Raw genomic sequence first — 71,120 nt, 5'->3', positions numbered from 1 at the left:
ACGATTGCCCCTTACTGGTGAGGACACTGAGGCCCGGTGTGGTTGCCAGCATTTCAAATGGCCCCCAATGGTTCTTGCCTCTGGATAGTTGCATCCTTGTATAGTCGCCTCTGTATCAAATAAGGCTGTCCTCTGTAAGCAATAGTACATTGTGGAAATGGTGGAGTGTGACGTCTCAGGCTGGGTCAGAAAAGTCATTGCTTTCACCTTGTTCTCTCTTGGGTCACTCACTCTCCAGGAAGCCAGCTGCCATGTTGTCAGGACACTCAAGCAGCTCTATGAAGAGGTCCCCCTGGTAAGGAACTCAGGCCTCCTGCCCACAGCCAGCACTAACTTGCCAGGCACGCGGATAAGCTCCCTTGGAAGTGTATCCTCCAGCCCCGTTCACACCTCGAGATGACTGGAGCCCCTGCTGAGAACTTGACTGTAGCTTTATGAGAGACCCTGAGTCAGAACCACCCAGCTATTCTGAAGTCATGGGCAAACCCAACTCCATACTGGAAAATCCCAGTTTTTATCTGGGCCTGGTCCCAAGGACCCTAGTCAAGCTGCCCTCACATACCCCACGAGCCTTCCCCGCTCCTCTGTCTCTAGCTGACACCTCTTCCCTCGGGCCCTTGGCACTAAATTGCTTCATGACACATTCATTTTCTTCAGTGTCCTCAAGGAATCCTGATTTGGCTTATCTCAAACCACAGGCAAACTGGAGAGGCAGAGGACACCACTGAATGGGAGGAAAATAGTGCATCTCACCGTCCAGGCCTCCAACTTACCGAAGAGTAACTCTTCACTCCAGCAAACTCCTGGTCTTTCCTTTCAGCTCTCTCCTGCTGATGTCTTTTCCTATACTGCTGCCAGAAAAGTTAAGGCTTCCTATTACACCCACTCCTGTGGCCCACCTTGTATTGTGATATGGCAGGTGTAAGGAATAGCCCCATTACGGCCCCACGGAGGTTCCAGGGACACGGGGTAGATGTAGATGACATGGGGAGGCAACTGTGAAGACAAACGCCCAACCCCATCCACTCCACTTCGAGTTTCCTCTGCTTTCAGGGGCTCGTGGCCTGTAACCTTGCAGGCTCCATGGTAGCTCCCATTCCCCTGCCTTCAGTGTCTCCCAGGAGAACGAGTTAGAATGTTGGATGGTTTTAAGCAGCCTTCCCCTTGGACTTCTCAGTGCACTGCTTGTATTCGTAGCCCAGCTGCAACTATGTGTCTCGTTTGTGGGGTTATTTACTTGTCTACCTTCCCCATATCCCAAAAGGTCCATGAGGGCTGAATTTGCTCATCACAGCATTCAAAGCTCCCCAAACGGTACCTGGTACATAACAGCCGCTCAGTAAACATTTCTTAAATAAATGAATGAATTATAAACTCCGAGACTAAATTTCCTCTGGCTCCACACCCTTATATGAGTTCTCACGTCTAATGCCTCTCTGTCAGCCTCCATCTCCTCGTTTTTTAAGGGAATTATTACTTTCTTCTTGGCCTGCTGAACAGGGCCACTGTGAGACTCACACAAGCTCATGGAGGCCCTGCAGTGTGGTGCTTAAGGACATGGAGTTTGATCTCTGAAGTATCGGAGTTTGAATCCCTGTTCAGCCCCTACCTGCTGTGCAGTGGTTATTCTGCTGGTGTTGCTAATAATTGCACACTTCACTGTCAGTATTTGTGCCTGAACACATGAGATACTCCAACTTTCCCTTATTAGTTAATGTGAATCCTAACATCTTCATAAGTTCTTTGTGTCAACATAACTTTGTCACACAGTAACTTCACATTCCACGTAGCTCTAACATTTAAAACTTGTTTTCCACTTTACACAGAGTATTTTCACATTTGTCTCCCTTTCCCAAGCTAGGAAACTGAGGCCCACAGAGGTAAACTGACTCGCCCAAGATCACTCAACTAGGAAATGTCATAGCCACAACCCAAGTGCCAGTCACACCGCAAAGGGGAACTGGTAATCCCCACCATAGGATGGGTGGTGAGGGGTCTGTCAAATGCAAAGCATAGTACCTGGGACATAGTAAGGGCTCAATAAAGAGCCACTGACTGCCCAAGTCAGCGACACAGCCCAGAAAGGCAAGAGGGTGGTTCCATGCCCACCACACCTCCCAAGGCACTGGTCCTGGGAGTGTCCAGGAAACCTGACACATACACACACTCTCTCTCTCTCTCTCTCTCTCTCTCTCCATTTACCTTTTTTTTTGAGATGCAGTCTCACTGTGTCGCTCAGGCTGGGGTGCAGTGTCGTGAACTCAGCTCACTGCAACTTAAGCAATTACCCTGCCTCAGCCTCTCAAGTAGCTGGGATTACAGGCACCTGCCACCACGCCCAGCTAATTTTTGTAATTTTAGTAGAGAGGGGGTTTCACCATGTTGGCCAGGCTATTCTCAAACTGCTGACCTCAGGTGATCCGCCTACCTCAGCCTCCCAAAGTGCTGGGATTACAGGTGTGAGCCACCACACCTGGCCTATTTACCTTCTTTTAAGGGCCTGCCCCCCATCCCCACTTGTTGACCGTATGTTGACCCTAAGTAAGTATGCTGCGGGCCCATCTCCCAGTAGACTGTGACTGCCCTGCCCTGCCCTGCTGCCTTGTGGGACCATGCTCCTGCAGGCCTCAGCCTCCACCAAGAAGAGGGGCCAGCTCCACTGATGAAGACGAGCTCCACCCCAGTGCCTTGGTCATGAAGGACAGGCTGGGATCTCTAGCAGATCCAGAGAGGTTCTCAGACTGGAGAATCCAGGATCCTCATCCTCTGTCCAGGCTGGATAACCTCTATCGAGGGTCCCTGCTGCAGAAAGAGATCCTGGCAAGACAGCGGGCACTTTGTGTCTTTTAGAATCCCAGGACACCATCTGCATACAGCAGCCCCTGCCTGGCACCCAGAGGAGCCCCATACGAAGGGTGGGAGTGTCAGATGGCTCAATGTCGTCATGAAGCTCATGGATGACTAAAGTGACTAGGGTGTTATAACTCCAAAACAACCAGGTCCTCAGCATAGAGACTGCTTGGTACATTCATCTTTCCTCCACGGTGACAGTCCCAGCCACACACCCTGACCACACCTCTGTCCAGGAGAATAACGGTTCATTACTTGTTGCAGCAGGTCATATGGAGACAAACTCTTACTCCACATTATGTAGTCAGAATTAGCCAAGAGTGGCAGCAGAAGGTGGCCGCCATCTTTACTCATATAATGTCCTCTGTTTCCCTGTAGCTCTTGTTGCTGGAAGAGCAGAGAAGAACATGGGCTTTCAGCAGCTTCAACCAGAGATTGTCCCAGCTGTTTCCTAAAGAGCAAGGGTACCCTCAGCGTCTCTGAGCAAAAGTAAATAACTGTGGCTCCCTGGGCCCTCTCCTTTCCTGCACCTGCTCTTCCTGGTTTAGAGTCTGCTTCAAGCAAAGATGCCTGTAAAGAAGGAGGCAATTCTTTGCCCAGTGATTAAAAGTGCTGTCTAAAATAACAAGTGTCAGTGAAGACATGGGCAAACTGGAATCCTCAAACATTGCTGGTGGGAATGTGAAATGGTGAAGTTCGTGTAAACAGTTCGGTAGCTCCTCACAAAGTTAAACATACAATTACCAATGACCCAGCAATTACACGTCTAGGTAGTTTTTACCCAAAAGAACTGGAAGCAGTTCACTCAAACAGATATTTGTACACCAATGTTCATAGCAGCACTCATCACAATAGCCAAAAGGTAGAAACAGCCTAAGTGTCCATCAATAACTAAATGGATAAACAAAATGGATAACAAAAATCTATGCGGTGGAATATTATTTGGGCTTAGAAAGAAATGAAATTCTGATATCTGCTGCAACATGGATAAATGTTGAAAACATACTAAATGAAAGAATCCAGATCTAAAGGCCAAAATATTGTACAAGTCCACCTACGTGAGGCATCCAGAAGAGGCAAATTCATAAAGATGGAAAGTAAAATAAAGGCTGGGGGGAGAAGAGAATGTGGAGTTACTGCTTAATGGGTACAGAGTTTCTGTATGGGATGAAGGAAAGTTCTGGAAACAGATGGTGGTGATGGTTGCATGACATTGCGAATGTACTTCATGCACTGAATTGTACACTCGGAAATGGTTAAGAGGGTTAAAAAAAGAAAAAGGAAAAAATGAGAAGAAAGAAGAAAAAAAGAAAAAGAGGTGTTCTCTACATGCAGACACCCCTTTCCTCTCAAGGTTTGGTTTCCCTGTTTATTCGACAGGTGTTCACTGGGAATCAGCCAGGGCAGGCCCCGTGCTGAGCTAGGCCTGGGATGAGGGGGAGGAAAAGTGCTCTCCCTCCATGAGTGGCTCACCCTTATGTGGATCCTGAGTACAGACATTTAACCACAGTCCCAGTGCAGGAGGATCACTGAGATGAGGTCTGAGGCGTGAAAATCAAGGTTCCGGGGAAAAGCAGCAGCCTGCAGCGTGGTACCCCAACTCCCACCTGAACTCCCTCTCCAGGTGTTGGAGGTTGGAGGTGGTAGGGTGCAAGTCTCCCCAGATACTCAGGGAGGAGAAACAGAGTGAGAAAATGGGGGAGGTAGGTGAGCAAGAGGGGCTAGGCAGGCCAAGAGTGACAAGACCAATTCTACCTTCTCACCTCAACCTTAACCCTTCATCCACCCTGTCAAAAATAACAGAGTTAGCTGGGTGTGGTGGCTCATGCCTGTAATCCCAACACTGTGAGGCCGAGACACGGGGATTGCTCAGGCATTCAAGACCAGCCTGGGCAACATGGCAAAACCCCGTCTCCACAAAAAAAAACACAAAAATTAGCCAGATGTTACAGGGCACTACTGTAATCCCAATTACTTGGGAGGCTGAGATGGGAGGATTGCTTGAGTCCGGGAAGCAGAGGCTGCAATGAGGCATGACTACACCACTGCCCTCCACCCTGAGGGATACAGCAAGACCCTGTCTCAAAAATATAAATAAATGACAGAGCTCTGTGAGCAGCATAAATTTTATTAAAGAGTAACAATCACAAGAAGAAAACAAAGCAAAGCTAACTGTTACTGAGTGCTTCTGATAGGCTGATCTCTGTGAGTTCTACTTGCATTTTCTTATCTAATACCCGCCACAGCCCAGGGAGATAACTGCAATTATTACATCATTTTACAAAAGAAAAAACAGCTCTGAGATGAAAATGTGTCCAAGGTCTCACAGCTGGAAAAATGTTTGCCAGTTGGAAACTTTGTGCAGAAAATTTTTTCTTTCATTTTCTTCTCAAAACAAATAGGGAACATGCCTGGGGGGTGAAAACACGTAGGTAATGGTGGTGCTTTCTCAAACCCTACACCTTCCCATGCGATGGGTTCAGGGCTAACAACCCAGACCCCCAGCCAAAAATGTGGAGCACATTTATTGCCTTGGATTATACGTGGACTTAGGTCTTTTTTCGATGCGTCTGCCCTGGGATGCGGGTCAAGGAGGCTGAGAAAGAGCTCTGGACACTCAGTCTCCTGTGGTCGTCCTTCTGCAGCTCTCACTGGAGGACAACACTCTGAAACAAATCCCTGGCGCTGGCCCTGGGCTTCAGAATGTAAAAGGCATTTTGGGCATGCATTCAGTTATCGCCCTGAGAGAGTAAAACATCTCCTCCCCATTTCCCAGATGAAGAGCTGAGGCTCAGAGAAGCGAAATAACTTCTTAGAGTCCCAGAGGGAATAGAGAAGTGGCTACACAATTTGCAGGGCCAGGGAACTTGAAAATGTAGGGTCCTTGTTCAAAAGTTACTAAGGATTGGTGACACTAGAGCACTGAACCAAATGTAGAGCCCTTCTCAGCCCGGAAACACGGTGCAGGCCCAGGAAGTCAGCCCTGGAGTTAGGAACTGAGACCTGAATTCTTAGGGGGTTTAGAGCATGTGCCAGCACCTCACAGCTGCCTCTTCCTAAATACAGCCACCTCCTGGCCACTGGCCTGCAGCCCTCAGAGTGGGGAGGGGGTCTCCAAAGCAAGAGAGCAGACTGAAGCGCCTCCACAGAGCCTGACCACAGGCTCCAGCGGGGCCCCCATGTTGCTGATCACATTAGCTGAATTCAATTGTGATGCCCTCTAATTACAATCCTTTTCTAGGAACAAGAGGGCCAAACTGAATTAGGAGAGGGAAACAGTCCATACTTTCATTCAGAAAAAAAAAAAAAAAAAAAAAAAATTGGAATAAATGCAAAATTAGATTTTACTCCTTGGGTCCTAGATTTAGAAGCCAGAGGACAGAGTTGATTCTTACCTCTGACACTTCAACTTACATGGGACCAGCAACGATGACATCTCTCTCAGCCTTGGTTTCCGTATCTATGAAATGGGAATAAAGTATTTTTGGAGCTTTTATGAAGATTAAGTTAGACAATGCACTGGTACTTAATCTTCTGGGGGAGGCTCTCAAGAAAACACCTCCTCCATTTAATTTCAGGGAGTTTCATGGTGCCCTGAAGTATAAGCACAGTATCCCTGGACATGCCTGGAAGTCAAGTTAAGAAACACTCAAATAAGAAATTAAAATATTTTTGGTAGTTTTGTGGGATTTCAAACCACTGTACTATGAATACATTGAATTAGAAAGGCTTTGTTGAAATATTCACAGACTTAACAAACAAGCCAGAGGACCTGTGCATTATTTCATTCTGCTCTAGCATGAATATTTCATAAATTACATGCAATTATTAACAACATCAACACTAGCAAATTAATTACTGTCAATTCATATTAATAAAATTGCATTTTGTAATAAATAAAGTTAGTTTACTGCGCCCCATCAGTCTCAGAGGTATTCACATTTGTCAATTGTCCTCTACTTCAGGCTAAAACAAAAGTAATCAAATAACTAATTATCGTACAAAATGTATCACCGCTTACACGTCAATGAAAACTCACAGTTATTTATAACCCTCACAACTGAATATTCAAATCACTGTTTATTCTTATGCTAAGAGGAATTTTCCAGCCCTCTCCTTTTTACCGACTCCCCCGGTCTCTGCCCTCCGCCACCTGAGGAATAGCATGTGGCCCCTGAGCCATGGTGAAGGTGTCTCAGCAACAGGAGAGTGGAGGGGCTCACAGCAGCAAACAGGAACTCAAGCAGAAACTCCAGAGAGGTTTGCAGAATCTGCTGTGGGCCTTCCCATCGCCAGTGGCCAGCTGCTCCATTTCTTGAATTCCATGCCACATAGGCTCCCCGCCTTCCGTTTTTCATTCTTACAAATAAACAATGTCTTCTCCTTCAATAAAGGCTCCAGAATTGTAGCCTGGGATTACAACACGCATTCTGCCTCCCTGGGGTAGAGTTCATTTCAAAACCTGGGGTAGTCGACTCACCAAACTGAAGTCAAAATAACTGCAATGAAAATTATCTAGAAAGCCTGTTGCATGCAGAGCTAAATCACACATTCTTGATTTCCTTTGATGCTCACTCGTAACAATTTAGTGTGTTCCATTTAGAGGTGGAGAAACTTGGGTTCCACAAGATCAGGTGACTTGTCCAGGAGCTTTCCGGAAGGAAGAAGACAGCTAAGACTAGAACCTGCTCTGTCAATCTCGCCTCCTGTGAGGTGTCCACTGAGCATCCCTGAGGCTCTGGAAAGGTAGCAATACACAAATGGAGGTTTGCATCTGCCCAGACAGTTGTTGGCCTCCTCACTGCACATGCTCAGGCCTGACCGGGCAGACAGAAGACCTGGGACTCAGCTAGTCCCATATGGGCCAGAGGTGCCCTATACCCTCAGCATTTAACTCCCATTTTTAAAAATACGTCAACACCCATTTTGCCCAGAGGGGGAAACTCTCTTCTAAGATTTGAATTGATGTTTATAAAGCTGGAAGCATGTCAACTATTCACAAAGTGAGCCCTATCAGCAGAGTTTTTGCCTCAATGCAGGATTCTTGGAAGGTGACTTGGAGCCTGTATTCATTTCCTAGCGCTGCCATAACAAATCGTCCCCAACTTGAGGGGTTCAAACAATAGGAATGTATTCTCTTGCAGTTCTGGAGGTCAGAAGTCTGCCCCTTCCAGAGCCTCTAGAGAAGGATCCGTCCTTGACTATTTCAGCTTCTGGTAGCTGCTCCTTGGCTTGTGGCAGCATCACTCCAATCTCTGCCTCCACAGGCAAATGACCAACTTCCATCTATGTCTGCTTCTGTGTACAAAGTTCCCCTCTTCTTATAAGGATACCCAGTTACATTGAATTTATGGTTCACCTTATTCCAGCATGACCTCATCTTAACTTGATTATATCTGCAAAAACCCTATTTCCAAATAAGGTTACATTCATGGATTCCAGGTGGACAGGAATTTTGGGAGTGGACACTATTCAACCCAGTACAGAGTGCACTTCTTGATTCAACAGGGCAGTATTTGGACCCACTAAACACAGACACTGCCCATGCCAGGAGTATGCCCCTTGTGGGTTCCCAGGCTGGGCATCAGAGTCATCCTAAAAGCATGTAGCTAACACATTCCCGGACTCCATCTTGGCAGTTCTGATGCAGAAGATCGAGGGGGAGCCCAGGAATCTTTGTTTAAGGGCTGTCCACATGATTCTCATGGGTAGCAGCCAGGTTTGAGAATCTCTCATGTAGAAAGGCTAATAATCATCGTTGTAATGATAACAAGAGCGGCCAACATCGGTGGGTCACGCGTGGAGCTAAGTGCCTCACATGCCTGCTCACTCTGTCCTCACTCACCATCTGTCAGTGAGATTGTAGCATCAGTTATGCTCAGTTGACAGAAGAGAAAATGGGAGAGAGAGCAGGGAGACTCTGTGACATGCCCAAGGCCACATACTGCTAAGAGGGAAGTCTGGGCTAGAAGCTTGTGCTGACCACTTCGCCACTCACCCAGCCACGGGTCAAGCAGTGAGTGCAGATTCCATCCCAGGGACTCGCTGTGCCAACAGACTTCATCCACAGCACAGCTCATGCTCCACTGGGGCCTGAGGAGAGGGCTGGGATTCCAAAAGTGATTTCCCTCAATTCAGTCTCTGTTCACATAGCTCCTCCATGGGAGATGCTGTACTAGGACCAACGTGGAAAAGAGGAGAACAGGAGTGACTGAGAGAGGGCCCTGTGCATTATATGTGGCCACAGCAAAGCATGGGCCTGCGGGCCTGTGGGGGATACAGAGGGCCCTTCCCACTAGGACAGTCACCAAAGCTGTGTCTGAGATGAGCCCAACAGGCCAACAGGACTGGCACATCATGGATGCTCTCCATAAGTATTTGATGAATAAATGAATGGAGATGAATAAATGAATGGAGATGAATGAATGAATGGCAGGGGAAGTAAGAAAGGGAAAATATGCTGGGCAGAGAAACCTGTATAAACAGAGGCACAAGGACAGGAAAGCCTGGGATGAGTTAGGGACCAGTGGCTGGGATGTGGCACACATACCTCTAGGCAAGCAGTAGAAGGTGAGGTAGTAATCCCAGCAACAGCAATAATAATACTAGCAGTTCACATTACTCAGCAGTTAAGTCCCAAGCTCTGTGCCTTACGTGTATCTTATTTTACTTGATGAGGTATTATTGGGATGCTCGTTTTTAAGATGAGAAAACAGGCTCAGAAAAGATAAGCAACTTGCCCAAGATCACAGAATCTGTGAATGGCAGATCTAAGACTCAGACCTGAATCCATCTGACTCTGGGCCCACTTCTGGTTCACGCTGAGATTCAGAGTTTACACTGTGATGTGGTCAGCATGGAGCTCCTACAGGGTGCTGAGCTGAGAAGGCACGTGCCTGGGGGTAGGCCTACGGAGGACCCATCAGGAAGCGGGCATGAGCCTCCTCGGTGATCCCAAGTGAAAAAGTGAAGTGACCAACATAACTATCCTATAACAGAATTATTCCAAACAGCAGTTTCTTAAAATAAAAACTCCAGATGGGAGGTTTTTATTGCAGGCTAATTATACAAGTGAGAAAGACTTGTCATTTTGGTAAACATCCCCCATTCCCCAAACATGAAGAAATCAGCTCACATCAGTCTCTTACCATTTGTCTGAAAAGGACAGTATTATTTTCAGAACACTGCTGTTGATTTCAAATGTGCAAACAAACAAAAAAATTCTCCGGCTACCCTCAAGAAAAGGAAAATATTAGACTACCCATGACTCAAGGGAAACTGAGGGCTGCAGGGAAGGACCCCAGTTCATTCACACCTGAAACACTGGCCCTGTGTGGACAGGGCATCCTGGTTCACTCACACCTGAAACACTGGCCCTGTGTGGACAGGGCATCCCGGTTCACTCACACCTGAAACTGATCCTGGGTGGACAGGGCACTGGGTGGCATCTCCCTCTGCAGTGAAGGACCCCAGTTCACTCACACCTGAAACACAGACCCTGTGTGGACAGGGGACTGGGTGGCATCTCCCTCTGCAGCGAATGACCCTGGTTTACTCACACCTGAAACACTGATCCTATGTGGACAGGGCACTGGTGGCATCGCCCAACTTTCCAGGCCTAGAAGTTTAGTAGAACCCAAACAGGAACCATAAGACCATCAGCAAGACAGGAGATGGGGGCACCTGGACCCCTGGAAACCAGCATCTTTACAAGGGATGATAGAGCAGGTGGTGGGGAGCACAAAATGACAACAACAATCCAACCTCAAACTTTAAATCTGGGCTACTTTGCTATAACCCCAACACATGGTTCTTTTGCTAACTGATAGGAAGACCTTTTAAGTTTCTGAAGACTAGAGATCCTCTGCTGTGACTCATGCATTTAAACAGGAGGGAGCTGAAGCTCAAAAAGGATGTCTCGCCCAAAGCACACAGCCAGTTGGGAGTAAATGGAGTCTACCCTACAACTCCAGCCCCCTGGCTCCCCGGCTAAAGCTCTCTTTTCCTCTTTCCATCTCATTAGGCTGCTTCTTCCAAAGAAATGTTTCTTCTGCACAAACAAAAATAAAAAATGGTAGAAGTGTGCATTTGCACAAACACACACACAAACATATAATTCTTAAAACTGGTAAAAATAACTAAATCCAGAAAACCAAAGTTAGGCATGACATTGTCCTTAATTAGATGATGCTCTCCCCATATTTTTTTCTCTTCTCTTTAAATTTGCTTTTTTAACAACAGAGTTAAGTAGAGTGACCATATTAACGGAGTTTCTTGCCTTTTAATAGTTGGTGTCACCACCTTCATGTGATTCAAATTTAGTTGCTTTGCACCTAATTAAAGCATTGCACAAAAATAGGTAATTTGACATCCAAAGGAGGAGAGAGAGGAGACCAGAGAAAAGAGGGAACATATTACTTAACTTTATGATGATAATTACCTGAACACAAAGATGCTTATAAGAACATTCTACACTGGATATAATCCAGAAAAATTAAACCTATGTTGCTGCTTCAATACATCTGAATACTAGGAATTGGCAGAAAAAAAACATCTGTTCTATGAATAATAGCCTCTACAGTCCCAGAGGACAGCAGTACATGAATTGAGAAAAAAAAAAAAAGGAAAGAAAGAGAAAAAGAAAAAGAAAGAAAGAAAAAGAAAAAATGGAGTCTTGAGCCTTTTCCAAAATGGTGCTAATGCGCCACTGAAACTTAATTTTATAATTTACTGGCAGTCAAGATGGCAGGAAATAAAATAATTTGCTATATTCTGCACAACAAACCCTGCTTTTCCTGGGAAGGGGTAATTATCCCCATGGAAAAAAAAAAAAAAGAAAAAAATACGCCATCTCATATTAAGCTAAAGTCTCATCAAGAAGAGAAAAAGTGCCTCATTACACGTAATTACCAGGGAATTAGAAACATCATTTAACTAAATGAGCGAATAATGCTCAGGATATTGAAGAAACTTGCCTGCACTTCTGCAAAGCACTCTAAGTCCCATTACAAAAATTGCCCCTCTTTAATGGAATAATTTTAGGCCTTGTCTGCCTTGCTTTAAAAATAAAGAGCCTCCGAGAGGCAGAAAGAGGCTGAAACTGCCATAAACAACTGTTGAAAGGGACTGAAGGGAAGGCGCTGTCTCTCTTGGAGACCAAGACCCAGAATGACTCATAATCTACCATAATCAGGAAAATTAAACCTGAGGACTTGAAAAAAGGATTACCCCCTTTTTAATTGTACTTCCTCAAGACTGCGATGTGCTTGTGAGTATGTATTAGGGATAACAGATGAAAGATTTTCAAGTTCGGGTACAGCTTCCCTGCTCCGATACAAAAGCAGTTACAGTCATTCAGTGTTATCTTAAAAAAATAAAATTATAACATACCTGGAGATTGATGTTTATTATGTCTTAATGCTATGATTTTCTAGCCATTCAAAATCTTCCAGGCTTGAGTTGGGATCCCCTCCCCCTTTACCCTTTGCTTTTAATATTTGTCAAGATTTAGCATGGAAGCAATGAATTTAATATAACCATCTCACCTTCCAGCAATGCTAATCTTTCTTCACCCAGAAACCAGAAAAGGCAAGTATATTGATACTGGTCACTCCATCTTAGTTTCTTGACTTTTAGATCAAGTAAAATTCAGAAAGGAATTGGTATTGGTCAGATTCTTAGCAGATGGCCAAAGAAGGCTCTCAAGAGGCCACTTTAAAGAAGAAATGAGTCAGGGAAGGGACTGCAGTATCATCCTGAGATATCCTGCCCTGAGACCCAACAAAGAGCCACCAATCCCCACTGCTGCATGAGGACCAGGGCCTTCCCTGGAACAGGTGCAGCCAGAGCAACAACAAGTGCCATTCCCTCAGCCATGGACTTCACGCCACCATCAACAGCAACACCCCTTTTCAGCAATGAGGAAGCTAAAACCAGCCAAGGCCTCAGAGCTCCCTGTTCGAGTCCCTTGTTGCCGAGTCCAGATTCATATATGTCAATCACAGTCACCTCTCAGCAGGGCAGGAATGACATTCCTACTTACCACACCTCATCTGAATTCTCCATCCCCTCACAGAGGTTCCGTAGTCTAAATGCATTCCTTCCTGGTCCAGTACATGTAACTATGATAGTAAGAAGAGATGACAAAGTGCCAGCACCATAGTTGTGCTCATCACAAACATCTGCCCTTGGGATGGTTGGAGATGGTGAGCAGAGAAGGCAGGAGAGCTAGGACAGGAGATAGCTGAGCTTGATCTATTCCTCTGGTCCCCCTGGGCCCTTCGACATGTCCCTCAGAACCACTTTCAAGTTCTAGGGCCCTATACCCAAGAAATAAAAAGAAATAATGAAAGGCAATTATGAGAACAGCTTCACATAGATAAAGCCCTGGAAAAAGAAACCACATTTAAGATTGATAATGGGCAAAGTGCCCTGGGCATTTTAGGTCCCCTCATTTAACTCCGAGATGGAACTTGGCACTAATGAAGTGCTTGGGTGATAGGAAACAAAGAGGAAGCCAACGTCCCATCCCAGGTAAATGGATAAAAAAAGAACACAGTATTATATCATTTCATGATGAGTCAGGTTAACTGACTTGCCTGCCAAGATCACACAACAAATAAGGGAAACCCAGAATCAAAACACAGATCCACCTGCTTCCAAAACTATTTCCCTGGGCCACACAATGCTGTCCTCTCCAATGAGTATAAACAAGGAGCGTTAGTAATAGCACTCACCATACCATAGCATCCCAATGTATTTCAAAGAGCTTTCGCACATGTTCTCGCCAATGAGGTAGATAAGGATGACACAATCTCCATTTCATACCAAAACTTGAAATGATCAGGGCAAAGTCATCCTGCCACCGACTGCCAAGACCAGTGATACTTTCTCCTGACCTGATGATCATACTGGTAGTGAGAGTAGAACAAATTCTGAAAGAAGATACATCTGGACTAAGATTTGCAAACACAACCGATGTTTATTGTCTCAATGTAAGCAATACCAGTTGCTTACCAATAAAAGAAGTTTTTACTTTCTAATTGTTTCTTTTATTTTTATTTTCTAATTGTTTCCCATCAGACCATCTATCTTGTGACATTAGTAAAGCAAAAATTTTTAATTATGAGTTAGCCAGTCAAGTTGACACAATAAGCTCACATTGATCCCTCTCTGCTCCAAACACCACAGCAATGACAGCTAAATCATAAGAGAAAACAAAAGACACAGTCAGATGCCAAAGTAAAAAATAAACATTTCTGTGGACTTAAAGAGCTGATCTCTGGGGCCGGAAGCAGGAAGCTGTGGCAGGGAGTTTACCACCACAGCTGCAGTTGCAGCTACTCCAGATGTGGGAGGATTGCCTGAGTCCAGGAGGTCGAGGCTGCAGTGAGCTATGATCACACCATTCCATTTCAGCCTGGACAACAGAGCAAGACCCTGTCTCAAAAAATAAAGCGTGGAAATCAAAATTGTAAGTCAGCTCTCAAAATCAAAATTGAAATATATATTTACCCTAGACGAAATTAAAATTTTATAGCTCCATGTACCAAAGCCTTCATTTATGTTTAAAATATTCAAGGAGGTAAATGAATGTACAACTTCATTGAAAACAATTCAAAAGGCCGGGCATGGTGACTCACGCCTGTAATCCGAGTACTCTGGGATGCCGAGGTGGGCGGATCACCTGATGTTGGGAGTTCGAGACCAGCCTGACCAACATGGAGAAACCCAATCTCTACTAAAAATACATAATTAGCCGGGCATGGTGACGCATGCCTGTAATCCCAGGAGGCTGAGGCAGGAGAATCACTTGAACCCAGGAGGTAGAGGTTGTGGTGAGCTGAGATCACACCATTGAACTCCAGCCTGGGCAACTGGGCAGGTGGGGCAGCCAAGAGCGAAACTCCATCTCAAACAAACAAACAAACAAAAAATTCAAGAAATTATGTATCAAAAATAAGCAAATGTAAAACAAGAGGTGGATATGAAATCAAATAGAAATCCAAGAATTTTTTTGAAAACTTACTAGGTGAAATAAATTCTGGATTAGACACAAAGAGAGAATTAGTAAATTGCAGAGAGTTCTGAGGACCTCACCCAGAACATAGCATGGAGAGAAAACAAAACTAAAATATGGAAGAGCAATTAAGAGACATGGAGGAAGAACTATAAGGTTCCAACATTCACCAAGCAGGAATTCCAGAACAAGAGAATGTAGGGACTGGTGGGGAAAGACTATTCAGAAATATAAATGCTGAAAATCTTTAAGAACTGAAGATGTATATTATATTTTCAGTACTAAGCAAAAATATATGAAAATAAATCCACAACTAGACATATCACAATGAAATTGCAGAATACAAAGAATAAAAAGACAATTTTAGCTTCCAGAGTGCTATCGCTACTTTTATGTGCCAACTTTGCTGGACCAGGATACCTAGACATTTAGAAATTATTCTAGATGTTTCTGTGAGGGTGTTTTTAGATGATATTTACATTTAAATCAACTTTGAGCAAAGCAAATTGCTCTCCATAATATGGGTGGGGGCTCATCCAATCTGCTGAAGACCCGAACAGAACAAAGGGCTGACCTTCCCCAAGCAAGAGAGAATTCTGCCAGTAGGACTGCCTTCAGACTTCATTTGCAACATTGGCTATTCCTTGTTTACCACCAGACTACATTTGGATTTGAACTGCAACTCTTTCCTGATTCTCCAGTCTCCTCTATCAAATTTTAGACTTGCCAAGCCTCTGTGTTGCATGAGCTAATTCTTTACAATAAATATCTTTATACATATATGTGTATGTATGTGTATATACACCTGTGTATGTGTATGTACAACTGCATATATGTATGTATGTATACATACACACACACACATTATTTTATTGATTCTCTTTCTCGAGCAAACCCTAACTAACACACAGAGGGAAAGAAAGATAGCTTCTAAAGGAACAATAGTTAGGCTCACAGCAGACTTCTAAACAGGAAGTACAGATGTACAAAAAGTATGCAGAGAGAAAATTAACTGTCAACCTAGAACTTCATATCCAGCTAAACTATCTTTTGAGAGTGAGGACAAAATAAAGACATTATCTGGAATACAAAAACATACTCAGATTCTCATTACAAAACAAACAAAACAAAAAATTACTAAAGGATATATTTCAGCAAGAAAAAAAGTACTTCAAGGGAAAAAGAAACTATTGGCAGAGATATATACACACACACATATACACATAGTATATTAATATAAGTAATTAACTGCTGAACTATAAAAATAACTAACTTTGATATTTTAAAATTGAAGAAAAATAAAACTATAAATAGCAATTATAAGATTGTTAAAAGGAGTGTTCTGTGAGTAGGTAACATGTGAGAAATGACTGTTACTATTGGAAAGAAGCTAGAATTATTGAATAACTATAGAATTTGGTGGAAAATAGACAGTTAATTATGAGGGATAATACTTTAAAGGTAACTATCAATCTATAGCTTTCAAGCCAGAAGTGAGGTGGGGAAGAGGGGAGAAATATGAAAAACTATCAATCCAACAAAAGGCAGAGGAGGAAGAAAGAGAAAACAAAAGCATTGTAAGTAAAAATACCTAAATAAGGCAGCAGAACTGAAGAAATAAACTCATATACATTACTAATCACAAAGAAATCTAAATGGATTAAATCCACCTATTTAAAGACCAAAATTATTATACTGCATTTGCATTTTTAATCTAGGTATATGATGCTTAAAATAGACACACCTGGCCAAGCATGGTGGCTCACACCCGTAATCCCAGCATTTTGGGAGGCCAAGGCAGGCAGATCACTTGAGGTCAGGAGTTCGAGACCAGCCTGGCCAACATTTTGAAACCCCATCTCTACTAAAAATACAAAAACTAGCCAGATGTGGTGGCAGCACCTGTAATCCCAGCTACTAGGGAGGCTGAGGCAGGAGAATCGCTTGAATGCGGGAGGAGGAGGTTGCAGTGAGCCAAGATCATGCCACTGCACTTCAGACTGGGCAACAGAGTGAGATTCCATCTCAAAAAAAAAAAAATAGACACACCTAAAACCCACAAGAAAGACTGAAAATAATAAAATATAAATATATATCACATGCAAATATTAACCAAAATAAAACTCACAGAATATTGCATCAGATAATATGCAAAGCAAAATGTATTAATAGGGATGAAGAGGCATACTTTGTAATAATAAAGGAAAAAATTCACCTAGAGGATATAATAATTATTAATAATTATAAACTTGTATGTGACTAATAACACAGCCTCAAAATGATATAATTCATTACACACATTAAAAATATTAAAGCAAAACAAGTACAAATTACATAAAGCAAGAACAGAATTTAAAGCAGAAACTGACCAATCAACATAATGAGAGATCTTAACATATCAGAAAATTGATAGATAATGTAGGTCAAAATTTAATAAGAACATAAGATAACTGAATAACACAATTAACAATCTAATGAATATAAAAAGTCAACATTGTACCTGACAAATAAAGTTATCTGCAGATGTATTATAAGCCATTTATAAAGATTAATTGTGTTACAATGGAAAACTTAAATCACAAAAATTGATATCATTCAGATGACTCTGACTACACTGCCATTAAGTTATAAATGAGCAATAAAAATAGCCCACATGTTTGTAAACTTAAAAATATATATCTCAGTAATTTATGGTAAAAGAGGAAATCTCAGTGGAAATTATAAATATGTAGAACCAAACAATTATGAAATATCTCACATCAAAACTTTTGAGATGGGCCAGGCATGGTAGCTCACACTTGTAATCTCAGCACTTTGGGAGAGCTAATGGGGAAGGATTGTTTGGGTCCAGGAGTTTGAGACCAGCCTCAGCAACATAGTGAGACCTTGTCTGTACAGATTAAAAAAAAATTTTTTTTTAATTAGTCGGCATGGTGATGTGCACCTGTAATCCCAGCTACTTAGGAGGCTGAGGTGGGAAGATCACTTGAGCCCAAGAGGTGGAGGCTACAGTGAGCAATGATCACACCACTGGACTCTCACTTGGGTGACAGAGCAAGACCCTGTTGCTTAAAAGAAAAAAAAAAAAGTGTGAGATATAGTAAAGGATGTATTTAAAAGTAAATGTGTAACTTTATATAAATTTATTTTTAAATGAGAAAGATTGAGAATTAGTGAGTATTGCATTCAGCTTAAGAAGTCAGTAAGAAAATAAAAGAATAAACCTAAAGAAGGTGGAAGAATTGAGGCTGGATGTGGTGGCTCATGCCTGTAATCCCAGAACTTTGGGAGGCCAAGGTGGGTGGAAAACCTGAGGTCAGGAGTTCGAGGCCGTCCTGGCCAACGTGGCGAAACCCTGTCTCTACTAAAAATACAGAAATTAGATGGGTGTGGTGGCGGGCTCCTGTAATTCCAGCTACTCAGGAGGCTGAGGTAGGAGAATTGCTTGAACCCAGGAGACGGAGGTTGCAATGAGACGAGATGGCGCCACTGCACACCAGCCTGGGCAACAGAGCGAGACTCCATCTCAACAACAACAAAAAAAAAAGAAGGTGAAATAATCGGAAAGACAAGCAAGAATCCAGCAAGAATTGGAAAGGACATTCTTTTTTGCCTCTGCTACATTTCTGCAAAGCCATATTTTGCTTGCTATGGGGTAAGACTAGGTGGATTCAGGTGGAAATGAAATCAGTCAAACCTTGGTCATGAGGCTGTACCTCCAGGGCATAATAATGCAAACCCAACAGGCCCCCTTTTTTTTTTTTTTTTTTTTAAGGCAGTCAGTGTTTATTCAGACTGTGTGCTGAACACTTTGTTAAGATGTGTGGGTTAAAATGTACATAAAATGTATTACTTTAACCATTTTTAAGTGTATATTTCAGTGGCATTAAGTACATTCACATAGTTGTGCAACCATCATCACCATCCACTCCACAACTTTTTCATCTTCCCAAACTGAAATTCTGTACTCATTAAGCAATAATTCCCCAAATCCACCCTTTTCCCCGCCTCTGGCAACCACCGTTTTACTCTCTGTCTGTATGAATTTGATTACTCTAGACACTTCACGTAAGCGGAATCATATAGTATTTGTCTTTTCACATCTAGCTTATTTCACTTAGCATACTGTTCTGAGGGGGTTCATCCATGTTGTAGCATATGTCAGGAGTTCCCTTCTTTAAAGGCTAATATTCCATTGTGTGTATACACCACATTTTCTTTCTTCATTCATCCATCGATGGGCACTTGAGTTGTTTCTATCTTTTGGCTATTGTGAATAATGCTGTATGAACATGAGTGAATAATGCTGTATGAACATGAGTGAATAATGCCGTATGAACAAGTATCTCTTCAAGTCCCTGCTCGCAATTCCTTTAGGTATATACCCAGAGGCAGAATTGCTGGATCATACAGTAATTCTGTTTAATTTTTTGAGAAACCACTATACTGCTTTACGTAGAGACTGCACCATTTTACATTCCTACTAGCAGTGCACAGGAGTTCCAGTCTCTCCACATCCTCGCCTCCACTTGCTATTTTCTGGAATTTTCATAATGGCTATCCTAATGGGTGTGAGGTGGCATCTCATTGCAGTAGCAGGGACTTTATTAATACTAGACAGCACTGTAGGCACCCTCAGAGGTGGGCTTCCACTCCCACATTAGCAGTTCAGAGTTTATAACTCAATTTATGTTTTGAAAGAGACTGGAGAATAAAATGGAAATTAGGAAGATGAAGTTACATAATGCACTGCCTGAAATAAAAAGTTCTCTCCCATTAGGAAGAGTATTAGATTTAATGAATGCCCTAAGAATCTAATGTTACAGAATAACATGACATTTCTATACCCCAAAAGAAAAAAAACAGAAATTTTTATTTATTTTTTGGCTTCTTTGACCAAAGACCATCTTCAAAAGGAATATATATATATACACACCTATAAAATATATATACTGCTTTTGAAGATAGATACATACAAAACATATATATTCCTTTTGAAGATATATATATGCCATATATATTTGAAAACAAATAATGGCTAGTATTATACATAAATTAATATATATTTACATATATTTAATGTATTTATATATAATACTAGCCATAATATTTTTAAAATATATCAATAATTAGCCTGTATTGAGTTATCACTATATGCCAGGCACTGGATTAAATATGTTACATTTTCATTTAATCCTCCTAACAACATTTTGGGTTTTCTTTAACAAATGAGGCAGCTGGAGCCTAGGACTTAGAAAATTTGCCCAGGATAACATAGCTAATCACTGGCAAAGCTAAGATTTGAGCCATGGGCTGCCTGATTTGGAATTTTCCATTCTACAAGTCATATGACTTCAAGATGTTTTTTGTGCTGCTTCGATTTTCTTTCTAGTAAAACCTCAGTGCAAGCTCCACTTTGCTCACTAAGACAGCACCCACATGCTTCAGAAAACGGGAGCTTCCCTGAAGAGGGTCTTCATAAGCCATGCTGCAGTTCTCACATGAACTTGTTGCTTCCCAGTTATTGACAAAATTCTTCTCCCAGTGGGAACCATGCAGAGCACACACTCAACTGGTCCTCTTTGAACTGTGGCACACATTAAATGCTGAAGGCGCAAGATTGGATTGCCTTACAAACTCACCAGAAAATTGGGTAGGGTTTGTACCTCCAAAAATAAAGCTCCGAAACTTAAATGGAATAGCATATATCTGGTGATAAATAGCCAATTAATTTTTTATTATTTTTATACTTTAAGTTCTGGGATACATGTGCAAAACGTGCAGATTTGTTACATAGGTATACATGTGCCATGGTGGTTTGCTGCACCCATCAACCCATCATCTACATTAGGTATTTCTCCTAATGTTATCCCTCCCCTAACCCCCCACCTCTCAACAAGCTCTGGTGTGTGATGTTCCCCTCCCTGTGTCCATGTGTTCTCATTGTTCAACTCCCACTTATGAGTGAGAAAATGTGGTGTTTGGTTTTCTGTTCCTGTGTTAGTTTGCTGAGAATGATGGTTTCCAGCTTCATCCATGTCCCTGCAAAGGACATGAATTCATCCTTTTTTATGGCTTCATAATATTCCATGGTATATATGTGCCACATTTTCTTTATCTAGTCTATCATTGATGGGCATCTGGGTTGATTTCAAGTCTTTGATATTGCAAACAGTACCACAATAAACATACATGTGCATGTGTCTTTATGTAGTAGAATGATATATAATCCTTTGGGTATATAACCAGTAACGGGATTGCTGGGTCAAATGGCATTTCTGGTTCTAGATCCTTGAGGAATTGCTATACTATCTTCCACAATGGTTGGACAAATTTACACTCCCACCAACAGTGTAAAAGCGTTCCTATTTCTCCACATCCTCTCCAGCAGCTGTTGTTTCCTGACTTTTTAATGATCGCCATTCTAACTGGCATGAGATGGTATCTCATTGCGGTTTTGATTTGCATTTCTCTAATGACCAGTGATGATAAGCTTTTTTTCACACGTTTGTTGGCCACATAAATGTCTTCTTTTGAGAAGTGTCTGTTCATATCCTTCACCTACTTTTTGATGGGATTGTTTTTTCTTGTAAATTTAAGTTCTTTGTAGAGTTCGGATATTAGCCCTTTGTCAGATGGATAGATGGCAAAAATTTTCTCCCATTCTGTAGGTTGCCTGTTCACTGATGATAGTTTCTTTTGCTGTGCAGAACTCTTCAGTTTAATTAGATCACATTTGTCAATTTTTAGCCAATTGATCTTTAATTACAATGCAGAAGAGAAAAAAGCCCTACAAATGATCATGTAGAATTGTATCCCAGTTCTACAGGATCTGCATACCCAACCAAAAGTATGTTTCCCAACAAAGGGTATGTTTCTGCATACCCAACAAAGTTAGGTATGCAGGATGTATACTAGAAAATATAGCCTAGATGCCATTACAAAACATATATCTAGACCAAGTCTCAGTGAAGGCAAGACCTCCATTTCTCAGGGGCCTCATGGTCTCTGCTCCTCAATGCACACCTCTGCTCCCTTCTCAACTTTCTCACCTGCTTGCATATGGACCAGAAGTGGCTTCCCCAGCCCCCATATCCACAGATTTCTCCACCTAGCTGCAAAGACCACCACCAATGGGTTCAGTCTCTTTAGTGTCCTAGGAATGAATTCCCGTTGATCCAGCTCATCTTTCTTGAGAAAGACAACAAAAGTCCAAGGTCACTATCTTCAGGCCAACCAGGAAATCAAATGACCTTGAGTCAAGTATCCATCTGGTGTCCACTTAAATATATTAGGGAGGTGTTGGGGGTGGAGAGGGGTCATGTACATAGTTCTGTGGCTTTGGGTACCATCCCCAAAAAGGGGCTTAGTCCAGGACTGAAAGAGCCCCAGTGCAGAGATTATGGTGGCAAAGCGATAGCTTGGGAAACTTTTTCCTTAACAATGATTTTCACAATGATCATGCAAAGTATTTACATTTTATATGTATCTACATAATGTTCATCCACTAAAACTCCAATATCTCTAGGCTTAAGAGAGAAAATGCCTGCTTACATAAAGGGGAAGAAGCAAATATAAAAATGTATGACAACTCAAAGGAAATGACATATGAGGGAACTGGAAATGACTTTGGGTGACTTTGGAACTTATTCTAATGTGTTTGCTTATTCACATGCCTTTCAAGGTCAGGAAAAGAGGGCTTCTTTCTAAGTGGCACTAATTAATGCCTCCTTCCTCTAAGCCTCAGGCCACTTGGTTGATTTATATGCCTGTCCCATCCCAGTAAACTAGACATTTCTTGAAGGCAAAGGTCACATGTGATTCATCTTTGAATAATAACAATAACAGCAATTAACATTGTGCATGGGGTTAATCACTTTATATCTGCTATCTCACCTAATGCATATAACAACCCTATGCAATAGGCACTGTTATTATCACGACTTAAAGAGTAAGAACGCAAGGCTCAGAAGTTAAATAATGATCCCAAATCCCATAGCTAGGGAGTTACAGCACCTGCATTCAAGCCTGATAGGTCTACTATAGAGCCCAGCTTCCTAAACTCAATGCTATGTCCAAGACTAGGTCAGAAATGTTAGGTTCAAGAGATGAATGAATGGGTGAATGGGTGAATGGATGATGAATGGATGGATGGATGGATGGATGGATGGATGGATGGATGGATGGACAAATGAATGAATCTTTTAGGAAAACAAAACATGATCCACAAAGTGGATACTGTGGTGGTTGGTGAGCTAAGCATATTAAGGCATGTTCCTGAGTGAGGTCAAGGGCTTGGATTTTCTGTATTCCTGGTCTAGCTAAAACCTGCACCTCTAATAATAAATCCCCACCACAAGTCCTAAAAGCATAAGGGTCATATGAGAGGGAAAGAGAGACGAAGGGATGAAGGACAGATAGATGTGCGGTGAGTATTGATTCTGTTCTAGGTTTCACAAATCTGAATTTGTCTGATCAGCACAAATCCACCTTCAGAAATGGTGGAGGGTCAGAAGGATCATCTTCATATGAAAAAGACTCTCATTATGTTCTAGAGACCACAGGAGCTGAAAGGTTTTAGCACCTTCATCCACCTCTAAACATTTGCCCTTCACAACAACTTTAAAATCAAAAGGCTTTAAAAGAACGAAAGCCCTTTTGAACAGACTTCGTTCACACTTGCCTGTAACTCTCTTACTCCTTGTATCCAGTCAGGGTTCAGACAGGGAAGCAGAGTTCCAGGAGCTCATGGAACAGGGCTTTATTATAGGAATCTGACCTTGTAGTTGTGGGAGGAGCTGTGGGGGAGGCATGAAGGTCTGGATGGGGTGCTGGAGGTTCGGCAAGCACAAGCAGTCAGAGAGGCCAGGCACATTCAGCCACCACAGAACTGCAAAAAGAATCTGAGGAAAGGCTGTGTAGCTAATGTCCTGTGGGTCTGCAGCCAAGCATCTGGTGGCAGGCCCTTGGGCAAAGCCAAAGAGTAAAGAGAAGTTAAACTCTCTCAGGCACCTCTGCAACCATCCATCACTGCACCTGACAGCCAAGAAACCCCAAAGATAAATGGCCACCATGTTTCTTCAGGCTTCCCGGTCTGTGTGTGTTCCCCTTTTGGCCAGCTCTAACTCGGAAGCATAAAGGGAAGGGGACGCTGGGAAATGTAGTTCTCAGCTTAACCAAGTTGACCCAGCACAGTCCACCAGCCTCCTTTAATTAAATATAGAATACTTAAAGTGATTATTCACATCTTTGGGGAGACTGCACATTTTAATCATAATTACATGATAAATATTTCATGGTATATATCTTTGTCATATAATTAGGAGTAAAATATGTAATCTCAAAAAGATACTAAATAATTCAAATGGCTGAGGATGTGATTAAAATCATGACTGAGATATGGTCAGAAGGTAACTCAAGGTCTTCAAGCATGATCTCCCAAGCCACATGTCTCCTAACAACTAGCCCAAAGCCATTATCACTACCCTACATTCTCTTATGAAGTCTTATTTCAGAATGGAAATTTCAAGAACAAACTCACAATATTTTCCCATCTTCCTCCCTCCAAAATTACTAGACTTGAAAAATCTATACAGTATCCCAATAACCACCTGATTAATATGCAATTTTAACACCTGGTGGTGTCCCCAAGTACCTATTATCTTCTGAAACTCCGTGTTCAGATAAACCTGAGCTAGGCCTACAAGTGAGGATAAGCGCATGTCCTAAGCTGCTGCCTGGAAGATTCCCTCCACAATACGTGTGTTTCAAGGTTTCACTGCACTGTAAGTAAAATGGGCCATGTCACCATGCCTTCAAAAGACACAATTCCTTCATGGCATATGCATGCTAGATCAGATCCAACTCTTGGGCTTATGGGCATGCCAACAGGCTCATTTATCCATTGCCACCCACCACCACCTGGACCAAATGGCATAATGAAGTAGCAAACAACTATTTCAAAACCCCACCAGCCACATTTTCCTAAGTCAAACTGTGCACAAATGCCTTTTACTGTTTATTGATTGAAGGAAAGAAGGAAGGGAGACACGAAGAAAGAAGTGAGAGAGAAACAGAGCAAAAAGAGAAGACATCATATGCCCTGAATTACAGACCTTCATGATTACCTGTAAGCAGTGGTCAAGAGAAGACCTTCAATGGCATGCCACTGTAACATTCAGCCTGGCACAGGCTTCTAATCCCTGAAGGTTATGAGGCTCTTGTGAAAGACTCCTATTTTTTCCAGCAAGCAGTTGGCAGTGATGGATGACTCCATTAGAACAGCCATGACTCCATGTTTTCTCAGAGGCCCTCAGCATCCAGTTAAGAGGCTGAGCCTTAAGAAGCTTTTTAGATATCAATTCCTGGATGTCCAAAGGGTTGAGAGAACCACATTCAGCAGGTTTCAAAATAGCTCAGAGGAGGCCTGTTTCAAACTGATTTCTTCAGTTTCCAATTCCTGACCTTTATCTCTATTTCTGGAGAGCTAATAAAAATAAAGATTAATCCTTGTCTCACAAAAGCAATGACAATTCCACCCACAAATCTTATCGGCTCATACTCTGGCACAGCTGTCAATCTGCCCAGCAAGTCCTCTTCCTTCTCTTACCAGGTTCTCCTGAGTTGTCCAAAAGCAGGACAAGCATATCTGTCCTCGTAATTCCAAATCAATAACTAGATGCTTATAGCAACAGGTATTAAAAACAACTTCCCTTAATCTTATTTTTTCTTCTCATCCATTTTACTAAGCTCTAATCAGGGAGAAGCCAGTTTAGATTAAAAAGATGAAATTGATCAGGAATGTTGGCCAAAGAAATCTAAACACGGCCCAAAAGAGAAACCTTTTTCCTGAGTTCTATTTATTTTGGAGTCAAAAGTGAATAAGAAAACCTTTGCTAAAGTTTTGACTAGTGGCCAAATAAAATTTTGTCTTGACTCAATTAAAAGTTCAAATTTAAATTTTGCATTACTCCAATTATTTCCCAGTTCATCCACATAAGCTAGTTTCCCTGCATGTTTCCATAGGGTTATTCTGAATGGGAGGTCTTGGGTAAATCAAACTGATTTATTGTTTTCAGCCAAAAAGTGTTTTCTTAGAAATATTAAATGTGTCCAACCTCAGTAATGCAGACAGCTAGTCAAGTGCTTCCATGCAGAGGTCTTGTTCAATATGCAGGTCAAATATCACAACTATTATTAACAATGTGTTAAAATCTATAAAGAATTCACAATTTAGGAGTTAGGATATCCTCTGTAATCTCATTTGATTTTTTTCCTATCATGTCAATTTATCATATTCTGTGTCAGTGGAGTCCAAATAAATGCAATTGATCTAACTTTTAAATAGCTTTAGAGTTGAGTCAAAAGCAAAACCCTGGGCCGGGCGCCGTGGCTCATGCCTGTAATCCCAGCACATTGGGAGGCTGAGGTGGGTGGATCACGAGATCAGAAGATCGAGACCAGCCTGGCTAACACGGTGAAACCCTGTCTCTACTTAAAATGCAAAAAGTTAGCCGGGCGTGATGGCAGGCGCTTATAGTCCCAGCTACTCAGGAGGCTGAGGTAGGAGAATAGCAAGAACCTGGGAGGCGGAGCTTGCAGTGAGCCGAGATCGTGCCACTGCACTCCAGCCTGGGCGACAGAGCAAGACTCTGTCTCAAAAATAAATAAATAAATAAATAAACAAACAAACAAAGCAAAACCCTGGGTAATGGTTGGCAACACAAGTACAGGATGTTTGGAGATAGCATGTCCTATTGCAAAGTTAAGCAATGCAAAGGTGAATTCTACATTCTAACAGTACACAATTAACAATATATATTCTACTAGTATAACTAAAGGGACCAGAAAGCCAAGCTACCAAGTAACAAGCTCTCAACAAACAATGCCCATTCTAGACGTCTACTAGCAACTGAGGTCAATGTTCACCTGATGAACACGAGCAACAAAAGGTATTGTGTTGAGAAGCTTATTGGTATACTTGTCCTCTGTTTCCATGATCACCTTTATGCTAGAGTCACATATGGAAAGCTGTGTTTCTCCACATCACCAGCAATTTTGATGAACTAACTGTGAACCCAGCAAGAGAGTTGCTTCTATATCCAAAGCTTGATGAAGGCATACATTGCTACTATTCCGTGCAAGGGTATTTCTTTACCTGGAGAATGCTAATAACTGAATGCCATGTTAGCCTGTGAAATGATGAAGGAACTGAGGGATTTTTTGTCAGACAATCCAGTAAGAATGTTAGGTCTTAGCAGCTGAGGAGGGTAATATAACACAGAAGACAAATTGTCTGGGCTCTTTAAGAATACATGGCTGGTGCTAAGAAAATCTTCAAGAGCCAAGTATTTTGAGAATTATAAAGTGATGTTATAACAAGGTCAGGAGTCTAGGTACATAGGTTTTAAATTACTGCAATAGCCTATAACAGAGTCCTATAAAGGGGATGAAAGGTACTTCGTTACAACATTGGAAAAGCAAACTTAGGTGCTTCTGAGACCAGTAGGTATAATTTGTATGGCTTCTTCAGGTTTGTGTTAACTGCACAGAGTTGGCTAATATGGTCAGAGGTGAAAGAATATTTCTTGCAAAATTAGTTAATCAAGTAAACCATTGGAAATGAACCTTCAATTACTGAAATGTGACACCTGCTAAAATAAAGCTCAGTAAAACATTTCATTTTCCTTTTTTCTACTCAAGTCAGGTGATTTGGAAAGTTATACCAGTGGTGTATTTAAGGAAAGCAAAACAACAAAATAAAACCAATTGCTTTTCATTTAAAATAAGTCTGAAGACCATTTGCCAAATCATGAGTTATATTAAATGGGCTGGCCAACTCACGTCATGTTCTCCCAATTACAGCCCTCTATAAATCACAGTACAGTCTAGTTTTTACCTTCCAATTTTTTTTCATCAGGACACAAAATGATTCCCAACTAAGTGCCCTACAACCACCCCAGGACAAGTTCCGTGGGCATCCTTCGAAAATGAAAGCACCGTTACAACACACCACTGATCAAGGGGAAAGTGCCTTTGTACTCAATGGTCCAATTGGTATTTGCAGCCACTGGCACAGCAGCTTTCTTTCATTTCTCTTAGTGCTAGTTCCAAAGGCAACATACGGGTGCCATTCTGAAAGGAAACTGCTGTAACTAGTCTTAATAGCATAAATCAGTACTTTCCCAAGTGAAAGATGGGCTACCCAGAGACATTTCAAAGACTGAGGTGGGGAAGTCAAAGGAGAGAAGAACCATGAAACTAGCGCTGTGTTTGCTCCCCAGATGTCAACACAGATGTTGTTTTTAATCCACCTCATCTATTGAATACTAACACGCTCACATAGTTTCCTGAGGAAAAGAGCAACTTCTGTGGGATTCTACAGTTTTCACCAAGTCAGAGACAAATGCCATTCCACCACAAAAATGGCGGCTGACCTCAAATGAGGGCGCGCTCAGCTCCGCCACTCCCCTGCCCAACCTCGCTGCTGCTAAGTTGTTTCCTGGTCAGTGATGGACTGTAGCTTTGTCCCTTTCCCTTTCCTATATCTTATTAACCACACTGGATGTTAAATGGGGGTGGGCTTATTCTGGGATAGAAACGGTTACCAGTTACCATTTCTACAAACTTGCAAAAACGCAAAGCCCGTATTTTATATGGCTACTGCATAAGCAAAAAAAAAAGCAATAAATGGGTACAACACTGAAGAAAAGTGGAAAATGGAAATGGGGCAAGGGAGGGGTACAAATGAGGCTTCAAGCATTTGAAAAACTTTATTTTAAAATGAAGAGATAAAATACGGAAAAACATTAAACATTGTAAAATCTGGACAGTGGGTTTACGGGTATGATCCCGAGTTTTTCTGAATGTTTAAAATAGTTCACCAACATTTTAACAGAAAAAAATACTGGCATATTTAAGAACTAGAAATCCCATAGATATCTGAGAACTACATTAACTTATGAAAAAGAAAAAAGAATCTAAAACGTCAGCTAATAATTATATCTGAGAGGGAAGTGTTAAATATTTTTCATCCAAAGAGAGCAGATATTTTCTACTCACTGTGTCAGGCACACTCTGATAAATATTTAACATACTTGTTCATAACTCCACGATCTAGGTATTCTCTTCATTTTACAGATGAGGAAACAACGACTCAGAAATTTTTTTTTTTAGATTAAGACAAGGTTGACATCTGGGGAGCAAACACAGTGTTAGTTTCATGATTCTTCTCTCCTTTGACTTCCCCACCTCAGTCTTTGAAATATCTCTGGGTAGCCCATCTTTCACTTGGAAAAGCACTGATTTATGCTATTAAGACTAATTACAGCAGTTTCCTTTCAGCAGACAAGGTCTTGCTGTGTTACCTAGGCTGGAGTGCAGTAGTGCAACTTCAGCTCACTGCAACCTCAACTTCCCAGGCTCAGGTTATCCTCCTGCCTCAGCCTCCAGAGTAGCTATGAACTACAGGCATGCACTACCACATCCAGCTAATTTTTGTATCTTTTCTAGAGATGGGTTTCGCCATATTGCCCAGGCTCACAAATTAACCTAGCTAGTGGCCCCCTAAATAGGCAGTAAAGTCAGGATTCAAAGCCAGGTTCAAAGGTTGGACTCTAAGATTCACGCTGTCACATCACACTGCCTGACCTGTTAAACTAGCAGATTCAATTCTGGATGAGTGACAGGCCCTTCAAGTGAGTGGGCTCAAAGATTTGACAAGATGCTAGGCTCCCTTATTTTTAAAGTATAACCAGAAGGCTCTCGAACAGGGAATTTCTACCCACACTGCTTTTCCTAGTGCTCAGACTGTCACAGTGCCTGCATTAGCCACTTTGCTGATCTTAGACTTCAAGCAGTCACCAAACTTAACTAAGTCCCTTACTACCAGGGCAGTGGCTGTGAGGACCAAAGGTTGGCCAAGTTCTTGAAAACAAAATGTGGGCACACTGTGGTATCACAGCGGCTGTCAGTGTTTTGAACCCCAGAACTTAGCAGGGGCTGGCACATCGCAGGCACCAAATAGTTGTTCAAATAATCAAATACTAACTAGGTGGCCCTTAAAACTAAGGTAAAAAATAAATCATGGGCAAAATTTCATATTAAGTGCATGAAGCAAGATATTTATGTAACATGATCCAAATTTTGTAAACATTATATATACTAACTGGCCCCCACTTGCTCAGGAACATCTTAGCCATAGGTACCTAAGTAGGCACCTGCAGCCCCTCACTCTGCAACAGCCAACAGAGGGAAAGTCCGTGCAAGGCTCACTCACAACTATCACCAGCCACAGGGAGCACCTGCCCACATGATACCTGGGGGTACAAATTTGAAGTTGCCATTTTCCCTCCATGTCACAGAATTCCTAATGGCCAGAATCCTGTTGTTAGTCATAGCCACAAGCTCTTTTGTATACAGGCTTCAGATGCTCTAGGGCAGGGGTGTCCAATCTTTTGGCTTTCCTGGTCCACATTGGAAGAATTGTCTTGGGCTACACATAAAATACACTAACAATAGCTGATGAGCTGAAAAAACAACAAAAAAGTCACAGGCGGGTGTAGTTGCTCGTGCCTGTAATCCCAGCACTTTAGGAGACCAAGGAGGGCAGATCACCTGAGGTCAGGAGTTCGAGACCAACCTGGTCAACATGGTGAAACCCTGTCTCTACTAAAAAAAAATACAAAAATCAGCTGGGCATGATGGTGGGTGCCTGTAATCCCAGCAACTTGGGTGGCTGAGGCAGGAGAATCGCTTGAACCCGAGAGGCGGAGCTTGCAGTGAGCGGAGATCATGCCACTTGCACTCCAGCCTGGGCGACAGAACAAGACTGTTTCAAAAAAAAAAAAAATCGCAAAAAATCTCGTATTTTACAAAAGTTTATGGATTTGTTTTGGGTCACCTTCAAAGTCATCCTGGGCAGCATGTGGCCTATGGACAACAAATTGGACAAGCTTGCTCTAGGGGATGACTTCTAAGTATAGCTACGGGCATCCCCCTCAAAGTGGACACCATGCAGGCTATGTGGCTTGTACAAGTCACACCATCCCAAATAACATCTTTAAATTTGTCTACCCAGGCATTTCACATGATGTGGCTAACAAAAACTTTTACTGTTAGAGAAATATACAGAAAATCCTGAAGGATGGATATATACCAAAAATGTTAAAAGTAGCTACCTCCTCTGAGATGAGTAAGTTCTGGAGCCCTGACATACAGTGTGGTGGCTATCATTAGTAATAATGTATCGTATACTTGAAATTTGCTGAGATTATGTCATAAGTATTCTCACCACATAAAAATATTACATAAATTTGTAAATGTAACTTGTCAACTTGTAAATTTGTTTAACTCAATTTAACAAAGTGATGGAGATGTTTATTAGCCTGGTTGTGGTAATCATCATTTCACAATGTATACATGTATCAAAACACACATTGTATACCTTAAATATATACAATTTTCATCAAATACCTCTCTGAAGCTGGAAAGGAATTTTTAAGTTATAGGATTATGACAGTACGTTTCATTTTTTGCATGTTATCTGAATTTCTCTACAGTAAATATATCACTTCTAAGAGACTTACTAAATGCTTAATGAACAAAGTCAAAGGTCACCTGTCTAATGCACTGGACAAGATGTCTATACTCCAAAATTATATTTCAAATTATTTTAAAAGGAGTCTATATAATTTAGCAATATCAAAGTGGTCCAACAGGCATGTACCAGAGCATACAAAAAGATGTGGTCCTGCTCTTGCTGTAAGTAGGAAAGCAAGATGTATGCATACAAAAATGTTTAAATGCCAGGCAATGTGAGTAACTACTGCTAAAGGTATACAAGCGGGAGGTGTTTCATACATGTTTTGAGAAAGGGCATACTTATTTGTGAGCTGCAACAAGGAAGAAGGGCTTCATGGAAAAGGGGGTTTTGAACAGGACTTTGCAGGATTCAAATCAAATCCTGAAAGAGCAATTCAGAAAGAGAATGCCCCTGGGCAAACTGAGATTTGGGAATCAACACAAGCGTCAGGGAGGCCGAGACGGGTGGATCACGAGGTCAGGAGATCAAGACCATCCTGGCTAACACGGTGAAACCCCGCCTCTACTAAAAAATACAAAAAAACTAGCCGGGCGAGGTGGCGGGCGCCTGTAGTCCCAGCTACTCAGGAGGCTGAGGCAGGAGAATGGTGTGGACCCGGGAGGCGGAGCTTGCAGTGAGCTGAGATCCGGCCACTGCACTCCAGCCTGGGCTACAGAGCGAGACTCCGTCTTAAAAAAAAAAAAAAAAAAAAGAAAGTAACCTGGCTCTCAGCTAACAGAAGAACCCCCGTGTTTTCTGCGGGAGTGGTAAAAGGTAAAATGATTGTGGGAACAAGACCAGAAAAAGTAGAACCAACCGGCTCAAACGAATTTGGGGAAAACTGAGTTAAACAAATTTATAAGGATTCGTTGTAGTGATCTAAGCTCTCAGTAGGCTAATGTGCGTTGAGTCGCCACTGAGGGAAGGAAGCTAGAGTTATTAGGGTATAGAAAATACCTCTGGCAAAGCAGGAGTTTAACAGATAATGGAGGAAAAACAATGAAGGGTCTGAATGCCAACGCTAAACTGGGCATTCTGGCCTTGGTCCCTCTAACAAGGCCTGGATTTCCCACAGAACAAAGGCTAACCTGCTAATATACCTTTAAGTTTTTACACAACAGAACTCAGAACCAGATACTGCTATCACTTTAACATTCCCACCCCACACGCTTATTTATATTCCCAACAAGGGTTAGTTAGTCCCATCTTCTGAGAGCACCTTACAGTCCGCGGCCCCTTCCTGATGATCTGGAAGCCTGGGAAGCAGCACACCTCCTTATGAAATCGCTGAAGGGCGACTATGAGCAACAGGAAGCAGTGGAGGATTCCAAGTATGACACAAGAATACAGTTTTTAAAAATCTTCTAGAAAATTTTTAGAAATCTGATCGAGCAGTTTTTCCAAATTGCAGGTGACAGGCATTTGTTGTAAAACCAATTCAAGGTACCATAACCAGGATTTCTTAAAAAACAAAGAAAAAAAATGTACACATGCACCAGATACATCACATGCAGGAAGGGCAAGTCGTGTTTCAGGACCCTTCTGTCTGTCATGCATACTATACTGACCTCTGTGTTCTGAACTGTAGTTCAAAATGTATTTCTTACTTGGGTCACAACTACAATGTTCAAAAGTCACTGCTCTATTAGATGGAGGGCTTAAGGCAGAAACTGGAGGCTGCCACATTCACCCAGAAGGCCATGGGATGGTAGCAGTGAGAAGAAAAGATAAACAGAAGAGACACTTAAAGAATGTGGGTAAGAGAAACCAATGAGGCCAAGGTAACTACATCTGGGTAATTTGGGGAGAAGGTAGCTATAACCATAAACAAGCAAACCGTGAAGAGCTGGTTAAGGGGTATGTAGAGATGGAGGGAGGTACATTTGATATCCAGAGACAAGAGGACATCCACATGGAACCATAAAATAAGCCCTCCCTCAGCACCTCAAAAACAAGTCCACATTACTTTAATTTGGTTACCTGTAACAATACTATATTATTTCTTTCACGTATACAATGTTTTAAACTTACGGTCTGTCCTCAACCAAGTGGTCAGGGACTTTTAGAAGCACATAATCACACGAAAGAACTAATATCATTAGTTAGTCCCTGGCTATTACATTATTTACCATCCCAAGGGCTTCACTGTGATTTGGTATTTGATGGCTAAGTACAGAAGGGTCTGTCATTTGGCTGTGTGTGGACTATGACTACATCAACACAGGGATGTACAAGCTACCTGAGCACCACTGCACCGGCACTAGTAGGAGAGCACTGAGCCAAAAGGTCCCCAGCGGCTGCCACATAGTCTCTGCCCATCCTGAGTGAAGCTGTACACTTGGCTCAAAGGCCCTGCTGATCCACCGAGAGGGCACAAGGGGGCATGAGGGAAATGGCTGAACTCCAACAAATCACTTTATGCAGGACTGAATCCCCAACACACATCAGAGGAGACAATTAAACGAGGCAGAGTGGACTTAAAGGTAAAATGTCATCCCCCAACATGCCTGTGATGACGAGTTTTGCTTTACACAAGCCTTTTTAAGTAAATTATATTAATTACCAACATTCAAAAACATCCAACATTCAAGGGTTCTGAATCTCGTTTATTAGATAGCACAGAAATAACAGGTCTAGATTATATTACAAAAAGAGCTCAAACTGTTCAGATACAGCAACTGGGCTTGCTAGGAGACAGAAGGGGGAATTCTTCAGACTACTGTACAGGGACACAAAGACTCCTCATCCTAAACAAAGTATTAAGGTACATAGACAAGTTTCTTGTAAAACAGAAAACAGAGAAATCCACAGTAACTCTAACACATCCCTTAAGGAATAAGCATGTATTTGTAGGAAGCAAACAAAGCTTTCCATAGAGAAACCACTTTCACAGGATGATTAGGTGGACCTGCAATGAAGAAAATACATTTCAACAGATGGGTTCAGACTTACACCAAGTTTTCACTGAAATACTTTAAAAAAAAGACCCTTCTCTGTATCAGAAGAATTTTTAAAAAATACATCATGAATAAAATAAATGTCAGAAAAGGTCCAAGTCCTATTCAGAGACATACATTTGCAAATTAATATAAATTTTAAAGTTTGACAACAAAAATATCATTTGGAACTACCTAGAATAGGCCAAGCTAAGTTCGTGTTCTGCTTTAGTGCATTACATTGAAATGAATCTCATTCTCACTATAATTTTTTTCTTTTTAACCTTAATCACGAGCGGCTGGTCAACTGAAATGGACATGAGAACTATATAAATGTCAGAGAAATATGTAAACCTCATTAATGTTTCCAAAAATTCATTTAGGGATAGAAACAGGTCCAAATAGATGCCTGTCTAAATGCACTGCAATTACGTTACAATTATTTTTCCAAATACACAGATATGCTCTGTCTTTTCTCAGCTCATTACTGACTCAAACAATTTGCCCTTCTGGGATCAATTGTTTGCTAATAAATAATTGTTTACAGTCACAAAATTATATTAGGAGGTTTTCTTATTAGTTTTCCTTCTGCACCCTAATAAGATTGAAAACTAGCTGATTCCCAAGAGTCTAACCTTAACCTCGCTTTGTTTAACAGCCCAGGAAATGATGAACCATCTGCTTCAGAAAATAATGGACGGCCAAGAGGAAATATTGTTTAATTGTAGATTAACCTCCTCATGAAGCAGTCTGAAGCAGCTTTAGAATTAGCAACTATAACCAGCAAAAGAAACAAATGGCTCATGAGCGTTTTCCTCTACCATTTAAGGTCCAGAAAGAATGCAAAGGGATTTTGATTACATTTATTTACAAACATTTATTTCCACAGTGGAAACAAAAAATCATCAAGGTCAAAACTGATTCTCAAAACTGCAGTCACTGCCCTCCAATTTTGTTTGCCCAAATACCTTTAATGCAGCAAACCATCAAACCATCTCATGCACTTAAGAAAGTGTTTATTTAAAAAAAAAAAATTCAAAAACCTCTTTTCCATTATTTTCAGGTTGTTATAATATTAAAATTAGCATTTTCCCTGGTTTCTTTAATAGTAATAAATCCACCATTGGGGAGTACGAATTGTTTTATTATCATCAACATGGCACTTAAGTAAATGAAATCTTGTCAAGTACATGGTGACCTACAAGTTCAAAAGAAAAAAAGAACAGCATGAGATCAAAATGGCCAGCCAGGACAGGAGATACAAAAGTGACAGATTAAATGCAAACACAGCCCTTTATCCAACAGGCTTCACATGCTAAGACTTTTCTAAAGTCAAACCTATAAAAGCATATCTGATATGGAATATTTAATACTCTGCCCCCTCTCAGAGGCTCAACCAATCAGCAAAGGTACCACACCCAATTTAACTCAGCAAAGTATAAGAATCCTGAAAACATTCAGTTATTCCACAAATATGTATCAAGAACTTCCTTTAAGGGCCTGGGGAGAGGGGACAGGGAACTGGGCAAACACACTTGGGGTAGATATTTTATAGTTTAACACATGCCAAAGTATCAGATTTCCCTTAAGCCTGGTGGAGGTAATTAAATAAAAAGCTTTGCCCTGTTGGTATCAAAAAATGTAAATGACTCTTCTCAGTCAACAGTTACAACCAAGAACCAAAGACGTCTACGAAAATTTCAAAACTAAGGAAATTTGCAATTCCAGGCAAGGCCATATTACTCTGGGTTTCCAATAAGACCTGAAGGTCACTTACTTTGTGTTAATATTAAAGAAACAACCTCTGTGGAGAGGAAAGATTTTTGGCAGTTCAAATTCTTAAACATCTTAAATAGAATTTACTAAAATAAATTATTCTTGAATTCCTCAACTTAATTTTGAAGCAATGAGCTGGTAATAACTCCAGAGATTCAAATAATAGAGCCTATTCAAGAAGAATGAGAGTTTGACATTCTTCTGTACAAAACAACTAGGCACAATTTTATCCATCAGACGTCTATCAACCTACGGATATTGAAAGCTTGGGAGAACATGATAACATCAACTCCAACCCTACAGTCAGCTGTAATATCGAGCAGGCATCAACAATGCTATTCATGAATTTAGAAAAATTAATAAATCCTGGGTTGAATGCAAGAAAAGGCTCAAATACAGGTGAAGCATACTCACTTGGGTTTTGTTTCTGCATCTGTCACTTGGCGAATGAAGATACCATCTTCAGGATGTTCCGTGTCATCCATTTCATACATATATGATGATGCTATTGCAAGTGTAGTCCCATCATTACTGAAGGCAAGTGATGCGATGCTCGTGGGGTACCGATGGAATTGGCACAGTCGCTTTTTGTTAAATGGATCCCAAATATTTACAAAGCCATCAGAACCACCTGGAAGTAATTTCAAAATAGTTAAAATGGCTCTTAACACCAGACACAGAAATAACTATTATCTTAACAGTTAATTTTTAAGGTCATGAAAATTACATTTCCATAAAGCATTGTATAGATTTTTTCTCACTAAATACCATAAAAAGCAAGCACCAAATAATATAATAATTAAATATAGGTCAGCATGCCATACTTTACCTGTGGCAAATGTATTGTGGATATTGTGAAAAGAAATGGCATTGACTGGGTAAATCTGCTCAATATTATTTTCTTTTAGTCTGTGACATTTGAAGGCATACTTCTTCTTCTGTACCTCAGGGCTTGGGTCCAAATACTCAACTGCCACTCGGCCTTCAATAGAGCTTAATACATAACCCTGCCAAGAGAGAACCAGAGGGAAAAAATGGTAAATTCCAGCTTCCAAAAACAAGGTGCTAATTCCCAAATTCAACCCACACTAAAGAGTGATTATTTCAGAAATGAGAAGTACAGCAGGCTTTAATGAAGCGTTTAGGCTGTACTAACATAGTTACGATGACTTTAAAAAGAAAATAAGACTGGCATCACTTGCTTTCCTCATAGGTACCAGGGCCTTGCACATTACAATAAAAAATGTCTAGTTATTTCATCAAACCTAAACAAAATTTAAAGTGTTTTAGTGTCGCTTATTTGTTGTCCTGTTGTCCTGCCCAGCAGACTCAAATTTGTTCCCTCAGTTAAAATATATTCTTCTATGTTCTGTGCCTCTTCATCATGAACAACTGTTAAGAATTGTGTTTCCTTCATTGGGGGTATCAATAATCCAAATAAACTGGAACACCAGTCTTCCATCTCAGTCATGCTACTTCTTACATTTAGTACAGTAAGTCAGGTTTGCACAAGGACTTTCAGGGACATTCAAAAGTGGTTTACAATTTCAAACGTTTTCTCATCTTTCCTTGAAATGACAATATCTTAAAAAATAAGAGAGAACACACCAAATACAAAATCTATGATTTTTTAATCCTTCAAGGTATGAAAAAGATTTATTCCTGAAAACTGTTTATGAAGAAATAGGTCAGTCAGTAAAATCCGACTTTTTAACTGCCATTACAAAGTAGAAATAATCTTATAGAAAATATTAGATATAATGGCATTAAAATAATGTTCACAATGTAAGCATATTTTAATCACATATTTAAATCTCTAAAGTTTCACATAACTGCAATTCTTTATCTTCAATGGAAACTTCCAATTTCCTAAAAAAAGGAACTGTGATCACCATTTGAGGTACTGGCCTTTGCAGGTTAAAAAGCCAAGAGAATAACATACCTGCTTCAAGTTCTACAACCACCAAAGGACAGCCATAAGATACCAAAGACACCTTCTATTTTTAATGACTTTTCCTCTTGCAAAATTTCTATTGCAACTGACCACACCACCATCTCCTCTTAAAACTTTAAGGACCTGAGGGAGGAGGGAGATCACTAACAAACAGGCTAATCTTATTTAGCGATGGAAGGGCACCCTGTACATCCATCATAAGAGGGGCCCTGCCTCTGTAACCTCAGTTGAGTTTAAGAAAAAAAAAAAAACAAAGTTCTATTGTCAAACTGGGGAAAGAACTCTATAAGCATTAGGGTTACAAAAAGGCAAAAAGAAAACAGCAAATTCCATAAGCTTAAAATCCAGATACAAATTTCAATTCAGCATTTTGTAAACTGAAATATCTGCAAAGCCCTCTTTGATTCTGTATACCTATGAAGCATCCTGGACCAGGATCAACAAAAGATCAGAAGACTTCCTCTATTCACACCACTTCCTGAGCACATTACTTGGTCTCTCTGAACATCAAGGTCGTCTCTAAAATGGGGGTTAACGCACTTCCTTTTAACACATGGCTGTCAAAAATATCAAGGAATACACCTAACAGCAAATCCTAAATCACTACTGGAAAAAAAAAAAAGAAGGCTTTAGGGGATAGTGGCCAAATCATTATAATATAAGATCATATTATTTTCAAATTCCAGAAAGAAGAGGGAGTATAGTTCAGTACCTGCTTGTTTGGAAACGCTCGTATGCAGCGAGTCTGGTATTTCAGGCTGGACTCCCTGCGCTGCTGCACATAACCCATGTTCCGTAAGTCCCACACCAACACTCTGCGGCCTGCTGTTCCCACAATCAGCCGGTCTCCAGAGACTGAGAGGGTATATACCTTTTAAGAAAGACCAAAACTTGCTAAAAATCACCTACTTGCCTAAAAATGGCATTTTGCCCCAAAATAAAGTCCATCTGATCATAAAACCATAAAAAATTAGCTGACTGAATTCCCCAATCACAAGTAACAATTTTAGATACTGCAATTATTTAAACCAAGTTTGCACAAAATAGCACACCCATGATGCTCTTCATACTTCACCAAGCATCATATAATGTACATTCTAAGTAATTCTGTAAAGGAGCTTTTGAAGTCTTAATTCTCTCCATTACTAAAACAAATTAAACTATTTTTCCCAGCCTTCATGTTTCATTTAGAGACAACATAAAAGTGTAAAAAAAATTCAAGGAGGAGATAATAAAGCCATAAAATAATTCAAGGTAGAGTTTAATGGGTTTCTGGCTTTTCATAAAACAATCATTTTCAAAATTATTTTTCTATAATCACCTTTTAGAATATTTCATTTTGCAACTCTAAAAATCTTGATTTTTTTTTCCCCCAGTTGTTACATGGAATAAATAGGCCTTTCCAGGAAGAGTGAGGGAGCCACCACTAATTAGATGTTTAGTAGCCTTTGGTGGCATATAAACTCAAAATTAAAAGACAAGACAGTGGTCTGACACAAATACAACAAAGTAATTCTTGTGCCCTGACGTAATACTACACATTCAAGACAGAAGTTCAACATTAGGGAAAATTTTTAAAAGTAGTGTATCCCCTCTTTTTCTCCTCATAATGCCTTTCTTCAATATTAAACTTTCCACAAAAATTCCTTTATAATAAATCATAGAATTTCCTACAAGCGAACATTTAGTGGTTTATTTGTAAATATAATGTTACTTGGAAACAAAACAGAGGTAGCCAACTCATTAAAAAGGTGGCAAAAAAAAATATTCTCCTGATCATGTTCAGTCACTTTTTAAAAATCTAGACTTGCGATTCACAACTGTGCTCTATTATTTTCAATTAATAAGGAACTCTAATCTGACTTAGCATTTTCAAACCTGAAGAACTGCCATAAAAAAATGTAGAGGCCCCATGGCAAGGTAAGATGTCTATGCAACATTCAATACTTAAGCCATATGTTGTTAATAATCACTAGTATGTTAACCACATACCATCAGCTGAAGAAGAATCAAGTTACCAGCTGTAACAACGCTATGCCCCACCCCTCTCTAGAATCTGGCCCTAAAATTCAACAATTAATGTGACCAAGGGAAAAATAAGGAATTAAAATTAAGATTCAAAACAACAGATTTAATATAAGCAGATTTAAATGTGAGAAATGTTAAGATTTATCATAGCTTACTCAGAAAACAAAATGTTTGCAGTGAAATGAAAATTAATCTAAGATGTATAAAGTACCAAACTTCAAAAATAGAGAATCCAGAAAGAGATCGATTTATAATGGTATAATCATACTGGGAATTTTATCTTAAATCTTTACTATATAGGTGACACACAAGCTTCTAATAGTGCTTTCTATCCCCACTGATCATAAATCAAGTGAAACCACTGTCATGCTACTGACTAGGTATATACATTTATCAAAGAAAGTATTAAAAAAAGTGACATAATGAACCTTGCTGAACCAATAAGCAGCTTGATTCAGTGTGGCTGTCCATTATATGATATTCTGTCAGCAATTTATCACAGTTCTTAACATGTTACATACAACCATAAATCAAAACTAGAAACAATGCAATTATTTTATTCTGAACAAAGGTCTTGCCAGGAGTAGATTCGACTGTGATGTGACAAAAATAATGGCTTTTTGGATGCACTATTGTATATAATGATGGCTAACAGGAATTGAATAGTATATTTACGCTGAGGAAATAGACTCAAGTGAGGGATGCCTTTAAACTGCTAAAACAATCAATCTTTAAAATTAACTACCACCTGATAAAGTCTGATGAGGATACAGAAGGAATGCTCAATTACACTTTCATCATACAGATCAAAAGGTTAGAATAATACACAAAGTTTCGGTTTTAAAAAGCTTTGTTCGCTAAGAGCCTTGAAACTACATCTATCAGTATTAAAAAATAAATATATAAACAGTAGAAGCCAGGGAACATAAAACACCTTTCTCACTGAACTTGAAATGATAACCCATTTTGCCCTCTCAACAGTCAACTCAAAAGAAACCTCAGATAACAAATGAAAATAAGTGATGCTCCATCCAATTTTCTGGTTTGGGATGGAGTGTCAATTTAAGACAATCGAACAGTCTGCTAAATGACTTCTCTGAAAAGGCAGTGAGTTGCTTCTCAATTCTGCGATTTAAAGCATTAACAATACATGGAAGCAAATATAACAACTGACAAATAAAAGTTGGCCCCAAATCCCAAAGTTAATTTTCTTTTGCATTAAAGCATTTCTATGTAGCTGGATTTATAAAATCGACTGTCAACTTTTCCCCCCCATGTTGACTTTTCACCTTTAAATTCAACCAACATAGTCAGCAATCATGCATCAAGACAAAAATCACCCCAAAACCATCAACTCCTGCAATGAATATAAAGAGCCTACCTTTTCAGGCTGAGAGAAGGTCCCGGCATTACAAGGAGTTCTGGGATCCCACAATTTAACTGTCTGATCCCAACTTCCAGTGACCATCACATTCACTTCTGGACAGTATTCAACACATCTGATAGGGGCATCATGGGTCCCAACAAGATTTTCTATAGGAAAAAAAAAGTGGGGGGGAATCCCCAACATCTACCTTACTACCTTTACTAAAGATTCCTAAAATAAACAATTAAAAGAAACATTCATTCACCTGTAATCAATTTGCCTCATCCAACCCCATGGAAATGACTACAGACAGAAAAATCTCTCCATGACTACAAAGTTATCCACTCCTCTCTGTTCACCTTACAGTGCACACTTCACATGACTCACTAGTATGGCACATACCAAAGGCTGTCTTGAATTTCAGATTACATTAAAGCAGTGGCATGTCTGTTATCTTCCTCATTTGATTCTAGATTTCCTATCAAGAACTGCGTTTAACTCTGTGATCTCTGCCGGTATCTAGTGCAAGCTCTGGTACAGGCTAGGTGCTCAAGAAACATCTGTTGAATGAACAAATGAATGGAGAACTCTGGTCTTCTGGATCAACAACATTTATGTTGAACATTAAGCCAATGCTGCTAAGAAACTTATTTACATGGCTAAAGGGTTATGAGAACTGGAAGTGAAGTCCTCATTATTCTACTTGGTTCCACTGTGGTTCAAATTTTCAATAGACATTTTCCTTCTTTTCAATTTGAACCTTCCCACCATATCTCATTTATTCCTTCAACATCTACTATATACCAGAATCTGTGCCAACTCCTAAGGATATAGGAAGGAACAATATATGGTCCTGACCTTCAAACAGTAAGGTTAGTCTCAGCACTCTGGGAGGCCAAGGTGGGCGGATCACAAGATCAAGAGTTCAAGACTATCCTGGTCAACATAGTGAAACCCCGCCTCTACTAAAAAATACAAAAAATAGCCGAGCATGGTGGCACGCACCTATAGTCCCAGCTACTCGGGCGGCTGAGGCAGGAGAATTGCCTGAATGCGGGAGGCAGAGGCTGTGGTGAGCCAAGATCACACTACAGCACTCCAGCCTGGGCAACAGAGCAAGACTCCATCTCAAAAAAAAAAAAAAAAAAAGAAAGAAAGAAAGAAAGGATTTCATGAAATTTGGCAGTGACTTTCACAGAATAAACAGCTAATTCTCTATGTAACACTGAAAATTGAGAAGTTTGCTTTTCAGTGTTTCTCCCTACCCCCCAAGTTTCTGAACAAATAGAACCTAGATCTCCAAGCTTACTTATTACACAGGGTAAGCTACTGGCAAACAAAACCAAATACCTGCAGTATAAGTTACAGATGAAAGTAACTTTCATGCAAAAGCCTCTTCTAATTGGGTGCTTAGTTTTTTTGACAAAATGTGGCCATCCTCCAACCATTCTCCCGTTGCTCAACTCATCTTCTATCTAGTCATATCTCCGTACCAACCTATCTCCTTAGGATATCTGTGTCTGATGAATATACATGCAAACAAATGCTCAGCTAGACAGCTCTATGCATGTGGGTTCCATTCCAATCTCTACACTGTCCCAATGTCACCAAAAAAATTTGAGTAAGTCATTTCATATCTGGACCTCTAAGAAATTACTTAACTGAAAGGAAATGTATCTAGTTACTCACTCAAAAACTGCAACTGAAACATATTTTGCTAAATAACTATAACAAACACAATTAATATAGACATGATTGCCTATTTTTTGTGAGGTTTTAAATCTACCTTTAGCTTCTGAAAACTAAATTAGTTTCTGAAAACTGAACTCTCAAAACATCAGCATTGTAGTGGAAAATCCTAATGAAATGTTGGCCAGTCTGGGATCCAGCCCACTTCTAAGAACAAAATAAAGGCCAAATACTTAAGTGTCAATGTATGTAAACACTGACAATGGTGACCACAACTGGCTTTCCTGCAAAAAAAATATATGCATAATGTTCTGTAATCAGTAACTCAATGGTTATCATTTAAACAAAAAAATCCTAAATTCAAGCTACCTGTACTTAAGCAACTTGGTAACTAAGCAATTTAGGAACTACTCTTCCTACACAAACATTTATACTTTAGGACACCAGTCAAGAAAACAAACTGGTAAAGATATTGTCACATTACCTTGATCAGTGTTCAAATCATGCATTTTCAATTGATGATCTAGTCCTCCACTCCAGGCATGCGTTGGATCCTATAAAACAGTTTTGAACCATTTAAAAACTAGAACTTTTGAAAGGGTTTCAACGTTCTTATTTCTACAAGCAAGTGTTCAGTTTATGCTGAGGATATGCACTGGGCTCAACTATTCATGGCAAACAAACCAAAAAACAGCACAAAAAAGCAAGTGGTCACTAAACTCCTGTGTCAGGAAATTAAAGGAGGGCTGCTTTATTCTAGCCAACACGCTAGCTGAGGGTAAACATACATTTCCCCTAAACGGTTTCGTTCAGTACGGCAGCCAAAACAGTATTGTTGCAAATATAATGATCATTTATGTTCAGAAAGTTTACAGAGTTACTCCACAAGCCTTTAATGGAAAGGGGAAACGGAGTTTCCAATGTCTGCATATCCCCAAACCTAAAACGGTACCGGTTCAAGGCAGGTGCTCCTGAAAAGCTAAAGAACTGTCTAAACAACCCCACCGACAGACGCCTCTACCCAGCCCTGGAAAAGAAACGCTCCTAACGTGGAGAATCGTAACACAGGAAGAGGGCCGGAGCGGGGCGGGAGGGCACCTACGTAGAAGGCGCAGTCCAGGACAGCGCCGGTGTGCTGGTACTTGAGCCGCATGGAGTTGGCCGGCACATCGTAGAGGCGCACGGACGTGTCCCAGGAGGAGACAAGCAGGAACTGGGAGGTGTTGGGGCTGAACTTCACCGAGGAGATGCCATCCTCGGGTGGCTGGTTTAGCTTGAACTCGTTAGAACCGGTCATCTGCAGAACAGGGGCCCAGTCAGAGTCCCTAAGGGTCCCGCGGGCTGGGGCTGCGCACGGATAGCCTGGCGGTGGGGAACCCCAGAGGGAGGGGCCGAGACGACGACCGCGAGGAGTCTCTGCGCCTGCGCCGAGCACTAGCCCGCCAAGGTCGGAACTCGTCCCCTCATCCGGCCCTCGCCGCGCCCAAACCGGCCCGGCAGGCACCGCAGTCCCCCTAAACCCAGCCCGGCCTGCAGCGATGCCCGGACCCCAGACCGTTCCCTTTCCCTTCTCCCGGGTCCCGTCGGCCCGGACACTCCTAAAAATATAAGGGAAAACAATAGAAATGAAACGGGATCCCCTGCGAACGGAACGGCCCTGCCAGTTGCAGACCCGGGAAGTCCCTGGAGAGTCCGCTCCCGCACACGGTCGCCTCGCCTCCCTACCTTGGGCTCCCCTCAGAAACAACGTTTCCACTACTCGCCGCTCGCTACCACCGCCGCCGCAGCCTCCTTGCTTCCCTCAGAGCACTCGCAGGCTAGGCGAAGGAGGCGCAGAGGAAGCTCCAGCGTAGACCTGCCATTGGCTGATTTCAAACGCCAACGACTCAGTCTAGGCGGCCGATTGGTCCGCTCAGCTGCCCAGCATCGGTCAACCCAGTCATCCTGTTCCGGCTCAAAGGGAAACCGCTGCTTTTCCGATCACGTGGGCTCATTTTACCACTTCGCTGAGGCAACGGCGTTCGAGCTGGACGCGTGGAAACTACAACTCCCAAGGACCATTGCGCCAAGGCTCTGTTCACGCCCTCTCCTGCCCGCGTATGGCATTCTGGGAAATGTAGTTTTCGTGGGAGGGGGCTGACGCTCTGCCCGCCCTCTGCATAGAAAGCGGGAAAGATCTTTACAGCTCTGTCTGTGGCGCCCTCCCCTTTAAGTTAGTCTCTGAAACACAAGAATCCCATTTTGGTCAATAATTCCATAGTGCTAAAGTTTTCTCCCTATCCCTGGATGTGCACACGCCCGTGAAGCTAACGAAAAGTTGATGTAGAGAAGAAAATATTTGCTCTACTCAATTAACTGCATTATTTTGCCTTGATTTTTTTTTCTCATTTCTTTGGAGTTTCCACCTATAAACCAGCGTCTCTCATTTCCCATTGTCTCAAGTTCTACTGAAGAAACCCGTTCATATTTATATTATGCTTTATCTCTCCACCCCATCTTTCCACAAACATTTATTGAGCCTCCGCTGGTGCCAGGCCTGGTGAGAGGCTCTGGAAAGATGCATGTAAACAGACCAGCCTTTGCCCTGGAGGAACCCCCCTTCAGAAGGGTGAACAGCCTGGGAGACGGTACTCTGCAATGTGTTAAAGCTCCCACAGCTTCTTTTAGAGCTGCTTATTGAAGGATCCTAAAACAACAGCTACAAGCCTATCCCCTTCCACTCTGTCCTGCCACTCCCCAAAGTTGCAGGCTCAGTGTGCTCCATTTACTGTTTTCTAGAATCCTCTAGAAATGAGAATCAAGAAGGTTGCTTGAGTAATGAGAAATTATTTTATCTCCATGAAAGAAAAGCAGTACTTAATCAGTAGAATGAAGTGACTGAGTGATTCTTGAATGTCAAAGGTTCACTGAAAAATTTCGATTTAATCCATGCTTTAACTGCTTTTTCACTGCCTTTTGTAAAAGAAAAATATATATTGTTTTATTTGATTTTGTACGAAGTGAGAGAAAATTGTTGGGGTTAAAGTGATTAACTTTTAAGGGACATAAATGAGAAAGTGTTGATGATCTTTATGCATTCACACACCCTGAACTGGATGCACATCTTTGTATGATTCCTGACACAATGAACACACAACAGCAACCTTTCTGCCTACTGCATTGATGATATTACTGCTGAAAGACTCTTGCCCTCCTTCCTTGCCAGTCTGGTACTTGGTTCTCTATCTCTTCTCTTTCCACAAGTTAATGGCTGAATTCAAAATTTTAAAATGCAGTTCCTTACTTCCATTCTAACTTTAGCTAAATAATTTTACCTCCTGACTTATCTGGTTCCTTCTCCCAGTTGTTTATTTAATTATATTATTGTTCCAAGATTCTGAGCATGAATTACCCACTAATAAAATCTAAGTGTATTTCATTATCCAGTGTGTGTATGATTCAGGTCCCTCTGGGCATGCAGTTGCAGCCCAGCTCGATTTGAGTTTTAAGAAACGTCAATCTTTTAAATCCAGTTTAGAGGCTGAAAGGAGGCTGATGATTTTGCTGATTATTCAAATGAATTGATAGTCTTGAGACAGGAAATCTGGCAACAATGGAGTCCTGAACAACATTTAAATCCAAATGCAAAGTGTGTGTGTGTGTGTGTGTGTGTGTGTGTGTAAAACTTAGTTATCTGTAAGAGAGGAATTTCTAAAAACTAATTATACTGTTGGATCACGGTTGACAGCTAGTTTCTGGATTAGTAAAAAGAATGAAATAAACACATCATGATAAACTGGAAAAGGATCATTCCCTAAAATTTTAAGGGCACAGATCACTGTCACTAAGTGACTGCAATGGTTATAAGAAACCATTTCCTATAAGGGAAATCTACAGAGGATACAGTGACCCAACACTGTTAAAACCATGATCTCTTGTAAAAACTGTAATCTGTTGAAATGCAAACAAAAATGATATGGATGGAATATTCCTATAGAAGCAGTTCTTTATACGCAGTTTGTTTTTTCCGTGGAATCTTCAAAGAACATTAGAAAAAATTTTAAAAGTCATCTGGAGCAAAAGAATTTCACTGAAATGAAGTATATGTATACGATAAATCACAAGAAAACGGATCCACTGTCTCTTTTATCTGACTGCCCAATAGCATAGTTTCCCAGCATGTACTAGGGCCCAGTAAATATTTACTGATGTAAACTCAGTTGAAATAAATGTAATTGAACTAACCTAGTATCAGCAGATGTGTTCTTGGGTAACATCCTTCTGACATCACCTTGGAATAGATGGTGATTTTTATGAAATCTAATGTGAGGAGAAAAAATATGATCTCAAAATGGACAACATCAGATAGAATATTTTTGGCCAGTTTACAAAAAACACTGCGAGTTACATAGACGTTTACAGATATCCCGTATATATTCACAAAATGTAGATAATTTCGATGCCTTGCAGCTCAGAGTCAACTTTCACACGCAAATGTTTTCCTTCTAGCGGATGAGATAGGGCCTTAGCGCTGCGGACTCCAGGTTCCTTTGCATCCGCTCTGCGGGGCCAGAGGCCAGAGGCAGGTGGACGGAGGAGCTCGCCCCAGGTGGTGCTGAACCACCGGCTTCCTCCAAGCTCAGGCTTCCTTTTCCGACGTTTTGCCAAGAACAGGTGGCTGCAATCTAACGGGAGCGAGAATCTGCAATTTGCATGACACTCCCGCGGCTCTTCTCTCGGTGCAGCGCCCTCCCAGCCCCTGCGCGGCCGCAGGTGTCAGGGCGAGGAAGTCCGTGGGCGGCCCCGCCGCGCGTCACGGTTCCATTCAGAGCAAGCGGCCGCGTGCTAGCCGGTGATCCAGCCACACGCTGAACCAATGCAAACTATTAACAACAAAAGAGTGTAGGGAAGCGCCTTTGCCTCCCTCGCCTTTTTTGCCTGGTACTGGTTCTCGGATCTCTCCTGAGCCGAAGTACTGCCTCACCGCTCCCAGTTTCCTCTCTGCGTGGCACACATAACTCCGCCACCGGCGGGGTAGCTGGGCGCAGCGACAAGCTCGTAGCACCAAACTCGCGGCGAGCTAAGTGGAGGCTTTACCAGGTACAAGCAGCGCCATCGCCTGCTTTATACCCCTGGAGAGGAAGTGCGCGGCACAGGGGACGTCGTAGCGTGACCTGCTGTGGCCAAGCTCAAGGCGAGCCCAGTGCTGGGAATATGCCGCTGGGCACCCGGCTCGCTCGTTCCCGGAAGGCAATCGCTTAAGTGGCGAGGCCTGCCTCCCTGTCTTTGTCTTTCTCCGCGCGGGCTCAGGAGCTGGATTCCAGCCGGAGTGCACCCCAGTCGGCGCGTCGATTCTGGGCGAAGGAGGGAGAGTGGGCGGGCAGCTCCAGCCACGTGCAGTCTGGGCGGCGCCAAGGTCCCGATCTTTAACCCCTGACCCCAGTCCCACCCTCCACGTGGCGCGAGCCAGACTTCTGCAGAGAGACGCATGCAAGTCTTTCCACCGAAAAACCTGAAAACCTTCCGTGCGTTATCATGCCGGGCAATTAATCCCACCAAAGTTAGCAAAGATGTTTAAAATGTTTTATTTTTTTCTCTTTAAAAATATTTACAGATCTGAACTCTCCTCTTTTCGTCCCTACCCATACTCGGGATGAGGGAAACGAAAAGAAGCAATTAGGTAATTGTCCAAAGCCTCTGAGGACCTGGCTTGGCCGAGCGTGTATGCATGTACATATATACAGGTGTATATATGGGGGAGGAGTGTACCTGGTTTTGTAGGTGTTTTCCTGATTTTTTTTTTCCTACCAACCAGAGGCTGTCTGGCCAAAACTCCCTTTCCCAACACCACCCGAGAACATCCCACTCCGAATGGTTTTCAAAGCGTACTGGTTGGGTCTAGGTAGAAAGCAGGCTCTCTGACTTAGGGAATGCCGATAAATACCCGAAACAATCAAAACAAAAAGTAGGGCAGAGGCCATAAATAAGAGCTAATGAATACACATAGTGTATTTCTTCATATTTCTGGAAACGTGCCGCCTTGCTCCGGAGCCCTGCTTACAGTGCAGTCCGCGCCCGGCTCTGCGGGCAGCTGGAGGCGGCCCGGGGCGCAGGCTGGCGGCGCGGGGAGGCGGGCGGGTCAGTAGTCGAGCTTGTTGTAGAGGTTGTAGAGAGGTAAGGCCGAGAGGTTGCTGCCCGGGTAGTAGAGCGGCGCGGGAAAGGCGAGCGAGCGTGGCACCGGCACGCGCAGCAGCGAGCTGTCCCGGAACACCAGCGGCATGCCCACCAGAGTCTGCGCCGACGCGTGCGCCATGTTGGCCGCCTCCAGCTCGGCCGAGAGCTGCCGCTTCCACTTGTTGCGGCGGTTCTGGAACCAAGTCTTGACCTGGGTCTCCGTGAGCTGCAGGCTAGAGGCGAGGCAGGCGCGCTCCGAGCTGCTCAGGTAGCGCTTCATGTCGAAGGTGGACTCGAGCTGGTACACCTGGCTGCGCGAAAAGACTGTGCGCGTCTTCTTCTTGGCCGCGCCAGCCTGCCGCTCGACGCCGCCGTCCCGCGGCCGCTCGGACCCCGGTGAGGGCGAGCCTGCGGGCAGGAGCCTCTCTTTCTCTTCTTTAAAGTCCGAGTGCGAAGGAGAGAGGAAAGACGTGCGCTCCGAGCCGCCCGGGCCCGAGCCTCCGCTGCCCTTGGGTGTACCTGAGAAGCGAGAGCAGACAAGAAGGCCATGGAGTTGGTTGGGGAGCCTCGGAGACCGCCAGCTCTCCCTGGGACCATGCAGTTGGCAAGCGCCTGCCGCCTTGGTCCCACCTTACCAATCCCCTCCTCTTATCCCTCACTGGCTCCCCAAACCCAGCACCCTGTCCCTTAAAAGCGACAAGAGAAAGACCCAGCTACTTGGAGTATGGGGTCTCTGTGCTCCCACCTTTATGAACGGGCCAGGGGCAACAGGGAGAGGAGGTCTGGAGTGGAGGGGGAAACATTAACACGGTTTTAAAAGGCGAATTTGCCTTGTAGTAACTGAGCTGGAAGAGTTCCTCGAGCTTTATAGGGTGGCATCATTTCACAGGCCATTTGTTTGGAAATCACGCTAAGGACTAACGCAGGGCTCCCCTTCGTCAAATGTTGTAAAGAGGAACCGTCTCTGAAACGCACCATTGTCAATCATCTTGGAGTGCTAATCATTCCAAGGAGGAGAGAGAGAGAGAAAGGCAGAGATACGGAGCGAGTGAGGAAGAAGACGCAGAAAGAGATTACGGTAGAGACAGACTGCCCAGACCTGACTTGCAGATCTCCACCTCGTGTCCGGAAAGAAAGCACCAGATGTGCAAAGTGATTGAGGACAGCCGGGTGTACGGCCGGCCGCGTGTCCCTCTCGCGGTGGTCCACTCTCTTTAACAACTCAACCTTCCCCAAGAAGCCCAAGCCCACACTGGTTTGTGTTCGCCTCCTCCCGAGGGCCCACCGGGGGAGGAGGCACCACAGTGCGCGCCCCTCTCCTCGAGGTCCCGAACCCCAGGCTGCCGCAGCTCTGGCCAGAGGGGGCCCGGCGCGGGAGTCTTGGCGGGGCGCTCAGCCTCCCTCCCCTCGCGCTTGCTGGCTGCCACACTGGCGACGTACGATCCTTACCCAGGCAAGGAAAAGGGATGGGGGGATGGTGCTTGGGGCCCTGCTCCTTAGGGCCGTGCGGGTCTGGGCAGAAGCAGGCGGGCGCCTTCCAGCCGTCGTCCGGCTCCTCCTCCTCCGAGGACACGGATAGGCTGCGCTTCCTTGCTGGCCAGCCGACGGGCTCCCGCGGTGCCTCCGAGGGGCCCCCGCCCAGGATGGACTGGATGGTGAAGCTGGAGACGCCACTGGCCGCCGGACAACCCTTGCCCGCATCTTCTTTGCTGCCCATCCTGGGTTCATAAGAAATTGGAGGAAACCAAGAACTCCCTTTAGAGACGATCTGGGTGATCTGGGTGGAAGGTGGTGCAGCAGGCAGGCTGCGGGGAGGGGCGGGGAGGGAATCTAGGGGGAGGGGGCGCCGAGGCTGGTGAGGCGTCCCTTCCGCGCGAGGGACGCGAGGGCACCGGACGGCTGCGCGGGGGTTCCTGCCCGCCCGGCTCTGGGTGCGCCCGCCCAGCCCCGGTGCGAATGCCCCTTCCTCGCCCGCCAGCTAGCCGGGTCTCCGGCGGCGCGGAGGCGGCGCGGCCTCATTTGCATAGAGGTTACCCGAACGCGGCCAATCGCAGCGCCGCCGAGAGGCCCCGGAAAATTTCAAAACGCTCCGGCCAGGCATACAGCGCCGGTGCGCCCCCAGAGCGTGCCGAGGGCCGGGCGGGCATCAGCGGCATCTAACCAGGGGCAGCCAGGGCTGAAAGCAGCGTAGATTCTAGCCCAAGTTCCTGACGGCTGCGGCGACTCCGACCCCTTGAACCCCTTGGACCCCTCTCTCCAGAGGCAGGGGCGGTGCGGAACTCGGAGCTTGAGTGGCTCGACGCCTCCCAGGGGCTTGTACAGGCTGCTCCACGATCCTCCCCCAGCCCTCCACCCCTTCTAGCCCCAGTGGGCGGGCCGAGCCGGCACTCCCGGGACCTTGGCGCCCTGCGCGGGGGTGAGGTGGGTTAGGAGCAGGTGTCTGCAGGAGTACGCTCATTCTCTCCAGCATGGCCAGTAGCCCTTGGGGCAGACAGTCCCCTTCCCCGTCTGTAGACCTCATCCCTGTCACAGGTCCTACGGAACTACAGGATCTTTTGTGGGAGGGAAGAAGTCCTAAGACCTCTAGTTGAGATCTGGGTTCAAATCCCGGCATAACTATTTACACACTGCGTGAACTTGCACAACTCTGATACCGATTAAAGGCTCTCTGCCCTCGTAGTCGAAAATAACTTCTCGGATTGCCTCAGGTAGGGATGGAAAGCCTCGAAGCACTAGCAGCGCATAGTAGGTACTCCATAAACCTGGTGGGGTAGCCCACCGCCCGTGTTTTAAGCGAATCCGTGTTTTTGTTTTTGTTTTGTAAATATTGAAGTTTTCAGAACTGCTGCAGAGATAGATGCTTTGCTCCCAGGAAGAAGAGAAGGAGCTGGTGACAGGACTCAGTGTTAGAATTGGGCAGAGTCGACTCAAATCTCGGCTGGGTGATCTTGGGGAAGATATTTGGAAATTCTGAGCCTCGGTTTCTTTATTCCTAAAATTGGAGGAAGCAGTGCCTCCCTCGCAGAGGCTGTTGTGAGGTCAAACTACCCAGCACCGAGCCTGGCACACCGTGGGGCGCAGTAAATAGTGATTCTCTTTATGTTCTCATAGCCCCATTCTGTGCCCTGGCTCTCGCCCCTTTAATTCCTAGACCAGCTGTTACCTGAGCTAGAATTAGCCCAGCCAAGCAAAGCGGTTTGGGGCCACAGTCGTCTGCACAAGCTTCCTGGAAACTGAAGTGAGGCAAGGCCTGAAGTGCTCAGGCAACCCCACCCCCTCAAGCTGTGGCCTCCGGACCTCTTGGCCAAGAGATTCCGGGAACCCTGTCTTTAGGGGGCCCCCCAAGTGCAGCCAAGGGTGAGTGGAGACTCTGGAATCAGTCCCCACAAATGTCCAGAAGCTGCACCATGACGGTGCAGTCCCTTCCTCGCCCGCGCCGCGCCCGGGTTATTAAGTAAAGCGCTTATAATATCATTAGCCGCGGTGAGTTACCGACTGCGGCCCTGCCCGTGGCAGAACTCTCCCTACTTAACTCCTCGAAGGGCTCGTTAATGGGCTAATTGATTAGGAGTCGGCCGTGCAGCCGGGGCAGGGGCAGGCGAGGGGGCGGGGGCCAGGGGTTGCGCGCCGCGGCCCAGGAGGCCAGCGAGGGGCAGGTGCCGGCCTCCGTCACCGCATTAACCTCTTCAGGGCTCGGCGGCAGGGTCGAGACACATTACAAATGGTCAGCTTTAATCATGGTGTCAGCTCATTAACCCGGAAGGACCTGGCGCTGAAATACAATTTGTGCGTTCTCCTCTGCGCCGCGGCGGCGCAGGCTCCCGGGCCATGTCGCAGCGGGTCGCGCGTGCTCCCGCGCTGTTGTGGGGTACATGGGAGGTTCAGGGAAAGAATTGTCCGATTCTCACTAACCATCAGCTTCTCGCAGACATCCTAAGCTGGGCGCTACCTCCGGAGCCAGGGTCAAGGCAGCCCTGAGGGGAACTGGCCGGCCAACTCGGGGAGCAGTACCAGTCACCCCGCTGGGGAAGAAAGCTGGGGACAAGTAAGGGGAGTTGGTCGAACCTTCCTGAACTGTAAATACTTCGTGCAGGGAACATGCTGGGAATTCCCCATCGTTCTTCACTTTAATCCTGATGGCAAACAAGTGACACAGATCTATTCACTCAGTGTACAGGCCGGGAAACTGAGGTTCAAGAAAACAAGAGACTAGCCCAGGCAGAGAAAGCAAGATTTGTGCTCAAGGTTGTTCCACTGCCAATACATCGCACTTGGGAGGAGGGAGACAGGAGCAGACACTGGCATTGAGCTTGGAGGATGGCTGCAAGGGAGGCTGTGAGGATCCCGCTGACTCGGGACGGCGGGGGCGGGTATATGGGTGAGGCAAGAGCCCAAGGAGTGATCTCTGTCAGGGCAGAGGACCTCGAGGTGGGCCTCAGAAAAGCAGCTCCCAGGCCCTGAAACAGTGAGAGACTGAGGAGTCCACCCTTGCAAGGAGCCTGGCTTGCTGACTCTAAACAAGGAAGTTATGAAGCCTTGTGTCCCTATCTCTCCTCCCCCTAGGGATAGTTTGGGGCGTCAAAAAGATCCATCTTGCCTTGTATTTCCTCTGCCCCGTCCCTCTAATCGCTTCGAGGGTCTAATCTTTACCGAGGCACTTCCTGTGCACACCCGGCAAAGGACGCATTAATTCGCATGAAGGCACTTGCATAAATGCCTATGGACGCTCACACATTCATTCAGCAAACGTTCACTGAGCTCCTACTAGTGTGTGCACGTCACACCCACACTGTACTTAACCAGGGAAGAGATGGTGGTGGTCACAGGGCTGGGGCAAGGAAGGCTGTGGTGGAGACCCAGCTCTGCAGCCTGACTGACTGCAGCTCCCCTGAGCTCCTCTCGGTTGATCGCCCGAGGGACCTCCCGCCCCTCCAGCACCTACAGCCGTCACACCGCAAGGACCGGAGGGTCAAGAAACAACCTTGCTTGCCACCCCTTTCTAGCATACGGGGATCTTCACCGGGAGCACGGAGGCCCAGACGCCCCCTCCTGGGCCCAGTGTAGCTGCAAACACTCAGTTCCTGGAACCACCACCCACAGACACCTCACGTCTCTCCCCTAACGAGTGGCAATCCTTCCACTCGGTACCATCCCACACCCCGCCCACCCCCCTAGCCTTGGGATAGCTCCGCCCAGTCCTACTCATTTTAATACCTACACCTTGGAGGATGGCCCCTCTGCATCTCTGGGATTGACCCCGTGTCTCGGTCTCCTAGGAATTAGGCATAACCAGGTTCCAAGGAATGATAAACTTTCCGAGACTGAAAGAACGCTTAAAGTTTAGGTCCCGAGATTATGCCACTGCTCAATATTAAAGCGGCCCAGAGCAAACTTGCCGAGGAGCCTAATAAAAATTGATCCTCTCTGCTCTGCGGCAGTTGGGAAATAGGCTGGCTGAGCCGGGTAATAGTAGAAGAAGGCTCCCTCCGAAATGACAGATGAAGTCATAAACAAGTTTGATCTTGGAATCAAGCTTCGATAAATATTAAACACAGTCTGCCCCCCCCCCCACGCGAGTGGATTATGATATATGGCGCGTCCAAACTTTAAAATAAGGAAATACCAGAGAAAATGATCTCAATAAATTTTCTAAGTATAAACGTTGATTATGTTTCGATTTTCATTCAAGGGCCTCTGCTGTTCGTTCTTTGGTGCAAATGACATCTCACAATAGGCTTTTGGGGAAAAGGGCTCCCTATTTGAAAAAGAGAGCCCCAGAGGTGTACAATTTATGTAATCTGCGGCTGGAAAATGAATTGTGTAATTTATTGGAAAACAGAAAGTCATGAAGATTGGATCAGCATAGCCGAGTCCCGACACTCCCCCCCACCCCCACATCCATCAAGTTCCAATTAACAGCCTAACCAGAGAGCTTTAATGGGTTTCCAATCTAGTGGCCTGATAGACTCATCAATTCCTCTGGGAGAAATTAAGAAAATCGACCGCCCCTTGGCGACGCAGTGTCATTCCTTTCTGCAACTATATGTCAAATTAAAAACACAATTAAAATTTAAACTGTTTCAATCAAAGGGTGCCCTGCAACCTATGTTTCACTTAATAGAACTTTGATGAAAATCTGATGCGTGCACTCCATCACCAAGGGGGGCGAGGGCGGTGAAGGAGCTCATGAAAGAAGGGGATTCTTTATATTTCTTTAAGACATTAGCGCTTGGGTGAGGCACACCAGGTGACTCCACCTCACCGCTCCTGCCTCAGCGATAGGCGCAACGCTATCTCTCGCTGGCTCTATACCTCTCCCAGGCCTAAACCCAAAGGGATCCTTTTGGAACCCGGCAACTCAGACTTTGGGAAGTTTCCCCCGGAGATGCATCGCCGGGAGCAGCAGCCAAGGAAGAGATTTGGGCGAGTACAACTCGTGCGCACCTCCAGGGGACTCTCGGAGGAGGCGCGCTACAGTCTCCAGCTATCCCTTCCCTCGGGTCTCCGGAACCACCCCGTCGCTCGAGTGATACCCTTAGGGGTCCTGGAGAAGGAAGGGTGGGGAGGAATCCCAGGCGCATACACGGGCCCCAGTGAGGACGAGGGTTGTGTTTCTATCTAGGACCGGATTATTCACCTCAGCCTACGCTCCCCACCTCGTGCACCTTCAGGGTATTCCGCGGGAGAGACACACCTGGGACAAGTGCAGCCCAAATCTCAACCCCAGACCCGGATCGGAGGCACCCGGCAGGGCTCAAAAGTACATCCTGCCTAGTTGTCTTCGTGGCTCTTTCCTTTCTTCCGCCATCCTTCTCCCACCCCCCAGCCCCCACCTGTTTTCAGGTCAAAAGGTCAACACCATCCACCCTGCACACCGGCCGTGCACACTTCCAGAGTCCTAGGCCCAGAGGCAAGGGATCACTCACATCTCAAAGTCCGGGTTAGGGGGTGGGGGTCAGCGAGAGGGCGGGGAGCCAAGGGTGGGAGCCCTGCGGATGGCTCCTGCGGGGCCACATGTACATGCGGGGCCGGGTGTTGTCCTCTGGGTGTGCCTGGCTGCGCTTTGGACCCCAAGCAGGGGTTTCTATGAGGCTCCTGGTTCTTACACCCTGACCCATGGCGCGCACCCGGGTAGACAGGTCTTCTTAACCGCTTTGCGGAGTCTACATTTGGACCGCTAAGCGGAAGATGCCCCCTGGCTGGGTCACTGAGCCACTGGAAGTGGACGACCCGAATAAACTGGGCAAAATGGAATCGTGGAGGGCAGGGTAGCGCCCAGCAGAAGCTCAAGCCCCACGGGGACTCTCAAGGGGAGTCCAGGTGCCCTGCGGGCGCAAGGGGGTGAAAGCAGCAGCGCGTGGCCCTTGCCCAGGCGGCTGGACAACGCGAGGCCTCTTCAAAGCGCTTGCAGGAAGCAGCCGGCAGCACCGCCCTCCCGCCCGCAAGCCTCCGACGCTGGTCCCCATCTCGCAGGCCCAAGTCCTAGCTGATCCAGCGTTCTGCCGCAGAAGGGAAAGCAGATCCCACTGATCTTTTCCCCTGCTCCCTTTCTCCCAGCTCTACCTCCAGCCTCTCACACAAGCAGAGCGCACGCACTGGGGTTCTCACCGCGTGGCCTCTGGCTCTGCGACGCCGGGAGCCTGTTGAGGGGGCGTCGCAGCTCAGAATGAGCACCCAGTGGTGGGGGGGCAGTTTATATCTGTCTTGCTGTTGTTTGATATACACACACCTACTCTATTTACTACCAAATAAAAGAAATACATCTGTGTTGCCAACAGAAACAGTTCGCATGCTGGCTCTGTGGTCTCCCAGGGTCCAGAGGCCTCGGGGGTGCTCAGAGCCGCAGAGCCTGGCACTGTAAGGAGGTGGACACTGAGTAGGATCCCAGCCTACAAGAGCATGGGGGTCTGCGGTGGGATGGTGGCAGACTCTGCTAGTTTATCCCAGATGGCTTGTGAGGAGGGATTTCAAGTCATCCCAGTCCAAAGGATGTTCATTCAGGCTTCCTGCAGCAGAGGTGGGAGCGCCACCTCACTCTGCCCAATCCTTTCCCAGGATTCTTCCCAGCTTGCCTAAGCCTAAGGCCACCGGAGAAAAGGGTCACTTCGAACAAGGTGTGTGTGATTACGTCTGTGCCCCAGCAGTGGTGGTGATGCCAAACACATTTGTATGCTAGGAACCCATGGAACTGGTGTTAGGAGGTCTACAGTGTGTGGATGTGCATGGTGAGTGTTAATATCAAATGTGAGTGTATCCTGTGTGTTGTTTCCATGTGTGTCTCTTTGGGTGGTGCAGAAAGGATTTAGCCTGGAAGCTGAAGTCATTTGCATTGACTTGAAGATTAATTGGGGTGCAGATGGGGAGGAAGAATCTAAAGCTAGGGTTGGCAGAGAGAAGCTGGGCTCCACAGTCTGAAGGAGGGGTGAAAAGACAAAATTGAGAGTGCCAGTTCAGTGTCCTAGGAGAGAGGACGTGGGATGCCCTGTCTTCCCCCTAGGGAATGTCCAGGAGGAATTTTGTGTAGGCACCTTCACTTTTCCCAAAAAAGGCCCCTTTTGGTGAGTGGTGCCAGCAGCTCCCAGCAATCCTGGCAGAGGCAGCAGGGAGGGGGGCATTCTGGGTGGGGGAAAAAGATGGCCAGCTCTGGAAATGTGACAGCCCCACTAAGTGCCTTCTTGGCTTCTCCTGGCTTGAAAACCACAGAAAAACTTGCAGTTGAGCTTAGGATGCTTTGTGTAGGGTGACTTCTGTGCTCCACAGCCCCACACTCTGGCTCAACCCCCTCTCTTGCTTTGGGATAAATACGGTGACCCCTGACAGGAGGGAAGGGGACATTTCCCACCTGGACCAGCCTCTAGGCTCACACAGCCACCAGTCCCCAGGCCAAGTTGGCACCACCTCCCTCCCCCAGGGCACACATCACTGTTTGGGGGAGGAATGCTCAGGGGTCCAGGGCAGTGGGGCTCCCCAACAGGAGGAAAAGGGAGGCTGTAGGAGCAGGACAAAGGATAAACTGTGCTTGTGGAGAACCAGTTATTTCCCGACTTTGTAAAGACCTGGTCAGTCAAGAACCGTTTTCTAGAATCCAAACACAAATAAAGAAGCATTTTCTTTGCCTTTGATAACATCGTGTTCTGGCTGTAAAAATCTAAGAACGTGTTTGCTATTGCAACATTATTTTTAATGAACTGTTATTGGCCTGTCCTGCGGTTGGTATTGCCAACAGTAAAAGGCATCACCATGTTTGTAGGTAACACAAGGAACAACATATTTTGACCCGAATTTCTGTTTATTTTTCATTTATGACACATGGCCTCATTTTTATTCCAAACCAGAGGGAAATAAAGAGAGATCTATCTTCACTGGGGTCCAGGCTAAAATTTTGCCATAAATACGCATGTCGGTTTATTTGGAGGGCAGTTTTCCATTAACAGAAAACTATACTGGACGTTTCAGCCACAGTAGAATCAATTGTGTCGATTGAATTTGAAGAACCTAGCAACGCACTGCGAGAGGAAAGGCAGGCGTGCAGGCGCTCCCCAGCGGTCGCGCCCTATGGTTGCTCTCTGGAATCTTTTCAGCCTCTGGGTTCCTCATCTTCCCCTTTCGGCTTCCCAGCTTCAAAGGTGCCCCGCCAGGAGTTATGCGTGCAGACCCTCAGCTTAAAGGCAGGCGGCCACACCCGACCAGCGAGTGTCGCCCAGGCACCTGCTTCTGTCGGGCGGACCCACCCTTCCAGGCGGTTCCGGCGCGCGGTGCCTCCGCAAGCTGCTCACCAAGAGCGCGACGGCCTGGAGCCCAGTAGCACGCGGGCGTGGTGAGCGCTACGCTTCCCGGCGTCAGCCAGGACAGGGTCGGGGATCTAGAGATGCCGCCCAGAAGGTGTCGGGCGCCGGAGGAAAGACAAGAGCAGAGCCTGGCACGGAAGAGACAAGGTCTTCTCTGTTGCAGCTGCCGCAGCTAGGTAGCCTCTGTGCCCTCACACTTGGCACATCAAGACCGCGCCCATGCTCTAGCCGCCCCGGGAATCTCAGCTCCGCAAGCCCTGCGGAAGTTCCCCTCTGCTGGAAGTGGGAGCAAGTCCCAAGAGCTGGCTGTCCCTGGAGTTGTCCTCTTGTGGCCCAGCCTCTCCTAGCCTGACTTGGCAATCGGCCTTCGGCTGCTGCTAAACTCTGAACTCACTTCCTTCTTCCCTCCAACCAGAGCCCACCAAAGTTAACCAGCTGACGAAAGCCCAGGGATGCCCTATTCAAAAGCTCTCGGCCCCCGAAGGAACCAAGGTTTAAGAACAGAACGCGAGGCTGCAGTCCAGTGTTCGGAAACACCAGCTGTCTCTGGTATCTCGCCTCACGCGCTGTCGCTTTGCTCAATTTCCCAAACTAGATGAGCCTAGGTCCACTCCCCTTCCACCTAGCATTCTTCCCTGCTCGCTGGGCGTTTCAAACCGCGGAAGGTACAGGGGAGAGAGTGCCTCTGGTCGCGAACAAAGCCGCCTCTGTCTCCACTGCCTCCCGGATTACAGGGATGTGCGTCCAGGTTGCACTCAGGGAGCGCAGAGGCAGTCAGCGAGCAAGGCAGAAAAGAGTTTTGGAGACACTAGCTCTGAGGAAAATCGTCCAAACGTACACACTCTGGCAACACGAAAAGCTTTTCTTTTTAATTAATTCAATGTCACGACAACATTAGTGTAACAATATTTTGTGGATTTTTTTTCTCTTTTTCTTAAAAAGGGACTCAACCCAGGCAGAGGTGAGGGAGATGAGGGGAAACAAACTATCGCAGAACAACAGGTGTAGCCGACAGAAAGAAAACAGATTGGGTGACAGAGCCAGGAGTCCTGCGGAGTAGAGGGTGAACTTTACAAGAAATCTGTACACTTATCAAATAAGTTAAAATTCTTCTAAATTGATTGTCCTTCACTTAAAGCGCTCCAGTATGCCTAACTTACTCCTTTGAGCATCACTACCTAAGCTTGTTTCTTCCTTCCCCCCTTTCCCCTGCCTAATTTTTTTCTTTCTAAATGAATGACCATGATTATACAGTGAAAAGGTCTGTTTCCCTCGGTGGAGAAGGAAACAGCTTTCTCAGGACATTTTGTACAATATTGCACAGGTCAACGTACAACAGTTACTGCAGAACATGAAAAGTAAGAGGAGAGGATAAAATATACCATATTAAAAATACTGAAATTACTCTCTCAAAACAGGGAACAAAGTAATAATAGTAATACTAATAATAATTTACAAATGAAATTCTCAAAATAAAGGCAACTAATAAATAAGACCACTTAGACCAGGCCAGATATACAGCTGTTTCAATAGTCAGAGTTCTGATTTTTGGCTGTCTTTTCCCTTTAAACACTTAGAGAATTCTTCCATCAAAGAGTAAGACCGATGAAGAGGCTAATTGCGACAGACGTCTCCAGAAGAGAAAAGCGGCCTGAGTCAGGATTCTTATGAGAGGCTGCTCATATTCTGAAAATTAAGGTGGATAACTGATTTAGGGGTTGGGAGGAAGAAACACACCCAGAAATCCAGAAATAAAAGTACTACCATATGAATTCTCTCCTTCTCTGGATTCTGAAAACAGTTCTATAGAAAATGAATAAACTCGGCCGGGCGTGGTGGCTCACGACTGTAATCCCAGCACTTTGGGAGGCCGAGGCGGGCGCATCACGAGGTCAGGAGCTCAAGACCAGCCTGGCCAACGTGGTGAAACCCCGTCTCTACTAAAAATACAAAAATTAGCCGGACGTGGTGGCACACACCCGCAATCCCAGCTACCCGGGAGGCTGAGACAGGAGAATCACTTGAACCCGGGAGGTGGAGGTTGAAGTGAGCGGATATCGCGCCACTGCACTCCAGCCTGGGAGACAGATAGACCAAGATTCCGTCTCGAAACAAACAAACAAAAAAGAATAAACTAGAGGGATTCAGGTTTTGCGCTCATTTTCCTTCTATAAAAATAAAACCAAAAAGCCACAGCGCAACGGAAATTTGGAGGGGAGGGCTGTACATTTTACAAAAACTATCGGCTGAAATATTTGACCCGGAAATTTTGTCTTGTTCCTGCTTTCTCTTAATATAAGCCAAAAACCAAAAGTAAGAGGGGAAGCGCCTCCAATCCATTAGGGGTGAATTGCACGAAAATGCATTGCAAATACTTACAAAACGCTACCAACTGGGGGAGGGGAAGCCGAGGCTGCGCGCAGAAGCCCCAGTTCCTGAAGGCCGCTGGACGTCTCGGCGCCCTTGGCCCGGCCCAGTCTCCTCCGGGGTCCGGACGAGGAGGCCGGGGGCTCCCTCCCCCACCCCTCTGGGGCCTCAGACTGGCCGTAGCAGCGGCACGGAAGAGACCACCGGGTGCGAGTAGTAGACGGGGTGTGGGAAGGTGAGCAGCGGCTGGCTGACCGGCACCGGGGCCCCCGCGGCTGCAGCCGCCGCTCCCTCGGCCGCTGAGTTCTCGTGGTAGAGGATGGGCACCCGCACGATGCGCTGCGCCGCGGCGTGGCTCAGGTTGGCCGCCTCCAGCTCCGCCGCCAGCTGCCGCTTCCACTTGTTGCGGCGGTTCTGGAACCAGATCTTGACCTGCGTCTCGGTAAGGTGCAGAGACGCGGCCAGGCCGGCTCGCTCTGAGCTGCTCAGGTAGCGCTTCATGTCGAAGGTGGACTCGAGCTGGAAGACCTGGCTGCGCGAGAAGACAGTGCGCGTCTTCTTCTTGCGGCACGCCGGCTTCTTCTCCGGACTCTCGGCGCCCTTCTTCCAGTCCTCTGCGCCCGGAGTCGCCGCCGCCGCCCCTACGCCCACCCCGGCCGTGCCTGGCGCCGCTTCGCCTTCCTTCTTGCTTTCCTCGGAGTCGCTCTCCTCCAGAATGATCTCGTCCGGGCTCTTGGAGTCCAGCTCCTTGTGGTCGGGGTCGGCCTTGAGCAGTGGCTCCGGAGAGTCGCGGTCGGTGCCCGAGGCGGGGGAGGAGTCTCGCAGGAGGGCCTTCTCCGAGGCTGGGGAGACAGACAGACGGACGCACACACATGCACACCGACACAGCCTTGAGCGAGGCCCGGCGCCTGGGGACGGCAGGCTCAACCCGCGCCGGCCTCCAGGTCCCGGGCCATGAGGCCTCACCATTCCCGCGGGCCACCTCCTTCCCGGCTGGGCCAGAGAAGGGACGCCAGGTCCTGGGATCCCCCTCCTCCCGAGGAAAGGCGAGCAGATGGTGGCAGTGCGGCCACCTCCTTCCTTTCCCTCAGCTTCCCCGCCAGGGGCCGGCAGAACGGTTCCCTTTCGGCTTAGGCGCATTGGAATCACCCCCTCCTTCCGGGCAGTGTCCCGAGCCCCGGCCGTCCGAAGCCTCCCTATTCACGCCCGAGGCCACTTTTCCCGGGAAGCGCCGTGCCCCGGGCTCCAATTCCACTTCTTTTCTCACCAAGTGGGATTGGATTCACGGGCAGCGCAACCCAGCGCGTGGGCAAGAGATGCAGGCCAGGGGCCGAAAAAACTGACCAAACAGGATTTGCGGGTGCTGGGGTCCCAGAGCTGCGGAGGGAAGCAGCGCGGGGCTGGGACAGGACGGGCGCGCAGGGGAACAACGAAAGTTCAAAGAGTGGTCGGTACCTTCAGGTCGCGAGAGGTGGCCGCCGGCGGGGGTCAGGGTGTAGGGGTACCACCAGGCTGGGGAGCGCTCCAGGTAGTGCGCGGGCAGGGCAAACCTCTGCGCCGGGATCTCAAAGCGGGGGAAAGCCAGGTCGCCCACCTGCGAGAGCGCGAAGCCCGTGGCGCCCTCCAGGGCCCCCTTGGCCGCCGCGGCGGCGGCAGCGGCGGCGGCGGCGGCAGCCGAGGCCGGCGCGAAGAGTGTCCGTGGGGGCGGCTGCGGCTTAGGGGGCGGCCGGTGGTGGTCTCCGTTGAGCAGGTTCTTGATGGAGAACGGGGACTCCTTGGGAGCGGGTGGTGGGGGCGGCGGCGGCGGGGGCTGTGCGCTGGCGGTGCCGGGAGCGTCCGGCCCGGGTTCCGGCATGGTCCCCTCTCCTCCGGGTCCCCGGGAAGGAGGGAGCGGGACAGGCGGGCGGCGGGGCGAGCAGGCAAGAGGCCGGAAATCAGACCATAAACGGAACTCAACTACGGGGCGCAAAGTCGGGGGCCGCCCCCGGCGCAAATCCAACGGCGGGAGGGCGGGGTGAGGACCCAGTCAGGAGGGCTCGCATGGGGGAGGGGTGTGGAGGGGCGGGGAGCGGCCCTGCCGCGGCACGGAGGGATCGTGGCGGCTCGGCTGCGGCTGCGGCTCCCGCGGAGGAGGCAGCAAGAGCAGTCCCCGGCTCGAGGCTGCGTCAATCCGGCGCCGGATGCTAATGATGAAATCAAAATGTCATCCAAGTTAAATGCGGGGAGTATACGGCGATTGGGCGCGTACAATGGCAAATGGGATTAGGCAGGCGAAGGCTCAGCCGAGCCCCGGCCCCGCAGCCGCCTCCGCCACCGCCCCCTCCTCGCCTTCCCTCGGATTTTGGCGCTTTGGCTTCGGGCTATAAGAGCCCGCCTGTTATTGGCTTTATATAGTCCAATTAGGCAGCAAATGAGGACAAGCCTATTAGCACAAAAGGATATTGGCTCCCGCTAAAGAGGCACTCGGAGCGCTCCTGCGAGCGCAGGAGGCGAGCGAGGGACGCGGAGCAGGCGGCGCCCCTGGCCGAAGCGCACTGACAGCCGCGAGCCCGGAGACCGCGCCTGCCGCTCCCCCCTGCGGCGCAGGGACCCGCTTCCCGCCGCCAGGCCTGCGGGAGGGGGGAGGGGCGGACCAGGCCCTCTCGGGTCACCTCCGGGTTATCTGTGCTCGCAGCTGCCGCTCCCCCGCCCCCTGGGGCTGGACAGGGGCCCGCCGCCCCCACGCGGCTGGAGAGCCACGCAGCGCCGGCCCAAGAGGCAGGACGTGACCTCGGCCCGCGGAGAACTCATCACTTTCCAACCCTTTGAGGTCCAGCGACCTCAGTATTTTTCCTAAAGCCTGCTAGGAAGGGCGAGGCCAAGAAGAGAGGGATTTGGGTTCCCCACCCATCGTCCAGCCGATAGTAAGGGAATCCGCGTGTAAGTCCTCGCACTGCGTCTTCGGACTCAGAAATCCGCGTGGCCTTGGCCTTTAGCCCTGGAAAATGGAAGAGTGAGCCTTACCCCGGGACCAGGAGTGGGTGTGCCTGTGTGCGTATGAGCGCTGACCCGGCCAAAACCCGCGCGTCACTCGGTGGGGCTGCTGGGGCAACAGCTTCTCGGAACCGACGGCTGCTCTCGGAAGGGCACTCCTCTGCTCTGGCCGCCGGTGCCCAAGGCTCGCGGCTCAACTAAGAGTCTGTGACCCCGAAGACAGCACTTTCTCCCAGGAAGTCTCTCCGGCCGGCCGGCGTTTGGAGCTGCCTAACTAACGCTTTAATAGGGGCAAGGTGAACCAAAGGCGCAGCGGCGTAACGTCCTCCGCCGCGGTAAGCAGAGGCATCCGCTGCGCGGCTCGACAGCAGCCAAGTCCTTAGAGAACCACACTGGACCTTTGCAGAACGGCTTAGTGAAAGGACACTCCACTCCATTGGCTTTAGAAACAGCTCCCCGGTTCGCACGAGAAGCCCATGGGGCAGCCATTTAAGACTCTAGATTTAAGCATCAAGTAAATCAGAATTGTTTGTGGGGTCCCCTCCCGAGAGACAGTTTTCTTATCAGAGAAAGGTGACAAACTGGCCTCACCCTCTTCCACCCCGGTGAAGCTCCCGCACACCAGGGCTTTTTGGGATCCCTTTACCTCCCCACCGCTTTCTTTTTCGTTAGATTGAGCCTCGCCTAATTCAAGGCCGCCCTGCATTGGCAGACTCGGGGTACCCACTTGAGACGTAGATTTTGTTTTCCGGTCCTGTGGCGTCAGACCCTCTCCCACCAAATCTCGACAGGCATAGGTAATGTTTCTTTTTGCATTCATCTACAGCAGCAAACCCCATTTTTGCTTTGGAAATCTAGAAACGTAAATGGCGCTTCCATAAACAATTACTGTTATTACTCCCTTGAGTTTACACAGGGCTTTACTGGAATGCAAAACGCTACACCATCCAAAATCTGGGTTGGAAAGGATCACTGCCCTGAGACCCCAGCAGGGTGGGCCTCATACTTGGATTTTATAAGTGGAAACCCGCGCCCAGAGAGGAGGAAACTGGGCCTAGCTCGCCCAACCGCTGCTGGATACCCAGACGTCATTTTCCCCCAACTACAGAAGTAGCTCGATGCACGAGGTCTATGAGGGTTGGGTGGGCACCGTCTGCACACAGCCTGCCACGCGGCCAAGTGTGCGTGGAGAGACCCCTGCGTGTGTGCCCGTGTGTTTTGGGAGCTCCACCATTCAGGGCAGACGCATGAAAACTTCGCTAGAGTTCTGACGCACGAAAGTCGCCTTTAAACTGGGACAGGTGGAAAAGCTTGTCATCTCCCCTGAAAAAGAAGCGCCCCGGCAGACGTCGCCGAAAATGCTGAGGATTCTGTCTGGGGAGGGGGACTCGTGGCTGATCACAACTCCAGGGCTAGACCCAGATGGGGAGTCTAGCCCAGTGTGGCAGGAGAAGAGTCCGGGACAGCAGCCCACGTCCCTGCTGTGCGGCTACCCGTTGCCGGCTTTCTGGTTGTCGCCCCAAGTTCTCCGGTTGACTCCCCTCCCAGGGGCGCGCAGGGGCGCTGTTGTGTGCTTGTGTTTGGCCAGGGAGAGGAGTTTCCCCAGTGTCAGCACTCTCAGCCCATCCTCTCAGTTTTAGGGATTGCTGGGCTGAACAGCGGGATACATACATTGAGTAGATCTTTCCCTTCCCCTTCGAGAAAGCTGGTGGGAGTCGGGTCTGGGCGCCGGCTCAGCCCTTCACTCGCCCTCTGGCGAGGGGTGTTGCCAGCGTTCCTGCGCTCACGACTCCATTCAAAGTCAGGCAGACAGCGCCCTCTGTGGGACAGCCTCTGAACCAAGCCTGCGGGTTCCTCTGGAGAACCACTGTCCCGGCTCAAGACGTTTAAAAACCATTGAGGTCTTGCCCTTCGCCGCCGCAGTTAGAGAACAAAAGCATTTTTTTCTCTGGATCCCGGGAGAAGAAGTGGGTGAAATCGCCTTCAGATCTCTGCTGATCTTTACCTGGCCACGACAGGAAGTGGCCTCGCCTACCTGTCATCCTCCTTCCCGCTTTTCCTGCCTCTATTTTAGGGCCCATTCTGTGGTCCCAGTTTCGTTCTATCCGTTAGGCGCCAGTCCTAACCTCAAGCTAGGTGTTCTTCAGGAAGGACGCGGGGAGGGGACGGGCTTGCCTCATTCGTCTTCCCGGGACTCAGTGCCGTCGGCCAACCAGCGGACGAAACGCCTGTGCTCAGGAAGCGCTTGTGTTAATGCCTGAATACCTGAGTGAGACGAATGAATGAATGGATGAATGAATGAATGGATTCACAGCTCCCTTACAGAGAATTGGCCCATTTGATTAGGGACCTTCAAATAACCTGATCATACCCCAAAGCTGTTTTTAAAGAGTTTAATGAAAATCTGAGATCTTTTGATGCTGCATTTTACAAAACCTAAAGGAGCCCAAGGAATAAGACCTTTGAGGGACCTTTCCCAGGCTAATCTCAGGCAGATGGGCTGTGAGAGCGGGTCTCTACACCACACCACCCACCCCTGGGACAAGGAGCCAAGAGGGCAGAAGGGGCCTGGAGAATGCCCGTGATTAACACCCAACTTTTACACAAAAGCATGAGGCCTGATACAGGAGTGCTTGGCATGGCATTCTCACCTGCCCCAGGCCCACCACACACACAAAGCACATACACGTGTGTGCACACACACAAGTCAGTAAGCAAGGCGCTTCCCAAAGGAGGGGAGCATTTCCATATTTTCCAGTACTTCACCTAAGAGAAGGCTGCTTCCTTCCCTCCATAGCCATACTGCAGTCCTTCTCCTTGGAGCATCTTCCTGGCACAGCCCACCTCCTTATCCGTGGAGGGGGTGGTGACTGCTTAGGCTTCTAGCCAAAGTTGCAAAGTTCCCAGGCTGGAGGTCCCCACAATTAACGTAGTTTGCCCTGGCCCTGATGGCCTCATTTTACCGCCCACCTCTTCTGACGTGCAGGTCTTTGCTTTGAAGGCAGAATGGACAAAAGCCTGGAATTGTGATCCTGGGGCAACTGTGCTACCTACACATGCTACACAAGCTCTTTACTGGAACTTTCCTAGAAAGTTCTCTCCCATCTTTCTCGATGCCACCAGAAATGCTGTCAATGACATCTCCCTCTGGCTAAAGACTGACCCTTAGATAATACACAGCCCTGGGAGATAGGTCATAGCCAAGCTGTGCCTGATCATATATGTTTCCTGCATCACATACAATGTCCTTAGAGTGACTGAATATCTAACCCTTTCATGACAGTGAAGGTAACAGTTATATAGAGGTAATATCAGCTCACGGTCATTGAATCCTTATTAGAAGCCAGGCATTATAACTTGGTGAGGTAGGTACTATTATGATTTCTGACTGATAGATGAGGAAACTGAGGTCCTGAGTATGACAAGGAAGAGCAGGAGAGAGTACTAAAACATTTAGCCTCATAGGGTTGTTACAAGGACAGGGCTGGCATATAGTAAGTGCTATGTAAGTCCTAGCTATTGTGCTGTTATTCCTCATTCATTCATTCTTCAAGATGAACCCACAGGTCAAAGTCTGTTCTTGCAGTGTTGCCTTGAGAAAGCTGACACAGTTCTACAATGGAGAGATGCCCCAAGAGTTGCTTCCTTACTTCAAGGAGGCCTTACTCTTCTATCCAGAAATGAGCCAGCTGTCCCATGTCCCCTTTTCTCTTCCTGGTTCCCTTGTCTTCTTTGAAAGTTCTTCTTACAGGGAGGCACAGTGGCTCACATCTGTAATCTCAGCACTTTGGGAAGCTGAGGTTGGAGGGCCTCACTGGAGGGTAAGAGTTTGAGACCAACCTGAACAACACAGTGAGACCCTGTCTCTACAAAAAAATTTTTTAAAAGTCTTTCTCCCCAAACCAAGAATCTTTCAAGTGCAATTATTTGCAGGTTGCTCTCTATCCTCAGAGTTCTCATTAGGGGAGAAGAAGTATAACTTGCTATGCAATAAAATCCACAATTTTGAGGATACAACTTCATAAACTTTGACAAGTGTATACTCCTGAGTAATTATCAACTGTACTCCCCACCCTGAAAGTTTTCTCCTGGTCCTTTGCAGTCAGTTCCCCCAAACCCCACCCTGAGAGACCGCTGTTGATTTTTATAATTAAAGATGAGTTATTCTGGTTCTAGAAGTTCATCTACATAACCATGTCCAGTATGTACTCTTTCTGAGTCTGCTTCTTTGAGTCAATGAATCTGTGCGATTCATCTGTTTTGTTGTGCAGGGTATTTTTAGCAGAAGAGTGGCACATCTGGTTTACATTTAAGTCAACTTTAGATTCATCAAGTTCCAATGGGATTCTCAACCTAAAGAAATTCCACATCCCATGAATGGAGAAAGAAAATGTGGCCTATCCATACAATGGAAAATTATTCATCAATACAAAGGAATGCAGCACTGATAGATGCTACAATGTGGATGAGCCTTTGAAAGATACCAATTGTAAAAGACCACATATTGTTTAACTCCATTTAAATGAAATGTCCAGAGGAGGCTACTTCATAGAGACAGAAAGGAAATAAGTGATTAGCAGATGCTAGGGGGATAAGGGGAATGAGGAGTGACTGCAAATGGGTATGGGGTTTCTTTCTGGGGGTGATGAAAATGTTTTAAAATTGGTTGTGATGGTGGTTGCCCAACTCCATGACTGTACTAAAACTTTCAGTGAGTAGATTGTATAATATATTAGTGCTATTTCAGTAAAGCGGCTTTGAAAATATTCACCTCCCAGCTACCACGCATAGGTACAAGCTTTCCAATAACTCTTGTCTTGAGAGCCCCGTGGAGCTGGTCCAGTGACCCAGCTGGGGCTCCCCCAACCTTCCCTACATAGTTCCTCTTTCTGCTGGTGGCTGGGCAGGGGGTGAGGGATGCAAGGATCATTGACTCAGCCTCCTGTATATGAGAAACTCTCTCCCAACAGAATAGGGGAGGCCTAGCCCATGTAGCCCTCAGTGAGGTCATGCAAGCCACATCAGAGCTGAGCCCCTCGATAGCGAAGCCTGTCCCCATGGCTCACATTGGGCTGTTATCCAGGATGTCTCTCTTCTAGCTCTGATGTTCTTTGATTCTGTGCTTCTTCCCTCAGTGACTAAGGAATGACCCATTCTCCCCGAGCCATCACTTCTGCCACACAAATGTAGCACAATCAGAACAATCAAAGGTCATGTCATATAAGCCAAGATGACTCCTAAAGACAGCCAGGCGAGGAGTGGCTGAAGCTTCCTCCCAACAATGCCCGAGCAGCCGTGAAGAGTCATCTCATTTATTCACTTAGTTAGCAGTACGCCTGGGCAGGCATTGTGCCAGGCTCTGGGGATATAAGACTAAATCAGTCACAACTTCTGTAATGGGGGTACAAAACTAAATCAGTCACAACTTCTGTTCTTGGGGCGCTCATAGCTTAGAAATGAAAAGTGAAAAGGGAGCAAATAACGGCAATGCAATGTGAGAGGCAAAGTGCCTTTAGCACATTTAGGCACAAAATGATCTGGGATCACAGAGGAGGAAACAACTAATTCAGTCTAGTGGTTCAGTGTAATCAGTGGAGGCTTCCTGGAGGAGGTTATCAACCAGGATCTTGATAAGTGTGTTATCAGGTAGAGAAGGGAGAAGGACAAAGAGGTAGAGGAAATGTCAGAGCATAGCCATAGACTTTGTGGTAGGGAGGGTGGGTGCACAGAGAACTGGAGTATGGGGAACAGAGCTGGGCCAAAGAGACGGCTTCCCTTGAATTCCTGCATCAGAGATTGTGGGCCCTTGAATTCTTGCATCAAAATAAATAGGTCTTTCCACAAAGCCCATCGTATCACATTGTGGTGGCAGTAAGGAGAGCATGGGCTCAGGAATCTGCAATTTTGCTAGATGTAGTAGGCTGATTTCTAGCACCACCCCTGTAACACTTTCCTAGGGTTGCCTTAACTAAGTGCCACAATCTGGAAGACTTAAAAGAATGGAAATCTATTGTTTCACAATTCTGGAGGCCAAATGTCCAAAATCAAGGAGTCAGTAAGGCCATGCTCTCTCTGAGTTTCCAAAGAAGAATTTGTTCTAGGGAAGGATACCTGTCTCCCAGCTTCTGGTAGGACAAGGTGCAAATAAGGTCAGTTCACAGATACTGGGGAGTGAGGACTTCAGCATGTCTTTTTGGAGGACACGATTCAACTCACCTGCCCACAGTGATCTCCTCCTCTGAGCATTCATGTGCTTGTGTAATTCTTTCCCCTTGATTATAGGCTGGACCTAGTAACTTGATTGCAACCAACAGAATACAATAAAGGTGATGGAATGTCACCTGTATGACTGGGTTACAAGATTGTAACTTCTGTGCATTAGCTGACTCTCTCTATTCCCTTCTCAGTTTGTATGTTTTCATGAACCAAGGGTGGCCTCATACCAACAGCCAGTGATAAACTGAATTCCTAAGTTCAACAGCCTGTGAGAAACTCAATGTTGCCAATAACCACTTTGTGAGTTTGAAAGTGGATCCTTCTCCAATCAAGCCTTCAGATGAGAGCACAGTCCCTGGGACAACACTTTGATTGGAACCTTGCAATAGACCATGAAGCTGAGGGTCCTGTCCCACAGAAACT

The 71,120-nt window shown here is 45.7% G+C and overlaps 3 protein-coding genes and 1 long non-coding RNA gene across 5 annotated transcripts; 1 reads left to right on the top strand and 3 right to left on the bottom strand.

Annotated features, from left to right (window-relative positions):
* Positions 1–34,036: 34,036 nt before the first annotated feature.
* Positions 34,037–45,012, bottom strand: BUB3 (BUB3 mitotic checkpoint protein). Of its 2 annotated transcripts, none has more exons than XM_005566671.4 (8): positions 44,926–45,012; positions 44,303–44,497; positions 43,685–43,754; positions 41,527–41,678; positions 38,830–38,988; positions 36,993–37,170; positions 36,578–36,794; positions 34,037–35,585 (listed from the first exon to the last, which is right to left on the bottom strand). In XM_005566671.4, exons 2-8 carry the CDS (start codon positions 44,495–44,497, stop codon positions 35,570–35,572), a joined length of 987 nt encoding a protein of 328 aa, XP_005566728.1. In that variant the 5' UTR covers positions 44,926–45,012; the 3' UTR covers positions 34,037–35,569. The 2 variants fall into 2 exon arrangements, with proteins under 2 accessions (XP_005566728.1, XP_005566729.1); XM_005566672.3 differs by having other exon boundaries at positions 34,037–34,359.
* Positions 45,013–48,748: 3,736 nt separating this feature from the next.
* On the bottom strand, positions 48,749–57,021 carry HMX2 (H6 family homeobox 2). The gene is made up of 3 exons (XM_005566670.4): positions 56,962–57,021; positions 50,803–51,071; positions 48,749–49,872 (listed from the first exon to the last, which is right to left on the bottom strand). Exons 2-3 carry the CDS (start codon positions 51,068–51,070, stop codon positions 49,319–49,321), a joined length of 822 nt encoding a protein of 273 aa, XP_005566727.1. The 5' UTR covers position 51,071; positions 56,962–57,021; the 3' UTR covers positions 48,749–49,318.
* Positions 57,022–58,724: 1,703 nt separating this feature from the next.
* Positions 58,725–60,907, top strand: LOC141407747 (uncharacterized). Its single transcript, XR_012418255.1, has 2 exons — positions 58,725–59,690; positions 60,719–60,907. It is a non-coding gene; the product is annotated as an uncharacterized lncRNA (long non-coding RNA).
* On the bottom strand, positions 59,610–63,696 carry HMX3 (H6 family homeobox 3). Its single transcript, XM_045361713.3, has 2 exons — positions 62,964–63,696; positions 59,610–62,350 (listed from the first exon to the last, which is right to left on the bottom strand). Exons 1-2 carry the CDS (start codon positions 63,361–63,363, stop codon positions 61,677–61,679), a joined length of 1,074 nt encoding a protein of 357 aa, XP_045217648.1. The 5' UTR covers positions 63,364–63,696; the 3' UTR covers positions 59,610–61,676.
* Between the last annotated feature and the right edge of the window lie 7,424 nt (positions 63,697–71,120).

Source organism: Macaca fascicularis, chromosome 9, assembly GCF_037993035.2.
Source record: "Macaca fascicularis isolate 582-1 chromosome 9, T2T-MFA8v1.1".
In the NCBI taxonomy this organism is placed as follows: Eukaryota; Metazoa; Chordata; class Mammalia; order Primates; family Cercopithecidae; genus Macaca; species Macaca fascicularis.
Note: the sequence above shows the minus strand (reverse complement) of the source record. Positions and strands in the feature narration are given on the sequence as shown.

Coding starts and splice junctions, on each gene's coding strand:
- BUB3 (XM_005566671.4), bottom strand. CDS start 44,497: ATGACCGGTTCTAACGAGTTCAAGCTAAACCAGCCACCCGAGGATGGC. Junction 41,679..43,684: donor TGATTTGAACACTGATCAAG/GTAATGTGACAA, acceptor TTTTTCCTATAG/AAAATCTTGTTGGGACCCAT. Junction 36,795..36,992: donor CCACAATACATTTGCCACAG/GTAAAGTATGGC, acceptor AATTACTTCCAG/GTGGTTCTGATGGCTTTGTA.
- HMX2 (XM_005566670.4), bottom strand. CDS start 51,070: ATGGGCAGCAAAGAAGATGCGGGCAAGGGTTGTCCGGCGGCCAGTGGC. Junction 49,873..50,802: donor CATCCCTTTTCCTTGCCTGG/GTAAGGATCGTA, acceptor CTCGCTTCTCAG/GTACACCCAAGGGCAGCGGA.
- HMX3 (XM_045361713.3), bottom strand. CDS start 63,363: ATGCCGGAACCCGGGCCGGACGCTCCCGGCACCGCCAGCGCACAGCCC. Junction 62,351..62,963: donor CCACCTCTCGCGACCTGAAG/GTACCGACCACT, acceptor CTGTCTCCCCAG/CCTCGGAGAAGGCCCTCCTG.